This window comes from Camellia sinensis, chromosome 5, assembly GCF_055761805.1.
Source record: "Camellia sinensis isolate YWXY chromosome 5, ASM5576180v1, whole genome shotgun sequence".
Taxonomy (NCBI): domain Eukaryota; kingdom Viridiplantae; phylum Streptophyta; class Magnoliopsida; order Ericales; family Theaceae; genus Camellia; species Camellia sinensis.
This window is the reverse complement of record NC_138965.1, coordinates 216,755,956-216,828,044: the sequence shown is the minus strand read 5'-3', so window position 1 is coordinate 216,828,044 and position 72,089 is coordinate 216,755,956. Positions and strand designations below refer to the sequence as shown.

General features: G+C 36.9%; 2 protein-coding genes, 1 long non-coding RNA gene and 1 other non-coding gene across 26 annotated transcripts in view; 3 read left to right on the top strand and 1 right to left on the bottom strand.

Annotated features, from left to right (window-relative positions):
• The window catches only part of MAP65-8 (microtubule-associated protein 65-8), an 8,786-nt gene extending 2,252 nt beyond the window's left edge, over nucleotides 1–6,534 (bottom strand). Inside the window, exons 1-9 of the mRNA XM_028238109.2 lie at nucleotides 5,865–6,534; nucleotides 5,574–5,777; nucleotides 4,595–4,852; nucleotides 4,268–4,480; nucleotides 3,998–4,156; nucleotides 3,758–3,917; nucleotides 3,511–3,662; nucleotides 3,330–3,417; nucleotides 2,948–3,021 (exon numbers count right to left, since the gene is read on the bottom strand). Of these exons, the coding sequence (XP_028093910.2) occupies nucleotides 2,948–3,021; nucleotides 3,330–3,417; nucleotides 3,511–3,662; nucleotides 3,758–3,917; nucleotides 3,998–4,156; nucleotides 4,268–4,480; nucleotides 4,595–4,852; nucleotides 5,574–5,777; nucleotides 5,865–5,948 (1,392 nt within the window). The 5' untranslated portion in view covers nucleotides 5,949–6,534. The remainder of the gene's footprint in view (nucleotides 1–2,947; nucleotides 3,022–3,329; nucleotides 3,418–3,510; nucleotides 3,663–3,757; nucleotides 3,918–3,997; nucleotides 4,157–4,267; nucleotides 4,481–4,594; nucleotides 4,853–5,573; nucleotides 5,778–5,864) is intronic.
• Nucleotides 6,535–18,700: 12,166 nt separating this feature from the next.
• On the top strand, nucleotides 18,701–62,225 carry LOC114294015 (uncharacterized). 23 transcript variants are annotated; one of them, XR_014331059.1, is made up of 6 exons: nucleotides 18,701–19,140; nucleotides 19,225–19,320; nucleotides 19,428–19,475; nucleotides 20,241–20,348; nucleotides 59,789–60,137; nucleotides 60,225–60,396. XR_014331059.1 is itself a non-coding variant. In XM_028238118.2 (3 exons), the coding sequence occupies exons 1-3, from the start codon at nucleotides 59,349–59,351 to the stop codon at nucleotides 60,329–60,331; spliced, it is 579 nt and encodes a 192-aa protein (XP_028093919.2). In that variant the 5' UTR covers nucleotides 59,087–59,348; the 3' UTR covers nucleotides 60,332–60,396. The 23 variants fall into 23 exon arrangements, 1 of the variants encoding a protein (XP_028093919.2); XR_003640337.2 differs by lacking the exons at nucleotides 59,789–60,137; nucleotides 60,225–60,396 and adding exons at nucleotides 36,441–36,559; nucleotides 36,670–36,916; XR_014331057.1 differs by lacking the exons at nucleotides 59,789–60,137; nucleotides 60,225–60,396 and adding an exon at nucleotides 61,962–62,225.
• LOC114294241 (U6 spliceosomal RNA) lies at nucleotides 18,944–19,046 on the top strand. Its single transcript, XR_003640407.2, has one exon. It is a non-coding gene; the product is annotated as a U6 spliceosomal RNA (small nuclear RNA).
• A 9,025-nt stretch (nucleotides 62,226–71,250) lies between the features above and the next one.
• LOC145791196 (uncharacterized) overlaps nucleotides 71,251–72,089 on the top strand; it is a 4,000-nt gene continuing 3,161 nt past the window's right edge. The window contains exon 1 of the long non-coding RNA XR_014331055.1: nucleotides 71,251–71,536. This is a non-coding gene — a long non-coding RNA (uncharacterized LOC145791196). The remainder of the gene's footprint in view (nucleotides 71,537–72,089) is intronic.

Genomic DNA, 72,089 nt, shown 5'->3' with positions numbered 1-72,089 from the left:
ACATCCCTGAAAGGGAGGGCGGTTCTCGCCCGACGTCTCGCCGGCCTACTCCTCTCAGTCCTCCTCCGCTGACTCGACATCCCCTCTCCTCTCCTCTCCGCTGCCGCCGCTCATTATGGCTTGCTGAAGCTGCTCCTGCAGCGCCGCAGCCGTGGCCTCCCGAGCCTGCCCTGCCTGCGCCTCCGTGCTCAGCTGCGCCGCCCTCGCAGATAGCTCGGCGTTGCGCCGCGCCGCCTTCTCCACCTTCGCCAGGCCGAGCACGCCGCCGCCGAAGTCGCCCTCAAACTGATCTGAGGCCATCAGACCACTCTCGATCTCTCTCTCTCGGTTTGGGGGGGGGAGAGAGGTTAGGGAGAGAAAGGCATCTTTCTGAAGCATCTTTTTGAAGCAAAAAAAATAAAATAAATAAATAAATCAATAAAAATAAAAAAATAAAAATAAAAATATACACATCAGACTCACCATGCACCCAGCACAGCACCCACTCAATCTCTTATCTCTCTCTATCGGGTTCCTTCTTTCCACCAGACCCACTTAATCATATTTATCATTACTCTCTTATATTTTATTAATCTCTCTCTCTTCCTTTTGCCAATTTAAAATCACACTTCTCACTTTTCTTTTGCCCACTGTTTTTGATAGCGTGCTTGGAATGATGAGCTACAGGTTGTCACTTTATATATATATATATATATATATAAATAGTTTCGGTGATTATTTATATATATTTATTTAGTAGTGTTCCACTGAGTCGGTAACCGTGCAAGAAATTGTGGGATGAAATTTCATTCAAAAAAATAAAAAAAAAATAAAAAAAAAATAAAAATAATAAACAAATTCCATTCATTTTGATTTCACATTTATTTTTCTTATTTCTTTCTTTATTTTTCCTTCACATTATTTTTAATCTTTTTTACGTTCCATTCATACCATATAGCTTTGCACACCAAACCATATTTTATTTATCTCAGGGATCAACCCCGATCATAATTTTACAAAAAAAAAAAAAAAAAAAAAAAAAAAAAAACAGCTTTGTTTTCTTTTCTGCAGCCGGCCACCAACCGACCTCACTTCTTCGCCTATTCCGCCGGTCTCTTCTTTTTGCCCCCGTCCTGAGCGGCCCTTGACGGTGTTGCCTCCGTGTTTCCCACTCCACTGGGCACGATCACTACTCCCTGCTCCTCTACTGCAGCATACGGCAGACCTCCAAATCGGAACATCACGGTGGCCTTCCGCTTCAGCTCCTTATTTTCTGCTTTCAGCACACTGATCTCTGCTCGCGCATCCTTATACATGCGTTGGAGCAGAGCCAGCTGGGAATTTAAATGCTGCACCTCATTTGTCCTACTCTGCAGCCGGTTCGACAAATTTGTGACCGCCGTCATGCTTTCCACACATGTCTTTAAAGTATACTGGTTGGCCTCCACATCCGACTGCACTGCCATTCTTTGCTCCACAGACCGCATCGGAAAGTTCAACGGAGTAAACTCCGGGGCGCTTGGTTGAGGTTCCAGTGCCACCGCACCAGTTGTCTCTCTTGTTGACTCGTTGAGGTCGGGAAAGAGGGTGAGCAGCCCGCGGGAAGACGATGAAGCCATTTTCTAGGCAACAGAGTGTTACAGACTCTCTCTCTCAGAGTGTTACAGACTCTCTCTCTGAGCACAACGAAGTTTTTTTCAGAGGGTTTTCGCAGCTTTTCTCAGCCTCAGCCTCAGCATCAACCTTGGTTAAATAGCCAAGGCAGCCATGCGCATCGCGCGCCTCTTGCCACCAGCCGACAAACGGGCACGAAAGCCAAGGTGCCCACGTGCCTCGCCATCATGTCCGGCACACCTTTTTATGGATTGGGCACGCCTTTTGATGGCACGCTTTTTGAAAAATTGAGCGCACCTTTTGAGGATGCGATTTTTTATGGGTCCGACAAGACTCTGTAAACTGTCCCGACATTGATTCCGGTTAGCTCCTTTATGGGTCCGACAAGACTCTGTAAACTGTCCCGACATAGATTCCGGTTAGTTTCTACAAGGGTCCGACAAGACTCTGTAAACTGTCCCGACATTGATTCCGGTTAGTTTCTACAAGGGTCCAGCAAGACTCCGTAAACTGTCACAACATTGTCTTCTACAACGGTCCGACATGACCCCATAAACTGTCTTCTACAACGGTCCGACATGACCCCATAAACTGTCTTCTACAAACGGTCCGACATGACCCCATAAACTGTCTTCTACAACGGTCCGACATGACCCCATAAACTGTCTTCTACAACGGTCCGACATGACCCCATAAACTGTCTTCTACATCGGTCTGACACCACCATACAGTGTCCTCTACAACGTTATGACACCCCATACAGTGTCTTCACCAACGGTCTGACACGACCATACAGTGTCTCCTATCCTTTTTTATTTTTATGTATTTTCTTGTTTTGTTACTCTCTCCAAACTCAAGTTGGTTAGTTTCTCTCCTCCTTGAGTTTGCGGGGGGCTGTTAGAATTTCCCATCTTTACCTTCACCTACTCCACTACACACTCCACTTCACCTACCTCCACTTCACCACACACTCCACTTCACCTAACCCACTATCACCTCCACTACACCTACTACCACATTTTCTTCTATATATAGATTGTATAGGAATTGTAATTCATTAATCTTGTAATACATCAAAGCATCAATCAATAATATATGATTTGTAACTACTATAAACATGCCAGCATAATTTATAGAATTGACATGTCAGCAGTGTTGTGGGTCATCAAGTTTTATCGAAATAGTAAGATCTATGCTATTTCACAACATCTGGAATCCATCACCCCTTTGTTGTATACAACAGTATAATGTGATATATCCGATTAAGTTTTCTAGAGAAACTTAACTGTTTAAGACAACTAGCAGAATAAAATTAAAATACCAAGGAATACTCATAAATAATTGAATTTCTTACCTCATCATATAAGAAAACTTTCTTTCGTTCCTCTTCCCAATCTTTAGTCTTGGCTATCAGTAGGTCCACCAAAGCTGCAAGAAAATCATTGCATGGATACATACTACTTATGGTTTAGAGTTGACAGAGTTGGCTGTAAAACTGGTTTTGGGGAACAGTATTTGGCCTTTTTTCAAGCTAACTGATTGCCTAATTAAAATATTTAATATTTTATAGAGTGATTTCTGCATTTTAATATTTTATGGAGTGATTTCTGCATTTTCTTAGTTACTTTGTATCTTATTCAAAAATGTTACTTGTCTTTGACCTGATCAAGTCCAAAGGACATTGCTATGTTCTGTTTGGTTTGATAAAAATTGATGAAAACTTTTCCTGACCCTACCAGGTATTTTGTTCACCATTACTCGGGCACGTTCTGCACGTTTCAGATTCTTGTGAGCACCTCTACTGACTGAATATCGATTCTCATCCTGAAAATATGCATTGGTTTAGAAAATATGTAATGGACAGAGGAAAGTTAGAAGGCAATTAATCATGTAGATCAATACATAGGAGAAACTGACCATACTATATTCTTCTAGCCATCGCTCCTCGTCACGTGCTGAAATCCACTTTTCCACCTTCTCCATTATAACCTTCCTGCTAGAGGCTTCTTCTTTTGCTTTGGATATCTGGTCATCCATGCTCATGAGGAGATCAGCGTGGTCAATCTCCCCTTTTTATAGGCATTATTAGTCAGTTTGTGAACTAGTATAGTACTTAAAACAAAATTATGCTAATGTAAGATAGATATTATTCACTCAATCCCACCCGAGTTTATTAGATTTATCATATTATCCATCTCTGACTGTGAAGGGATATCCATGTGCGATCTATTGCATATCTCCTCGAGTTCAAATTGTTTCTTAACGAAAAGTTCTTTCATCTTGCTTGCTTTCAATTGATCCAATCTCTTAACTTCAGCCTCCACCTTGAAACATTTCGAAACAACATCAAATCTTGCTTGTGATGCTGATGCTCTTGAGAATTATTGATTACATATGTACTAACCTGCTGGATTATATCAAGGGTGAGGCTTCCAGGAGAGGATATTTCAGCCGATGATGCTGATAATAATAAATTAGTAATGTGACAGAACAATTGACGGTCTTCGAAAGGCGTATCCATAAGGTTCCACAAGTTTGTCAATGCTTTACCAAGATGGTGAAGCTGCAAAGTCCACACAAAATCCACGGAGAAGACAATTCATTATGTCGATGCTTCCTCTGAGCAACAGACAAGTCAGAGGGTGGTGAGTAAAACAGCTTGAATAAGTTTTACCTTCTCTAGTCGCTTGTGTTTTTCTTCTTCAAGAGACTCTACTGTGCTGTTTAGTTTAACCAAAATACCGTCACTTATGTTCTTTGACAGTCCAGACAATTCATTCAGGCTTGGGTGAACTTTTGTGATGATCATTGACGAATCCATTCCCAACGTGGCAGACAGGTTCTGAACTGTGCTTATATATTTTTCCACTCTTTGGAGTCTGTCATTCTTTGACATCAATTGAAGAGAAAACAGAAAGGGAAACAATAAAAAAAGGCATTACTTGATGCACACACTCAATTTAAGTCCTCACTAAACAATTATTGATTACTGTTATAGTACCTTCTCTTTATGCAGCCTTTGTAGCTCGATTTGGTACTCATCGAGTTTTTTCTGTGAAAGATCGTTCTCATTTACTTGGATTTTTGATGATGAATCATCGCATTCTGATTGACCTGCTATTTCTGCAGAAATTTTCTGAATTTGCCTTTGCACGCCTTGGAATTGCTTCACCCTCTCTTCTTTCCTCAGTTGCATTTCCCGTAGAGCTGGGGTAATTGAATCTAGCTGCTCTTTTAATGTTCCTGTCATTTTCTCTGGCTGTTGATGATAAAATGTTCCAAATTAGCATCATTCCAGAATTGTTACTTGATTTAATTACGCTTATTATTAATTAAGTTTCACATAACTCCAATATACTTGTTTGTACCAAATCGATAATTCTGTTCCGATCATATACAATTCCCAACATTAATTTTCACATAACCCCAATATACTTTAAATGTAATGTATTATTATTTGTATTTGTATGCACAAAATCACTAATTCTGTCCCGATCATATGAACTTATTTAAATACAATACCCAACATTGTTGCTCCTGTCATTTTTTTTCCGTCGAAATTTTCCTGTACAGGATTATTGCTCTGAAGTTATATGACTGGTGATGATTCAGCTTTTTGACAGGTTTTAAAATAAAAGGGTTAATTGTACTTTACCCCGTCAACTATCACCAAATATTACCTTACCCCTCCCCCCCAAATATACTTTAAAATTGTTCATTTAAACCTTTCAACTATCAAAACCAGTACAATGATCTCCTTTCTGGAGGGTGAAAATAAAGCAATTTTGTTAGTTGAAGGGTCTTGAAATATACAGTTTTAAAGTTGAGGAAATTAAGGTTATATTCAGGGATAGTTAAGAGGGGTAAACTGTAACTAACCCAATAGATTAAATGCTAAATGCAACATGATTCTATGTACTCTGTTTGCATAGGTCAACTTGTTGGTATCAAAACAAACTTATTTACTGCAATCAACTTACCCTTCCAGGGAGAGACCGTTCATCGAGGGAAAGAAGGAGGTGCGTAAATTCAGCCTCTGATTCTGCTAACTCCTGATGCAGACGTGCTCTTGAAATGTTTGCACTGTCAACTTTTCTGCGATAAACCTCTAGACACTCCTGCTCTAGGTCTAGGAGAACCTTTTCCCTTTCAAACTGATCTTCTCCAACTTCATCCCATATCATCTGTTTCCCCTCCAAAAAAAAACTACCCGTCATGAATGAAACGACTATTGCCATTATTTGTTTATAAATTACTATTAAAGAACTTGCCTGCAATTCTTGGAGTAAATATCCACATGATGCTTCTACCAATGTCGAGCTCCGCATTCCCATAGGTGTTTGGAAAGACCCCATTATTGTTCTTTGTAAAAGGAAGAGGCTTTGAGGGAAAACTAGACTCCTAGGGAGAGAGTAGCTTCTTCATCATAAGCAACAAAATAATTTGTAGAGATTGTGGTTTTGTATGAAGAAGTTAATGTGTGTGTATGTGTGTGTGTGTGTGTGTGTGAGAGAGAGAGAGAGAGAGAGAGAGAGAGAGAATGATGGTGCTGTGGGTATGAGTATTTGCTTAAAAGATAAGGCTGACAGAGGTTGGTGATGGTGATAGTGAAGCTTTGGGTTCAAGGTTTCTCCATTTCTTTTGCTCCTCCACCCCCTTTTCTTTTCTTTTTCTTTCCCTCTTTCAGTTATTTTGAAGTTATTTGAAAAAATGAAGGAAAAACATATTTCTCTACCTAATTCAGTGAGGGTACAGTTTCGTTTTCATATATGATCTGATATTGCTTAGAATACTGCATTGATCTTTTGCCACGTCTAAGCCTTTTAAGGCTTTTACAGGAACTTCATTCCTAAGCAATCTCCGCCTCACAAAGGGAATTTGTTAGATTTATAATTCTGTACAGGTCGATCCACCTTCAAACTGATATCAATTGTTACCTCAATATTTAAGTATGTGTGTGTATATATATGTTAGAAGGCTACGCACAAAGGCAGTGTGTGTCTGGAAAAAAAAATTGAATATGATGAAAGAAAAATTGAAGAAATCAAATACTTGGACAATTATATATGGGTAATTTGGTCATGAAAGAATGTATCATATAGTTTCGCCAATTTGATAAGTATATGAGAGGGTAATTTATATGAATAAATTGGGCCGAGATTGGGTAATGGGCCGCTTTGGGCCGTAGTAAGAAAGGCGGAGTAAAATGGTTTTTTTCATTAGCTCGGTCCAAGAAGGTCTTGTTGTTATCTCGGTCGCCACGGCCAAATTGGTTGGTCCGGTCGTAATCTTTAACCGAGGTATATCTGGCCTTCTTCGGGACTTTTGTTCTCGGTTAGCTCGGTCCAACTCTTCTACGGATAGCTCGGTCTTGGTATGCAAAGCCGAGGTAGAAGTGAGGAAGTAAAGAGCCGATCTGACAGTTATCTCGGTCGTATGGTCATCCTGCCGAGGTAAAACCATCTCACTTGGTTTAAGCAGTGAGGGGTGTTGAAGGGTAAGCATTATCCTTCAGGAGTATGAATCCTATGAGGACTCTCCATGGAGAAGTAAAAGTCCTTCTTGGATTATGCCACATAAAACCTATAAAAGCTCACAAATATCACTTATGGAGAGATAAAACACAATTTTGATTCCTGAATACACGGAGTTTTTGTCTACTTGTCTATTTTTCTGACTTAGGCATCGGAGGAGTTTCCGGCAGACACCCGCCGACTAGCTCACGTTTGTATTTTTAGGGAGTAAAACGACGACGTTTGGAGGAACGCGGACTTGATCAACAGGATTATACGAGAATGTTTATTTCTTTCCCGTACAATGTATATATTATATGTATGTAATTTCCGATTTGTTACGCAATTGAAAATAGTTTTCTCCTATTATTTTTTTGCTATTTAAGTTCATTCCAAGATATCCCATTTGATTGGATCTAGATTGTTGGATCAACAGTCCCATCTTTTTGAAAAATATATGTTCCCTTCTTTTAGATATTCTGTAATGGAACAAAAAATTCCACAATATTGTCAAATAAGAAATACTTTTAATAAATATAAAAATTGATTTTTATTTATTATAGTTTTGAATTTATATATAATATATTAGACACCATTATCACGTGATTTAGGAATTGTTTCTTTAATAAATATCAATTCATTATTGACAAAAACCCTCCACCTTCCTCACCCTTTTTTTTGGTACTGGTTGGAATCAAAGTAGTCTTTTTCTCTTAAGAAGCCTCTTTAAAGAAAGTTTCAATTGCTTTATCTTTGCTAAACATTATTATTTTAGTATAACTGAGCAGTCCTATTCTGGTGGGGGAGAGAGAATACTATGAGTGTTGAGCAGTCACACAAAAAAGAAACAAAAATTCATCTAGGATTTTAAGGTAGTGAGTAATGGGAATGCGAATTAAATTTCTATTTCACAATTTTGAATCATTTGATTTGCTTTATCTATCTATCTGTACTATTATGAAGTGAAGGTCTAAATTAGTTTAGTGAATTTTTTTTTTTCTCATGTCACGTGACAACTTTATATATGTTAAAATAAAAAAATTATTATATATAGCTTAAATAAGTTTTAAACTTAAGATCCTAAGTTTCATTAAGAACATACTTATCACTTAAGTATATTATGATATTAAATTTTTTATTCTTTATTTTCATTATTAGTTATTTAAATTACACACGTATCATGTGTGCCGTCCGATAATTCCCAATAATGAGAGCGCAAATTAAATTTATTTGCAGGGTTTTGAATTACTTGAAAGGGAGGGGGACTCAAGGCTGCTATAAGTTTGGATTTTGGACTCGGGAAATCAGAGATTAAGAAAATTTTTATAATCTACCTATCTATATTATATATTAAACAAAAGAGGATTTTTAATCTCAAACTTTGTGGGAGATCCAATCTCTCAATCTAATTTTTTTGATTTTTTGATTTAAAAAGAAAAAAAAATCTTAGCATTTATTAACTTCTTTTAACTCCCAAGTCTTACCATCATAATAACACTTTAATGTATTAAGAACAAGCATAAAAAAAAAATCTTCGAAATTCAACACATAAGAATTCTTTGAAAAGTCCAACACATATGATTATTATCCCTCATAATATTGAAAAATCCAACACATATGATTATTATCAAAATATTAAACTTTAATATAATATAATAATAAAAAAAGACATTTAATTTCATGAAAAGTCCAACACACATGATTATTATTAAAATATTAAACTTTAATATAATATAAAAAAGAAAAAAAAGAAGACATTTAAAAAAAATATATTTAAAAATCACAATTCACATATATAGATAATTGTAAACACAATCCGTGCATAGCACGAGTGATATGCTAGTATATTATATAAGCAAAAGAGGGTTTTTAAGAACATTGATTGTGGAAGCTCTAAACTTCCAAACTAATTTTGTTAAAATATTAATTTTTAAAGAAATTTTAAAAAAAAAAATCTATTGGTTGGTTCCTTAAGTCAAAAAATTAAAAAAAAAAAACCTCTAATTGTCTATGATTTTTAATTTTAAAATTTAAAATATTACGGTAAGTCACCATCACCCTTTCCAAAAATAATATTAATCGAAACAATTCAAATAATGAAAAAATAAATGCACTAATTATTTATGATTTTGTATTTCAAAAATTTAAAATAATATGATAAGTCACCCTCACACAACTCTTACCATTTTCAAAAATAATATAAAACCTAAAACTTTAAAAACCCAACCAAATTAAAAATTCAACACAAATTTCTCTTTAAAATATTCAGTATTTGATCTTTTTTTAGTCTGGCCAACTTTGCTCCAAATATAATGGTGCAATGGTTAGTCTCTCTCTTTCTTTGCCAGTAGTCCAAATTTATTTCAAGTTTGTTTGTTTGTGTTTGTGTGGGTTTTTTTTTTTTTTTTTTTTTTGTGGGTAGATTTCTATTTTTATGTGAGTATTTTTTTTTCCTCTATGACTTTTATTCAATGTATTTTTTTTTTCAACTAAATTGATAATAAAGATATATCAGTTTAGCTATCTTTGTTTTGAGAGTTTATTTATTTCAAGTTTTGTTTTATTTTAGTTTTTGGTGGATGTTTGTGTATTTTTATGTGTCTGTAAGACTTTTATTTTATCAAATCTACCCAAGAGATGAGCACTTCATCAACTCTGTTGCCGAGCTAAATCATCTCGGCTTCAGTTCTAGAGTTGAACAGACCATCAACTCAGTTGACCGGGCATGATCACCTCGATTAAAAGAACAGAGTTGAGCATGTCAACTCTGTTGCTGAGCTAAATCATTTCGGCTTAAATTCTAGAGTTGAACAGATCACCAACTCAGTTGACCGGGTAGGATCACCTCGGTTAAAAGAACAGAGTTGAGCATTTCATCAACTCCGTTGCCGAGCTAAATCATCTCAGCTTCAATTCTAGAGTTGAACAGATCACCAACTCAGTTGACCGGGCAAGATCACCTCAGTTAAAAGAACAGAGTTAAGCATTTCATCAACTCTGTTGCTGAGCTAAATCATTTCGGTTTCAATTCTAGAGTTGAACAGATTACCAACTCAGTTGACCGAGCAGGATCACCTTGGTTAAAAGAACAGGGTTGAGCACTTCATCAACTTTGTCGCTGAGCTAAATCATTTCGGCTGGGGGGTGTTGCCCCTTGTTCATTACACCGTCCATTAATCGAACAAATTTATCACGTACAATAACTCTTCGCTATTACGTTCATGAATTTTACAAGGTGACAAGAAGAATTACATGGTAAATCAAGGGGAATGCTTGCTCTTTACAAAAAATTACACTAAAAGATAGAAACTAAAAATAAAACAACTTCAAATTGGCTGCGTTCCACGACCGTGGTATAGCTTTGCCATCCAAGTCTTCTAGATGGTACGTTCCTTTGCCCACCAGACCGGTGATCTTGTAAGGCCTTTCCCAGTTTGCCCCCAACTTTTCTTCGCTTGGCACCATGGTGTTGCCCATTACCTTCATCAAAACCCAGTCCCCAACTTTGAATGGTCTGGGATGAACCGTCTTGTTATGCTTCCGAGATAGTTCTTGTTGATATGCCGCGACATGGATCAAGGTCTTTTCTCGGCGCTTTTCTGTGAGGTCCAATTCTAAGATGATGGCTTCGACGTTCAAGTCGAGCTCGAAATTTTCGCTGTAGACGGTGGGCATACCAATCTTCAACGGGATGACTGCCTCCATAACATATGCCAAAGCGAACGGTGTCTCCTCGGTCAAGCGTCTTAGTGTTATTCGGTACGCCCAGAGAATATTTGGCAGTTCCTCAGCCCATCTTCCTTTGGCTCTCTACAATCTCTTCTTTCATCCCATCCAAGATGGGCTTGTTTGATGTTTCGGCTTGGCCTTTGGATTGAGGGTAGGTCGGGGTGGAATTATAGAATTCTATCTTTAGCTCTTCACAAAATCCTCTGAACAACCGTCCATCAAATTGAGTGCCGTTGTTGGAGATCAAAGCCTTGGGGATGCCGAACCGTGTTACCACATTCTGCCAAACAAATTTCTTCACATCATTTTCCTTAATTGTCGCCAAGGGCTCGGCTTCCACCCACTTGGTGAAGTAGTCCGTTGCCGCTACAAAGAACTTGCGATTGCCTGGCACGGTAGGGAGTGATCCTATTATGTCAAGCCCCCATATTGCGAAAGGCTAAGGACTTGTGAGGGAGAGGAGTTCTCTAGCCAACTGGTGAATTTGATGGGCGAACTTCTGGCACTTCTCGCATTTTTTGACATATTTTTGCGCGTCTGCCTGCATGCACGGCCACCCTGCGAAATAGCGCGGTAAGCTAAAGATCTCCCCCCGATGTGACTTCCGCACATGCCTTCGTAGATCTCGTAAAGGAAAGCATCAACGCTAATTGGATAAACACACTTGAGGTATGAACCAGTGAATGACTTCTTATATAAAGCGCTAGTGAAGAGAGCCAAAACCGCTCAGACTTCACCCGGACTTTGTGTGTTTCCTTTTTGTCGGTCGACAGGATCCGTTCTTTAAGGAAAAAGATGATGGGGTTCATCTAAGAAAGACCATTCTCGGTGCAGAATACTTCTATCTGCTCCGAGTCTTCAATGCTGGGTCTTGGGAGGAACTCAATTAGGAGAGGGCTGGGAGTTGATTTGTTGACCATAGAAGCTAGGCCGGCCAACTCATCTGCTCGGCCGTTATCTTCTCGGCCAATTTGTTGGACTCTTATTGCTTGGAATTTCTTGATGTGTTCTCTCACTAAGGCTTGGTATTTGGCCATTATGTTATCTTTGGCTTCATACTCTCTAGACACTTGGTTTACAACGAGTTGGGAGTCGTTGTAGACCATCAGCTCGGATGCATGCAATTGAAGCGCGCTTTTCAGTTCGGCTAGTAGTGCTTCGTACTCAGCCTCATTATTTGATGCTAGAAACCCGAGCGCGATGGAATGTTCAATAATTAGCTCATCCGGAGAGATCAAGACTATTCCCAGCCCGGCTCCATGCTTGTTTAAGCGCCATTTACAAATAGTTTCACATTTCACCAATCAAAAGCTTCAAACATTCTGCGGGGTCTTGTGACGTTTTGAGATTCAAGTGGTTAAAATTGCTCGGCTACTTCCGCGACAAGCATGCATTCATCCCCCTTGGCAATGTGGGGTTGGATCCTAAATCCAAATCTAACGGCGCATTGCTAGGCTGCGCGTGACTTTTCAAGTGATGGGTCTGTAGACGGGAGCGCAACTTTCGCGTCGCTTTCGATGTTTAGTTGGGTGGGAGGACGTGCGATTTCCTCCTTGCCTACCTCCTTTAGCTCGGTTGAACCGGTAAGATCCACCGGGCATACCAGGTGAATTCCAAGCGAGAATTCCGCTACGAAGTTGGCCAATGCTTGAACTTTGATGGCGGTTCGGGGTTAAAACTTGACGTTGAATTGCCCTAACTCGACTGCCCATTTCAGAATTCGGCCGGAGAAGTCTGCCTACTCAAATAAGGCTTCAAAGGGAACTCGGTCAGCACCACGATCGTATGAGCGTGAAAGTAATGTGCCAATTTCTGAGAGGCCATCATTAATGCCAAGGCGAGTTTTTCCAAAGACAAGTATCTCGTCTTCGCCGGGAGCAAGGTTTTGCTTACGTAGAAGATCGGTAAATGTTGGGTGTCTTCTGCCAGGACAAGTACCGCACTAACAGCATGTTGAGAAACAACCAGGTAAAGATAGAGTTCTTCACCATGCTTCGGTGTGACCAAGAGTGGAGCGGAAGACAGATATGTCTTTAGCTCATCCAAGGCTCTGTCACATTCTTCGTTCCATGAAAACTTAGACTTTAAGGGGCGGAAGAAAGGGCGACAACGATCTGATGACCGGCTTATGAATCAGTTAAGCGCGGTTGCCATATCGACAAGATAGTGTGCGTCTTTTGCCAAGTTGGGCTACTTCAATTCCTGTATGGCTTTGATTTGTGAGGGATCCGCCTTGATGCTGTGGTTGGTAACTAGGAAACCTAGGAATTTTCCTGACCCCACGCCGAAGGCACACTTTGACGCATTCTGGAGTAGCTTGTGTTGTTTAAGAATGGCGAACATCTTTGCTAGGTCGGTCAAGTGGTCGGCTTGATGCTTACTTTTGACCATCATGTCATCGATGTAAGTCTACATCGTGCGGCCGAGTAGAGGGGCAAACATTTTGGACACCATTCTCTGGAAGGTCGCCCTGGCATTTTTCAAGCCAAAAGGCATGACTCTATAACAGAATAGTTCCCTTGGTGTTGTGAAAGAGATAATCTCCCGGTCGGGCTCATGCATGGCGTTCTGGTGATAACCGCGATATGCATCTAAGAAACTGAGTTGATTGTGTCCGGCTGTAAGGTCCACCAACTGGTTGATTCTGGGCAAAGGAAAACTGTCTTTAGGGCAAGCTCGGTTCATCGTCTTGTAATCAACACATACTCGCCATTTTCCATTCTTTTTGGGTACCACGACCGTATTAGAAACCTACCGAGGGTAGTGCACTTCTTGGATTGCCCTAGCTTCGAGTAAGTTTTTGACCTCCTCTGCCACTACCTTGGTGTGATGAAGTGTTGATCTCCTCGTTCTTTGAATGACAGGCTGAGCGTCCGGGAAGACATTGAGTTGGTGGCAAATAAAGCTTGGATCGATGCTAGGCATGTCGTAAGGCGTCCATGCAAACACTTCAATATTCGCCACCAAGAACTCCACTAGCTCCAGTCGTTCTTATAGTGTCAAGCTAGATCCCAACAAGAAGGACCTGTCTGGATTGTCTTCGCTGATTCGCACCTCCACCAAATCTTCAATGGCTTTTTTTTCGGCCCTAGTGCTCGCATCATCTGGGACACTTTGATCTTCCAGGCCTTTGATCATTTATACGAAGCCTTTGGCAAGTCGAAGGCCAAGAGGTGCTCCTTGTCCTCCTTGGCAGAAGTAGTTGCCGGGATCTCCTTGCCCCGGTGTTTGAACTCCGGCTTTCACGGTGTAGTCGGCTCAGCTTCCTACACCGTTTACTCGATGCTTAACTCGGCCATAAGCTCGGCAGATGGGTCGGTTGAATGAGCTCGCTTGCTAGCTCGGCGAGACTCAATAGGAGGCACAACTGTGGAAGCAAGGGCAATCACAGTCCTCGAACTTTGACCAACGGATGGTGCTGAAGGAACGCTCGGCAGCTTGGTCGATGTAGCAGTGATTAAGTTCTTGATCCGGCTCCTCTTTGCCATATCTTCTTCCTCGGTCAATCGTATTAAGGGGATGTCTGGTAAGGTTGGGTCAGGTGGAGGAAAAAGAGCCCGGAGGAAGTCTGTCACCTTGCTTCTATGGGGAGCCGAGTAACGATAGGTAGGGACATAACCATGGAGATCGTGGCAATCTCAGTACCGGTATCTCAGTACGGCCCTGATTGCCTCCTCGTTGGGATACTGGTAGTTGGCTTGCAATTCTTTGATAGTTGCAAAACAAAAAAGAAGTGATTAGCCCGGTACAAACAATATTAGTATAATAGATCAGTTAGGAAGATGGGCTTACAAGAAGAACCGAAGTTTTGGCTGATGTACCAACCGGGCACGTCAGCTGCAAGATCTCGGTTAGGCCTAAATTCAAATTGAGCCGGTAGTTCAACTCGGCCACGTCGTTTATTATTCTGAAGGTGTTGGTGGATACTTGAGTGGGAGCTAGCCTGGTACATCTCAAGAATTCACACATGAGGGGCTGCACGGGGAAGCGCAACCCTTTCTCGACCATGCTTAATACGGTGAAGGGGCAAGACTCTAATCTGCTCTACGAATTTATGTCCTCTTCACCGAGCTCTAAGTGTACATTGGCGGGGACACCGTACTCCTCGCGGAATACTGCCAGGGTGTTCGGTGTGTCTACAAGGAAGTGGTAGCGCTCCATGGAGGACCGGCTTGTCCAGCTCGGCAAAATTGGTTTGATTAAGTTTTGCACGGTGGCTGCTCGGTCTTTGAAAGCCCATGTTGTGTGTCTAGTCCCCTAGGACTCTGCAGTGAAAAACCAAGTGTAAGTGATAACGCGGGCGCGCAAACGAGCTCGATCTTAGCTCGGTCACTTTTGCTCAGTCGCTCGAGCGGACCAGATATTAGCTCGGTTGAACGGCTCCGTGCGTTTAATATCTTGGTTTTGCCTCCAGGATTTTCAAACAGAAGACTTGCTCAGTCAAGGCATAATTTTGGATCAAACGGCGATTTCTAACCCGATCAGTTCCATATTTACACTTGTTCATCGCAGAAAATGATAAACAGTGTAGAGGGAAAAATGACGCAAAAACAGTTTTTGAGATCACACCCTAGACTAACTCCATACAGAGCCTAAGGTCTGCTTTCATCGTGTTTTAGACTCACCTAAGGAGGTTGAATTTAAATGCGTGAGAAGCCCAGAAAACATGAAGAACAATATGAATGAGAAAGAGAATTCGAAGAACTAATGAGTTTGGGAGTAAGGATCGGAGTTCCAGGCAAGGAGGTGCTCTGATACGTCAATGGCGAGACCAAGTCCACTAGGGAGATGCTTCGATGTAGGCAAGAGATGCAGAGGCAAGAAATGTAGAAAATGAGAATGTTTACTCAGTGGCTCTGGATTGCTGGATCGTCGAAGTAAGAAGGTGAACAGAGAAGGGAAAGATGTGAACGGGCAAACGATGTATGCATAAGGGGAGAAGAGGCGCCAAAATTTGAAACTGAGAAGACGGGGTGGGGTGGCTGGGTTGGTAGCACAAGGTCAATGAGCAAATGACACGTATCTGTGATAAGACCGGTGTCAATACTGAAGAGTCAAGAAAGTCGAAACGTTGACCGAGCAAGTGATGGAGCCAAGCAAGGAAGTCAGCACGGCGAGCAAGTCAAGGATGTCGACCGAGCAGATTAGTGGTCTTGGCCAAAAAAGGTAATCACGGTCACACTGGTGCGGACAGAATTAAGGGGCAATTGAGAGGGAGATTTCATGAATTGAAACTGGGCCGAGCTAGTCTGGACCGAGCAAAGCTGGGCCAAGCGCAGTTGGACCGAACTAGGTTCATACGGCTACTGGGCGCGCTCGGTCAGGGCCCTGGTCTGGTCCAGTCGAAGCAGCCTTAGATTGTTAGCCCAGTTAATCATATTCGCTCCGCTGAGTTAGACTGGTGTAGTCTTCCACAGATCAGTCTGACCGAGCAGTATCTAGGTCAAAACTAAGAAGGTTGGCTAAGCCGTAGCGAGATCCTCCAGTTAAACTGGACGAATATCACGATCGTGATGTGGTCTTGGTGTGATGGTAAGGAACCGTGCTATTCGTTCGCGCCAAAACCTTTTGGCGGTTTTGTTAGGTGGTGTTTAGCTGTATTTGCGTTGACATATGGGAGAATGAGAGAGGAGAGCAGGTCCACGCGTCCAAAGGTGAATGGATGTAGAGGCGCGCACAAAAGGTATATAAATGGTGCTGCGCCCCCATACTTAGGTCTGGAAGATCTTATGATCACAACTCACCTACCATTTGATCTCCTCTCTTTTCTCTCTCTCCCTGTGTGCTAACTTGACTGTTGGAGGGTTTTTCGACAATACACCGCCGGGTAGCTCACCGTCATTGTGTTCTCAGGTCGATCGGAGCGAAGCACAGCTTGGATATAAGGAGTACGGACATCGACAGATATTTGCACCCCGTACAACTTATATTGTTGTTATTATTATATGTAAATTCCTAATATAGTTATGAGTTTTTCACAAAACAAAGCGTCTTACCTTGTTCTTTATGATTTGACTATTTTTTTTTAATTTCTTTAACAAAAATTTTAATTTTTTTTATTTGTAAAAAATTAAAAACACTTAATTGATTTGCCCATTAATAAATAAAATTTTAAATAATGAATATTGTTCCGTAATTTATGGATTTAAAAAAAAATTGTCACCCATATATGGAATAAGAAAACCTAAGAAAAAAATAATAATAATTTTTGATTATTTATTTATACCCATGCATAGTAAGGTTAATTATGCTAGACTGAAGTTGCATAGTGGTTAGTGGAGATTATGAGTATGGAAACAACAAGGATGGTGATGAGCTTGACCAGAATATTGTTTGAGTGAGTTTTGAAAATATGAATATTACTAAAAAGAATAGTAGATAGTTTGGGTGATGAATTGATTTAGAAAACTAATGTGTGGTTGAGATTAATAAGTTTACTATATAAAAAAAATGAATATGGATCATATATTGTTTTTTTATATATAATTTTGGGTGCTTTTGTATAATTGTCAGAAATTATTCTGATCACATGTATTTATCACATGTTACTTATCATCTGATGTATTATTGCTGTATTATTATAATGAGTTTTATTATTAATGTCTATTATTAATGTAGTAGTGAGATAAATAAAAATATGTTTTGTTATTATTTTTATTGATAATATATTTATTTATTTATTTTTTATAATGTTCAAAAAATAATTTATGTTCATTGTTAGTTTTTGTAGATGAAAAGTTAAAAATAAATTTTAATCAAATTCAAATTACATCTAATTTGAGATTTAAAAAGAAAGTTCAAAAGAAATTATATAATATTAAAATATAAATTTTCAAAAGGATAAGTTGGGGTAAATTTAATGTTAAGCTTAAATCTAATATCACAAGTTAATCCTAATTTATTTTTAAGTAAATCTTATAACATAAGATAAATTATAATTTTGATGCTAGACAAAATTTTAAACTTTACAAGACATAAAAAAAAATTAATATATTGGCAAATGTAATTTACTACTATCATATGATAAATTAAAAATGCAAAACTCATAAGACAAAATGTGTTTATATTTTATCATAAATATAATTTTTGTGATTTATTTTTTAATTTTTACCAATTAAATTATGGCATATATTTGTTATTAAGAACTTAGACTACAAAATTAATGACATAAGAATAATAAAAAAAATTCTTTTATATGTAACTGTGATAAAAATGAATAAAATTTAATTGATTCTAAATCATTTTTGCTACATATTCTGGATAAATTTTATAAAATATTATTTAATTTTAAAAATTAATTTTTGATTATTTATTTATATCCGTGCATAGCATGAGTAATTTATATGCTACTTTTCATGAAGCGAATGTGTGTAATTAAAAATTTGTATATTAAAAAAAATGTATACTAAACTATAATACCACCAATAAATTTTTTTTGTGGGAGTGATTAATATTATATTATAATAACAAATTTTTTTGATATTTAGAAATCGAGTGGAGTCTATCCATATGTCAAATGGAGAAGAAAAAAAAGATAGTTTTACAAAAGATTCATAACGAATCCCCCAAGCAAATTATGTAGATGTGATATTTTTACAATTAACAATCATCTTCACAAATTTTTTATTTCAATTCACAATATGATCATATCATTTTAGGAAAATGTCTCGTAACTCAAATTTTGTGGCTCAAATGGCCAAAACGACGTTGTTTTGGCCATTTTTATGTTGTTCTGTACTCAAAACGACGTCGTTTTGGCTATTTGAGTCACTTTTGAGCCACAAAATTTGAACTACGTAGCATTGTCGATCATTTTATTCAAGTTTTCAATATGTATAAATGGTAGTATCAATTGTTTTTTTTTGTGGGGTTTTAAGTTATTCTTTAAAAAAAAATAAAATTCAATAGTTAAATTATATCACATGATTTTCGGTAATGAGACAAAATTTTGGATCATCACACCCTTTAAATCTGAGAAGTAAATTAATACTGACCGTCCGATTTAGAGAGCTCTTCTTTCAATAGTTTTGGGCTTTGCTCTTTGTCCCACATCGACAAAACAAAGAGCCATTGAGAGCCTGATAAAGAATCGCGTAAGGGGAGAGAGCGTCCCTTCGGGGACATCCGATAAAATTGGAACGATACAGAGAAGATTAGCATGGCCCCTGCGCAAGGATGACACGCACAAATCGAGAAATGGTCCAAATTTTTTTTATTTTTTTGCCCTCATTCTCATACGTTAATTTACGGATATGCCCCTCTCAGATTCGAACCATTCCTGGACCAGCAAGACCGTCAGGGAAAGGTACGCTTCTGATCTCTCCCTCTGCTTCTCGTACAAGCTCAATTTAATCATCAATTTTTTTTTTTTTTTGCTTTTGAATTCAAGTATCGGATGGGAAGTTTTGTGATTTCTGGTTCGATTTAATCATCATTGCCTTTGGATTCAAGTATTTGATGAGAAGATCTGTAGTTATGGTTTCTGGTAAGGTTTTTATGCTTCAATCTCTTCTATTTCTTGTGCATGTTTTGATTTATCATCATTTTTTGGCTTTTAAATTCAAAGTATCTGATGTGAAGTTTTGTAATTAGGGTTTTTGGTGAGGTTTGATTGTCTGGTTTCGGTGGTGTCAGTTTAAGGTATATGCAATTACTCATTACTGGAGTTCACTGATTAGTGTTTCGTAGTTTCAATTTGATTTTGATTTGCTTGGCCTCTGAGACATTGTTCTTCTGATCAGTGTTTATATTTTTTGTGAAGTGTGGTGTATATTTCATGAATTAGATAGATATATGAGCATCTATTTTTTCAGAATTCTGGAGATGTTGCCATGGATGATGACATTGTTCATAGTGATTTATTCTGAGATTTTTTTAGTGATTTGGAAACAAAATTTCCTAATGCAGGTTGTTTTCAACTTATTTTCCAAATTTATGTAATTTGTGAAATTGTATTTTAAAATATTACCATTTTAAATTCGAAGTTCTGTTTTCAAAACATGACTATATTAAATAATAAAGAATTAAATTCGTGGGATAAAAACACTACTTTGTAAAATAAAGTTGTGTTTTCATTCCAAAACTTATGTTTTCATTCCAAAACTTAGTATACTCCTACGACTCATTTCACGGTGCCAGTAATCAGTGAAGTTGTGGAATGAAGACACGAATTCTTTTCATCAGGATTCAATTCTTCATTTCTATTAGCATCGGGTTTTATGAATTCAAATTCAAAATTCACAAACTACTATTGGGTTTGGGAAATTTGTATTCGAGTCACTATGGATTCGTCAAAAAACTCAATTAATGTTATATGAATGATAGGTTGCACAATTGTTTGAATGGATGTACTGGACTTTCAAGTGTAGGATATTTTCTTGACTTGCTTGCTCATATGCTTAATAGGATTCTGGCTTTATGTGCAATACCGTGTCTGATTAGCAAATTCAACAAGGATCCCAGCGTGTGGAGCTTGTAAAGAACACTTTCCTCTTTGGAATCCAATGAAATCAGGTAATTCTAACAATTCAAAGATGGAATAGGAACGTTTGAACAGCATTTCATTTGAAATTCAAGTGAGAACCAAGTTTGAAAATGAAAAACCAAATTGCAGTTTTTGCTGCAAATGCATAGGAAGAATGAGAAGACTGAGATTGTCGATCACAGAGCCATAGGATGATCACTTGTTCGGCTCTCACTAAAGCCAGCTAAACTTGTTGGCGTTAGGTACAGAGCTGGGCTTTGTCTATGGTTTTAAAAAACAGTGCTCAAAATCATAAAAAATGATTGTTTGGTGGTTTTGGAAAATAAGAACGAAAAATCAATAATGCAAAACTAAAGTATAAAAATTGTTAAAAGTGATAAAATGCTAGAAAAGTAGGGTTACAAAGAGCATTGACTGGTAGAATGGCAGTTATGATGTTATATTTTGTACTAATCAAACCAAACCAAACCAAACCAAACCAAGCCAAGCCTTAAGTCCCATCAAATAGGGTCGGCTACATGAATCCTCCTTCTCCATGTGGCCCTATCAAAGGCCATTTCGTTAGTCAAATTAAGTAGATCCATATCTTTATTTATAGCGCTAACCAACGTTAATTTAGGCCTATCTCGTCCCCTAACACTTCCATCTACCGTTACAGCATCGCATCTCTTCACTACTGCCTCTGTTGGTCTCTTTTGAATATGACCAAATCATCTCAATCGATTTTCTCTCAACTTATCTTCTATCGGTGCTACTCTTACCCATTCCCGAATACATTCATTCCTAATTCTGTCTTGTCTAATCTTGCCACACATCCACTTTAGCATTCTCATCTCATCTACACTCATCTTATCTACATGTTGTTTCTTGGTTGCCCAACACTACGTTCTATATAACATCGCTGGTCTAATAGCTGTTCTATAGAACTTACTTTTAAGTCTAGTGGGTATTCGTTTATCGCACAGTACCCCAGATGCACTTCTCCACTTACACCATCTTGCCTTAATCCTATGGGCCACATCCGCATCAATCTCCTCCGCTGTTGTGATAATCGACCCTAAATAACGAAAATGTTCACTCTTAGGCAGTTCTTGGTTCTCAATCTTGACTTCTCCTCTGCTTTCATTGTTACTATTATTAAATTTACAGTCCATGTACTCTGTCTTAGTTCTGCTTATCCGGAATCCTTTAGATTCAAGAGCTTTTCTTCAAATCTCTAACTTTGTATTAACTCCTTCTCTAGCCTTGTGTTTTGACAGTTAATTTACGATTCTCTGTTAATGTTAAACTTTTGAAAACTTTGAACTGCTATTGATTGATATGGGGTTTATTTTTTGTTAGTCTGTTTTTTGTTTAACATGTTGATCTTGCTTTATGTAGTGTTCTCTGAACATATTTTGTCTAGAAAAATAAACTTGAGGAGGTTGTATAGTATGCATGGTAAAACTTTGTGTTGGTTTTATCATTTTGTTTTGCCACAACCATTATATTTTGGGAGAATTACAACACAATGGAATAAAAAAAAAATTATCAAAACATGTGGAGTGCAAGTGACTTTGTAATGGGATGCAAATGAAAAACTGTGAGTCACTCACACCTCTCCATATTTGTGTAAAAAAAATTTGTCTGTCCCACTACTATGTAATTTCCCTTATATTTTTGTGAATATTTTATCTCGTTTTAATACTCCGATTGTGTTGACAGCCTAAATTAGACCTAAACCCCTGGTACTTTCAATACAAGATAATATATATATCAATAATAATAATATTCTATGTTACATACTTTTAAAATCATTAAAAAAATTAATAAATTTAATATAATTCATTTTCTATACCAAACCAAACCAAGCCTTAAGTCCCATCAAATGGGGTCGGCTACCTGAATCTTTCTTCTCCACGCGGCTCTATCAAAGGCCATTTCGTTAGTCAAATTAAGTAGATCCATATCTCTATTTACAAAGCTAAACAACGTTAATCTAGGCCTACCCTGTCTCCTAACGCTCCCATCTACCGTTACAGCATTGCATCTCTTCACTACTGCCTCTGTTGGTCTCCGTTGAATGTGACCAAACTATCTCAATCGATTCTCTCTCAACTTATCTTTTATCGGTGTTACTCCTACCCATTCCTGAATACACTCATGCGTTTGTTCACAGCAGTGGAAACCTCATGGAGGCAAGGGGCTCCAATTAAAGAGGCTGGTACGACAGTAGTAGCACAACGTAAAGGGGAGCGAGAGCTCAGAAATTTGGAGTGCTCGGTTAATTATGAGCATGGAGGGGAGACGGCTGGACAGGGCCCAAGAAGAGAGCGATGAGGTCCTCTGTTGTTAAAATGAAGTCAAAAGTGGTATCGTGGAATGTGCGTGGCTTGAATGAGAGGGATAAACACCTCGTCGTTCGATCAGTACTTCGAAGTGCGAGGGCGGATGTGGTGTGTTTGCAGGAGACGAAAATGGAGGTGTTGGGTGGAGATGTGGTGAGAGAGGTTTGGGTGGTAGGTTTGTGGCTTGGGCATATTTACCGGCTATGGGTACGGCTGGGGGGGTTTTACTCTGTTGGGATAAGAGAGTGGTGGTGAAGGAGGATGATGAGGTAGGAGGTTTTTCGGTGTCTTGTCTATTTTGTTGTGTGGAGGACAATTTTCGGTGGGTGTTTTCAGGGGTGTATGGCCCAGTCCGCAGTTCTGAGAGGAGTGCTTTTTTGGGTGAGTTGGTGGATGTCGCGCATTGCTGGTCAGAGTCGTGGTGTGGGGGGGTGATTTTAATTTGGTTCACTGGCTAGTGGAGAAGATGGGGTGTAGTAGGGCGCAGGGGTCGATGCGGGGGTTTTGTGCTTTTATTGATGCGTTGAACCTGGTTGATTTGCCTCTTCATGGGGGAGTTTTACTTAGTCTAATGGCCAACAGATGTCTCGGATTGATAGATTTCTGGTTACTAGTGGTTGGGAGGAGCATTTTACGGAGGTGGTACAACGTCGATTACCTCGACCAGTGTTAGATCATTGGCCGATTATGCTTGGCAGTGGAGGTTTTTCTAGTGGGCTGACGCCTTTTTGATTCGAAAACATGTGGCTGCAATCGGAAGATTTTTTAGAGGGTTGGTGGATGGTGGAGTACTTACATGTAGGGATGGCAATTTGAACCCAGCTCGATGGGGACTCGACTCCCCGTCCCCGATAAGAGTGGTTTTTCCTCGAAAAATACCCTCGACAGGCCGGGGATGGTATTTGAAATTGAAACCCCGATTAGTTTCGGGCCGGGGACAGGGATAGCTTTCACAGCCTCGGACCCGGCCCGTCCCTGGCCCCGTTTCTCCTCGAAATAAAATTACCATAATACCTCTCCATTCATCCATATATATAACCCTCCTTTGTTAATTACCCCTCTGATCTGTCTTTGTCTCACTCTCTCTCTCTCTCTTCTCTCACTCTCTCTCTTCTCTCCGCAGTCGGCGATGGCGTCGTCGTCTCCTGCTCACCGCCTCCTCCTCCTCCTCTGTCGCCTTTCACCGTCTCCTCCTCCTCCTCCTCCTCTGTCACTTCCTCCTCCTCCAGGCCACCGCCGAACCGTCGCCTCTCTCCTCCTCCTCCCTGCGCCACAGCAGATCGGAACATATCCCGCCACGGCCAACCACCGTCGATTCCCTTTTTCTCAGATCTGAGCAGATCCTCCCTCCTCCACTCAGATCTGAGCAGATCCTTCCTTTGCCACTTAGATCTTCCCTCTCGCCTCCTCCTCCCTCCGCCACCGTCTATCTGTCTCTATTTTTTTTTTGTATCTGTCTATATTTTTGTTACACTAAAAAAAATTTCAACACCAAGAAATGTTGTTGATGATGTTTTTAAGAATTTTTTTTTGTTGATTCCATATATAGATTATTTATTTATTTATTTATTTATTTTTTGTTGAATAGATCTGTGTTTGTGTGTTGAATAGATCTGTGCGTGTGTTGTGAACAGGTCTGTCGGGGATTTTTCGGGCTCGGGAAAACCCGATCCTCGTTAGGGGGCAGGGGCGGGGGAGGTGATGCCTTCCTCGTCGGGGATCGGGGTCGGGGACGGGGATTTTTTAATCTTCGGAGATCGGGGACGGGGAGTGTCATCCCCGGCCCTGCCCCAGCCCGTTGCCATTCCTACTTATATGGTTAATGGAACTTCTAGTTGCATGTTGGCTCAGAAATTGAAATTACTCAAAGGGGATTTGAAACAGTGGAATAAGGAGGTTTTTGGCCTGGTGGAGGTTCAGAAAGCGGAAGTAGTGGCCATCCTTCAGTCCTTAGATGCATGGGATGTTTCCGGCAGGCTTTTAGAGGCGGATGCAGCTAGAAGGGAGCCGACCAAGCAGGATTATGTTCGTTTGGCTCGTATGGAAGAGATATGTTTTCGTCAGAAATCTCGATGTTTATGGTTGAAAGAGGGGGATCGGAATACCAAGTTCTTTCACCGAATGGCAAATAGCCATAGAAGGGCCAACCAGATTGTGTGAATGCGGGTGGATAGGAGAGATTTGATTACTGATGAGGATATTCAGAGAGGCATTGTGGGTTTTTATCAACGACTATTTTGGGCTTCGGATGGGAAATGGAGGCCGGGGTTGGATGGGGTCCTATTTGATGTTATCTCTGCAGGGGATAGGGAGGGGTTGGAGCGGGCCTTTACAAAGGAAGAGGTGTTAGGGGCTTTGAAGGTGATGAGTGGTGACAAAGTTCCGGGTCTAGATGGTTTCACTATGGCTAGCAAAAGTGTTGGCGAATCGCCTTCGAGGTGTGTTGTTAGATGTGGTGTTTAAATCCCAGAATGCTTTTGTTGGGGGAAGGCAGATTCTAGATGCGGTTTTGGTGGCTAATGAATATGTTGATTCTCGAGTCCGGGACGGGCGACCTGGTTTGATCTGTAAACTGGATATCGAGAAGGCCTATGATGATGTAAATTGGGATTTTCTGCTTTATATGATGGGTTAGATGGGTTTTGGTGATAGATGGTGTCAGTGGATGAAGTTCTGTGTTTCCACAGTGTGGATGTTTGTGTTGGTGAATGGTTCTCTGGCCAGTTTCTTTCCGACTTATCGGGGTCTTCGGCAGAGGGATCCTTTATCTCCTTTTCTGTTTATCCTCGTTATGGAGGCCTTTAGTAGATTGTTGTTCAAGGCTATTCATGAAGGTTTGTTGCAGGGTTTTCGTGTGGGTTCGTTAACAGGGACAGTAATGGGGGTGTCTCACTTACTATATGCAGATGATGCTTTGGTTTTTTGCGATGCGGATTAGGTGCAGTTGGGCTTCCTTCAATGTGTTCTAATTTGTTTTGAGGTAGTTTCGGACTTACGGATTAATTTAAGTAAGTCTGAGTTGATTTCGGTGGGAGAGGTTGAGAGGCTGCTAGTATTAGTGGCGGTTCTAGGCTGCAAGGTGGCCAATTTACCAGTGACTTACTTGGGTTTGCCTTTGGGTGCTAGTTTTAAGGCAAAAGGGGTGTGGGATGGGGTGGTAGAGCGGGTTCAACGTCATTTGGCAGGCTGGAAGCGACAATATTTATCGAAAGGGGGACGGCTGACTTTGATTAAGAGTGTGTTGAGCAGTCTTCTGACTTACTTTATGTCGTTGCATGTTATTCCCATCTCTGTGGCTGCTCGCTTAGAGAAACTTCAGAGGGATTTTCTGTGAGGAAGTTGACGAGAGGATTTCAGATATCACTTGGTTGATTGAGGGCAGATTTGTTGCCCAAAGGAGGTGGGTGGTTTGGGGGTGCGGGGTTTGGTGCAGTTTAATATGGCTTTGTTAGGAAAATGGTTATGGCGGTTTGCTAGTGAGGGGGATCGCTTTTGGCGTAGGGTTGTGGCCTCTAAGTTTGGGGTTGTTGAGGGGAATTGGCGGTCGGGGGATGTGTTGGGGTCTCATGGGCGAGGCTTGTGGAAAGGAATTTGACTGGGGAGGGGGGAGTTTTGAGAGAGGGTGAATTTTTGAGTGGGGACTGGGGAGAAGGTTAGATTCTGGAAAATAGATGGTGTGGGGAGATGGTTTTGGAGGTGCGATTCCCTTTGATTTTTAGTATTGCAAAGGACCGGGAGGTTACGGTTACTTCTTATTTGGGGGGTGGGGAGGTGGTGGTTTGGGATATTCAGCTTCGGCGTGAAGTTCAGGATTGGGAAGAGGGTCAGTTGGGGGTGTTGTTTGGCTTTCTATATAGGTTGGGCTTATTGGGAAGGGGGGAAGATGTGTTGGTTTGGAATGTGGCGGGTGCCAAAGGTTGGTTTTCTGTTCGTTTCTTTTATCGGAGTTTGGTGGGGAAGGTGGGTTGTGTGTTTCCTTGGCGGAGTATTTGGGTGCCTTGTGTTTCTTCTAAGGTGGTTTTCTTATGGACGGTTGCCTTAGGCTGAAATCTCACAATTGATAATGTTAAAAATACTGTATTATTGATTGATATATCTTGATCTTCTGTCTATTACAAATGGTTCCTTATATAGATGTAGGTGTAGTGGATGGTGGTAGTGGTGTAGTGGGTTAGGTTTAGTGGAGTAGGTGAGGTGGTAGTGGTGTAGTGGGTTAGGTTTAGTGGAGTAGGTGAGGTGGTAGTGATGGTAGGTGATGGTAAATTCTAACAGCCCCCCGCAAACTCAAGGGGGATAGGAACTAGCCAACTTGAGTTTGGAGAGAGTAACAAAACAAGAAAATACATAAAAATAAAAAAGGATAGGAGACACTGTATGGTCGTGTCAGACCATTGGCGAAGACACTGAATGGTGGTGTCATAACGTTGTAGAGGACACTGTTTGGGGGTGTCATAACGTTGTAGAGGACACCGGATGGCGGTGTCAGACCGATGTAGAAGACAGTTTATGGGGTCATGTCGGACCGTTGTAGAAGGACAGTTTATGGGGTCATGTCGGACCGTTGTAGCAGGACAGTTTACGGGGTCATGTCGGACCGTTGTAGAAGACAGTTTATGGGGTCATGTCGGACCGTTGTAGCAGGACAGTTTATGGGGTCATGTCGGACCGTTGTAACAGACAATGTTGTGACAGTTGTTGTGACAGTTTACAGAGTCTTGTCGGACCCTTGTAGAAACTAACCGGAATCTATGTCGGGACAGTTTACAGAGTCTTGTCGGACCCTTGTCGAAACTAACCGGAATCTATGTCGGGACAGTTTACAGAGTCTTGTCGGACCCATAAAGGAGCTAACCGGAATCTATGTCGGGACAGTTTACAGAGTCTTGTCGGACCCATAAAGGAGCTAACCGGAATCAATGTCGGGACAGTTTACAGAGTCTTGTCGGACCCTTGTAAAAGTTGCACCCTCAAAAGGTGTGCCCAATTTTTCAAAAGGCGTGCCATCAAAAGGCGTGCCCACTTTATCAAACGATGTGCCATGAAAAGGTGTGCCAGTTTGTCGGGCGTCAAGAGGCGCGCGATGCGCGTGGCTGCCTCGGCTATAAGACAGAGGCTGAGGCTGAGGCAAAAACACCTGTGAGAGATATTCTGAGAGAGATTTCTGAGAGAGATTCTGTATAACACTCTGTTGCCCAAAAAATGGCTTCATCTTCCCGGAGTCTGCTCACTCTCTTTCCCGACCTCAACGAGTCAACAAGAGAGAGAACTGGTGCGGAGGCACTGGAACCTCAACCAAGCGTCCCGGAGTTTGCTCCGTTGAACTTTCCGATGCGGTCGGTGGAGCAAAGAATGGCAGTGCAGTCAGATGTGGAGGCCAATCAGTATACCTTGAAGTCATGTGTGGAAACCATGACGGCGGTCACAAATTTGTCAAACCGGCTGCAGAGTAGGACAAATGAGGTGCAGCAGGTAAACGCTCAACTGGCTCTGCTCCAACGCATGTATAAGGATGCGCGAGCAGAGATTAGTGTGCTGAAGGCGGAAAATAAGGAGCTGAAGCGGAAGGCCACCGTGATGTTCCGATTTGGAGGTCCACCATATGCTGTAGTGGAGGAGCAGGGAGGAGTGAACGTGCTCGGTGGACAAGGAAACACGGAGGCAACACCGGCAAGGGCCGTCCAAGACGGAGGCAAGAAGAAGAGACCTGCAGCAGAGTAGAGAAGAAAAATCCCACTGTGGGTGTGGGTGTGGGTGTGGGTGTTTTGTTTTGATTTGTTTGTGTTTGTGTTTGTGTTTGTTTGTTTTTTTTTTTTTTTTTTTTTTTTTTTTTTTTTTTTTGTGTTGTTGTAAAATGGTGATCGGGGTTGTTCCCGGAGAGGAATAAAATAAGGTAAGGTTTGGTGTGCAAATCTTTATCACACGGATTTGTGAAAAACAACAATGGTGTTTGGATTTTTTTTTGTTTTTTGTTTTTTTTGTTTTATTAAAAAATAATAATAAGAATAATAATAATATATAAAGGTAGAAAGCATATGCTGCAAAAGTTGACAGAGTGAAAACTTTGGGTAAGAGAGTATAAAAAAAAATATATACATATATATATATTAAAATAAAAGAAAGTGGAGTGGGATTGGGAGGTGCAAAAGAGTATAATCAAGCGTGAATGGAATGATGAAAGTTGACGATGATGCATGCCATGTCATTTTTATTTATTTATTTATTTTTTTCATTTTTCTTATTTTATTTTATTTTATTGTTTTTTTGTTTTTTTGTTTAACTGTAAAGTGGGTCACATGGGTGACTCAGGAGTGCTGTAAAGCCTGTCCCTTTAATCAATGGGTTCGAAGAAAATAGAGAGAGAGAAAGAGATACCACAGATGAGAGACATGTTCAAAGGGGCGAAGAGCACGAAGAGTGAGTTCGCCATCGCCGATCTGCTAGCGTTTAACCGATTTGGTGAGTACGAAATGGAGTGGCTAGTGTTGCAATTCTTGTGAAGACTACACCGGAACGATCCCGGATGATTCGTCGGCGAGCACATGTAGGTCCTCTTCGGGAGATTTGACAACGGATTGTTGTTCTGCTTCCGAACGACCTGGTCTCGAGGCGAGGCCGCCAGCGAACGGCTAGGAGACTTGGACCTATCGATCGAAAACCGGACTGACGGAGCGAGTGGAGCGAATCCGTGAAGGTTGACGCGCGTCGGGGAAGATGGACGGTTGAAGAAACCGTTGGACGGAGAGGAACAGAAGCTTGAATTCGTGGACGAAGCGTAGAACGACGATGTCTCGGATGACGATGAAGAGCCAAACCGACCAGACGGTGAAATTGATCGCCGAAAGGCCGATGCGATTGGTAGAACTGGTCCGCTTAATCTTCTAGACGAGGACCCCATTGTTAATGCTAGAGAGAGAGAGAGAATTATTGGTGGTCCACGGTGGTTCACAGCGGTCGACGACGGTGGAGCAACACACTAGAAGATCTTGTAGCTGGTAGTAAAGAGGTAAAGATAGTGATTCAGTGAATGACATAGGCAGTTGTGGAGGTTTGAATTGGTTGAGCTCCGGCGGGCGGTCAAGGCAAGGTTGCCGCCCGCCGGAAGGCGATGAACACCAAGATCTTTAACCTTGCTCTGATACCATGTTAAAAATACTGTATTATTGATTGATATATCTTGATCTTCTGTCTATTACAAATGGTTCCTTATATAGATGTAGGTGTAGTGGATGGTGGTAGTGGTGTAGTGGGTTAGGTTTAGTGGAGTAGGTGAGGTGGTAGTGGTGTAGTGGGTTAGGTTTAGTGGAGTAGGTGAGGTGGTAGTGATGGTAGGTGATGGTAAATTCTAACAGATAATCTGGTTCGCCGGGGGTATTTGTTAGTCAATCGTTGTTGTATGTGTTGTGTAGAAGCAGAGTCTGTTGACCATTTATTTCTTCATTGCTCTGTTACTTTGCTACTTTGGGGGCTGGCATGTTCTCTTTTTGGGATTATGTGGGTGCAACTAAAGGGAGTTGTGGACATGTTGTGGAGTTGGCGGGGGGGCTCGTGTTCAGCGGCGTTGGCAACGGGTGTGGTTGTTGGTGCCTTTCTGTTTGATATAGTTGGTGTGGCTGGAACGAAACAGGCGAACTTTCCAAGATATTGAGCAGTCGGTGCTATGGTTGCAGAATCGGTTCTTAGTGACCTTGTATAGTTGGTTGGAATGTAAATGCGATCCAGATTTGTCTTCTTTCTTAGATTTTTTGGATCATGTAGTTGGTTAGGTGGGTTTTGATTTGCCCTTTTAGTGCTCCTGTATTCTTTGCGTCATCTTGATACTTTTTAATAAATCTTGTTATTTATCAAAAAAAAAAAAAAAAAAATTTCTATCTTGTCTAGTTTTGCCACACATCCACCTTAGCATTATCATTTCAGCCACACTCATCTTATCTACATGTTGTTTTTTTGTTGTCCAACACTCCGTCCCATACAATATTGCTGGTCTAATAGCTATTCTATAGAACTTATCTTTTAGTCTAGTGGGTATTCGTTTATCGCACAGTACCCCAGACCCACTTCTTCACTTACACCATTCCGCTTTAATCCTATGGGTCATATCCGCATCAATTGCCCCCGCTGTTGTGATAATCGATCCTAAATAACAAAAATGTTCACTCTTAGGCAGTTATTGGTTCTCAATCTTCACTTCTCCTTTGCTTTCATTGTTACTGTTACTAAATTTACACTACATGTACTCTGTCTTAGTTCTACTTATTTGGAATCCTTTAGATTCAAGAGTTTTTCTCCAAATGTCTAACTTTATGTTAACTCCTTCTCTAGTCTCATCTACTAGCACGATATCGTCTGCAAAAAACATACACCATGACACGTCATCCTGAATATTTCTCGTCAACTCATCTATAACTAAAGCAAAAAGATAAGGACTTAAGGTAGATCCTTGGTGTAACTCTACAGTGATAGGAAATTCATTTGTCTCTCCAACAGGTGATCTAATAGTGGTCACCACCCCTTTATACATGTCCCTAATCACATCAATGTAACCTTGTGTTACCCATTTCTTCTCTAACACCTACCATATTATATCTCGGGACACTCTATAATATGTTTTTTTAAGGTCGATAAACACCATATAAATGCCTCTTTTCTTTTCTCTATACTTTTCTATTACTCTCCTTAAAAGATAAATCGCTTCCATTGTTGACCTACTAGGCATAAACTCAAATTGATTCTCTGACACCTCTGTTATATCTCGCAATCGGCGTTCCATCACCCTCTCCCACACTTTCATTATATGATACATTAGCTTGATTCCTCTATAGTTGTTGCAATTCTGGACATTTCCTTTATTCTTATAGATTGGCACTAAAATACTTTCGTCCACTCATCTGGCATGTTCCTAGTCAACAAAATTTTGCTAAACAACCTAGTCAACCAAGCAATCCCTTTTTTACCCAAACACTTCCAAGCTTCAATAGGAATATCATCTGGTCCTAAAGCCTTATTTGATTTCATCTTCTTAAGTACAATCTCCACTTTAAAGTTTCTAATCCTATAATAGAACCTATAGCCTTAGATTATCGTATTACTGGCTATTTCTTTCCCTATTGCCATACCTCCAAGTTCCTCATTTAATAGTTTCTCAAAATAGTTCTTCTATCTTTCCTTAATCTCTTCATCCTTCACCTATACCTTAGAATCCTCACTCTTGATGCACTTAACTTGATTAAAATCCTTGTTTTCTTCTCTCGTATCTTAGCAAGTTTGTATACTCTCTTCTCTCCCTCTTTACTATCTAGTCTAGTGTATAGGTCATCATAAGCTTCCAACTTAGCCTCTTTCACTATTTTTTTGACTTCCTTATTAGCCAATCTATAACTCTTAAGGTTTTCCTTAGTTCTATCTTTCTGTCACTTTTTAAAGCATTCTTTTTTTGCCTTAACTACTGCTTGAACCTCTTCCCTCCACCTCTAAGTTTCTCTAGAGCTGGTCCCGTCCCTCTCGACTCTCCAAACACTTCCCTTGAGATTCTCCTCATACAATTGGCCATCGAGTTCCACATAGTGTTAGTATCATCTTCTAAGTCCCAAGTACCTTCTTTATCTATTCTATTCTTAAATATTTCTAATTTATCCCCTTTTAGGTCCTACCATCTTGTCCTACGGCGCCCACCATCCTTCTTAACTTGGAATTGCCCTCTAAAACATAAATCTAGTACCAAAATCCTATGCTGAGAGGCCAGGCTCTCTCCAGGAATTACCTTACAATCATTGCATTTTAGGCGGTCCACTTTTCTTACTAAGAAGTAATCTATTTTGCTCTTAACTGACCCACTCTTAAAGGTTATCAAGTGATCCTTCCTCTTTTTATATATAGTATTGGCCACCATCAGGTCAGAAGTCAACGCAAAATCTAAGATACTCTCTCCAGTCTCATTTTTGTCACCAAAACTATATCCACCATGTACCCTTTCATAGCCTAGTTTATCTAATTCATTTTCTATATTAACATAAATTAGAGGATACATTTGGATGAGAAGTCTATAGTCAATTTTTTGATGTAGATATAGACATATATACATATGTAAGAATTTTTTTTGAATAAGATCGAGATCGTAGTGTGATTTTATATGGTTTTATGATCAAAATCGTACAAAATTTAAAATCTTATTTATGATCATGGGATTGTAAAATTGTATGATCATTTAAATCGGTATTTTAATAACCATGATTTTGATCTTTTTAATCTTATATTTTATGAAAAATTATTTTATGTTAATATGAACTAGTTGTATTTATTTATTTATTTTTTAAATTTTGTTAAAATTCAAGTATTATTGATTGATATCTTTATGATTGATGTATTACAAGATAGATAAATTACAATTCCTATACAATCTATATATAGAAGAAAATGTGGTAGTAGGTGTAGTGGAGGTGATAGTGGGTTAGGTGAAGTGGAGTGTGTGGTGAAGTGGAGGTAGGTGAAGTGGAGTGTGTAGTGGAGTAGGTGAAGGTAAAGATGGGAAATTCTAACAGCCCCCCGCAAACTCAAGGAGGAGAGAAACTAACCAACTTGAGTTTGGAGAGAGGAACAAAACAAGAAAATACATAAAAATAAAAAAAGATAGGAGACACTGTATGGTTGTGTCAGACCGTTGGTGAAGACACTGAAAGGTGGTGCCATAACGTGGTAGAAGACAGTTTATGGGGTCATGTCGGACCGTTGTAGAAGACAGTTTATGGGGTCATGTCGGACCGTTGGAGCAGACACTGTTGTGACAGTTGTTGTGACAGTTTACGGAGTCTTGCTGGACCCTTGTAGAAACTAACCGGAATCAATGTCGGGACAGTTTACAGAGTCTTGTCGGACCCATAAAGGAGCTAACCGGAATCAATGTCGGGACAGTTTACAGAGTCTTGTCGGACCCTTGAAAAAGCTAACCGGTATCAAATGTCGGGACAGTTTATAGAGTCTTGTCGGACCCCTGAAAAAGTTGCACCCTCAAAAGGTGTGCCCAAAGTGGTCAAAAAGGCGTGCCATCAAAAAGCGTGCCCAATGCATCAAAAGGTGTGCCATCAAAAGGCGTGTCCATTTTATCAAAAGATGTGCCATGAAAAGGCGTGCCAGTGTGTCGGGCGGCAAGAGGCGCGCGATACGCGTGGCTGCCTCGGCTATTTAACCATGACAGAGCCTGAGGCCGAGGCAGAAGCAAAAAAACTGCGAAATCCTCTGTAAAACTCTTCGTTGTGCTGAGAGAGAGAGGCTGTAACACTGTTGTGCTGAGAGAGAAACTCTGTAATACGCTGTAACACTCTGTTGCCCAGAAAAATGGCCTCTTCTTCCCGTTCAGCTATCCAGAATATGGCATCCTCATCCCGAGGTCTACTCACTCTCTTTCCCGACCTCAATGAGTCAACAAGAGAGATAACGGGTGCGGTGGCACTGGAACCTCAACCAAGCGCCCCGGAGTTTGCTCCGTTGAACTTTCCGATGCGGTCTGTGGAGCAAAGAATGGCAGTGCAGTCAGATGTGGAGGCCAACCAGTATACTTTGAAGTCTTGCGTGGAAACCATGACGGCGGTCACAAATTTGTCGAACCGGCTGCAGAGTAGGACAAATGAGGTGCAGCAGTTAACCTCCCAGCTGGCTCTGCTCCAACGCATGTATAAGGATGCGCGAGCAGAGATAAGTGTGCTGAAAGCAGAAAATAAGGAGCTGAAGCGGAAGGCCACCGTGATGTGGCGATTTGGAGGTCCGCCATATGCTGCAGTGGAGGAACAGGCTGGAGGCAACTTGCTTGGTGGCCTAGGAAGTATGGAGGCAACGCCGTCAAGGGCTGCCCAGGACGGAGGCAAAAAGAAGAGACCGGCGGCAGAGTAGAGAAAAAAAATCCTGTCTGGGGATGTGGTTGTTGTGTGGGTTTATTTGTTGTTTTTTTTTTTTTTTTTTTTGGTTGTAAAATGGATCGGGGTGAGCCCCGATAGGAATAAAATGAATTTGGGGTGCAGGTCGTCTTCTTCGTCTTTTTTTTTTTTTTTTAATTTAATTTAATTTAATTTAATTTTATTTTTATTTTTATTTTTATTTTTATTTTTATTTTTTAATGTAAAATGGAAGATAAAATAAAATAAAAAGACGAAGTGTGGTGGAGTATATGGCATAGTATAATATGGTAGAATATAGGATAATGGTGTGGTGGGAACGTGGTGGTGTGTGAAGAATAAAAAATAAAAGGGGTCGCTTTAGGCAGGTGCGTGTCGGCTAGTGGAGGTGAATATGAAAAGAAAAAGAAAGGAAAAGAGAGGGTGTAAAGGGAGAGAGAGAGAAAAGAGATACAGGGGCAAAGCAATGTGGGTGTCGTGTGCTGTTCAAAGAAGGAGTAAAATAATAGAAAAGAAAAAAGAAAGTGGAGTGGGAATGTGCTAAACCAAAACTGCCGAGATAATGAGATCTGGTGGTGAGGGAGGACCTCATGTCCACAATGGCAGATTGGTCTGCATCTCTCATGGAGGTGGGCGTCGTTGCCAGTCCATAGGTTGCGCCAAGGGTGCTCAAGGAAGCACCATGTATTGCAAGGCTCATGGCGGTGGAAAACGTGGCAGATTCGGCGACAGTAGCGGAGAAGACCTCGAAGTGAAAGCTCCGAAGAAGAGAGCGGAGACTTGGGTCCAGGAAGAGACTCGGAGTCTGATCAGTTTTCGCCGCGATGTTGATGGTTTCTGCAACACGTCCAAGTCGAACAAACACTTGTGGGAACAGATCTCGGCCAAGATGAGAGACAAAGGGTTCGATTGATCGGCGACTATGTGTACTGACAAGAGGAGGACATGTTCTCATGGGATTCTGCGTATGTTTAGAGACGTAGCAAATGGGACGACCGGTTTTCCTGGGAAGTCAAAATCTGCTTTTGGCTCTAATGCTTCAATGAAGTCAAATAGTTATAACTCTGTAAAATCAGATGCCGCTCTTGCTAGCAAATTTTCAACTTTGCCCTTGGATTCTAGGTCACGAAAATCTGCTGCCAATATCCACCTCCGCGAACAGTGGTCCGTCGGTGACGGGTGCAAAACAAGATGGTACCTGGGTTGGTTTTGATGGATGAAAATCCGGCATGCAGAAATAGTTGGAAGATGAGAGGTTCGGCGGGCGGCCAAGACGAGGCTGCCGCCCGCCGGTGAAGCAAAAATACTAGGTTCTTAACCTGGCTCTGATACCATGTTAAAATTCAAGTATTATTGATTGATATCTTTATGATTGATGTATTACAAGATAGATAAATTACAATTCCTATACAATCTATATATAGAAGAAAATGTGGTAGTAGGTGTAGTGGAGGTGATAGTGGGTTAGGTGAAGTGGAGTGTGTGGTGAAGTGGAGGTAGGTGAAGTGGAGTGTGTAGTGGAGTAGGTGAAGGTAAAGATGGGAAATTCTAACAAATTTCAATGGGGGATGAGATAGTGTAATTTACCAAAATGAAAAAAAAACCAGATGAGCCTTGTAAAACTTACAATTACAATAACGCCGGATAAAAAATGGCAATTTCGTAATTTTCAGTAAACAAATATGAACGGTATCTCCAGCCCAAAACCCTAAGGGAAATTCTATTTCCGCACATCATATTACCTCAGCCCACACACTTAATGAATTGTTTTTATATTATATTTTTGTCCTAAAATAAAAATACCAAAATACCCTTATATTAAATCACGCACGTCTCTCTCTCTCTCTCTCTCTCTCAAACCCCCCATCTTTCTTCCTAGATCTAATTCACTCTCTCTCTCTCTCTCCATCAGAGGTGGCAAGGGCTTTAATCACTGCCGGCCGCCGTTCTCATGGCTTCCGTTGGTTGTCGCTCCTTTCCGACTTTTCCTCCTTCAATCTCCACCATCGCCCTCACTCTCTTTCTTCTTAGGTAGGTCGCACTCACTCTTTCTTCTCAGGTATGAAGTGGAAAATATACAAGAAAAAGTTCTCCTTTAATTGCTCAAATAGAAAATAATTTATGTAGCATATGGTTTCCAGGAAGAACATCCAAGTTTGAGAAGCCTTTTGGAGGTTTTAGACGCATTGGAACTATTTAGCAAAAAATTCTTGATCTGTAAATCATAAATGTTAGTGCTTTTGCTTAGAAATCATAATTTCTTGAAATGATTAGATGTTGCTTCCAATTCAATATGTTGTTTCAAATATTCTGATTTTGTATTTGGTTGAAGTCATGAATTGATGTTGTTCTATCATTTGTTTAATGTGACTACAACTAGCAAACCCCCAACTCTCTCTCTCTCTAGCTTTCTCTCTCTAGGACTTATCTTCATCATCCTCTACCACCGCAGGGCCCCAACCCCTGATCTGCCTCGCTCACCGTCGCCACCACTAGTGCGGGATAGGAATTGTGGCAGTTGGGATGATCGGAGGTGGCAGAGACTGGTGGTAATGGTGGTGTGAAGAATGAATGAGATTAGGGCATTTTTGGTATAATAAGTTGTGTATTGAGTAAAAAATGAGATTTCAAATTTATGAAGTGTGTGCTTTGAGAAATGATGTACAGAAAGAGGATGTGATGTATGGAAATAGAATTTCTCAAACCCTAACATAACTCAATAAATACCCCCCTTCTCTCTCTCTCTCTCTCTCTCTCTCTCTCTCTCCGCCTTTGTAACTATTCCTCTGAAACAACCTCTCAGATCTACGTCATCCGCCAGAGCATCATCGCCAAAGAAGTACGTCGACGAACAGTCCAAGAAGGAGATCAATGATATTCTTGTTACGTATGATCGTACTCTCTTCGTCGCGGTGCTCGTGCTAGGTTCTAGAAATCCTACTGTTAAGAGCGATTTCATCAGTATGCTTCTTCTATTATTAATCTGTTTTGGTTTATGTTTGGAATTGTGTTTTTGAGAGATTTTTGCTAATGATTGTTATATGCATTTCAGTTGATTGAAACTTCGATGTTAGGAGTTTTGAATTTGAATATGAACTGCTTTAGTTGTTTTTATGTCTTTATACTGCATATTTAACCTATAAATTTGTGGCTGATTGTAGGACTGCATAAATATAACTAGTATCTATAATTTATAAAACCAATACGAAAATCTTTTCGATCAAACGTTGTGTCTCTAATCTTCTGAAACCTTACTCTTTCTCTTGAACTGCTGACCTATTGAGAGAATCAGCAAATTGATTACTAATCTTATAAATCAGGATTCAGGCATGAACCAGAAGAGTTAGATCCATGCATCGATAGATTAACTCAATGCTTACAAAGCTATTTGTGGTAGAAATTATTTCATGCATGCTTATACTTGAATCCTTCTACAGTGATAGCTTGTCACAGAGGATAAAAAAATTATTATATGACATATATATAAATATTTAATTTAATGATAATGTTGAAGAGTATAAGGAGGAGAACATGTAAAAATTTAGATTGCTTTTTTTTAATTATTGGATTCTAAATTATTTTATTCAATCTTGTAATGTATGTCATGTTTGTCTAAACATAAGCACGTGTTCCCGCCAAGTGTTTGAATCGTGTTTGAACTCTAGCTTTTATATTTTTATTTTTAAATAAGACATTTTTTACTGTGTATACTAATACAGTGTCGCTTCGGACATGACACACCACTTTCCTAGAATAACTTCGAATATTTTCATCAAATTATATACATATATAACCTTACTTCTGTGTCGGTATTTCTCAGTCACGCATATTTTCATCACATTATATACATATATATGTAACACTGGCAAAAACTTAGGTATCAAACACACATGGAAACTTAGATATCTATATTTATTTAATCGATTCTCTTTGTTGGAATTGTTTTACTATATATATATATATTTCTATTCTTTTTTATTGCAATTGTACACTAAAATATGATATAATATACCCCCCTCCCCCCGCCCCCGGGGTGTATATTTTGTACATTATGCCTTTATTTTCATTTAAGTTGTCTGTAGTTGTCCTTTATTTTATTTATTGTTTATTTATCACTACTGTAGATGTAGAATGCTATATATTTAATTTTATGATCCACGTAAAGTTTCTTTGATTTCTTTTGAGTTTTCAATCTTTTATTTTTGTATTAGTGATTGGTGTTTCTGTAAATTTACATATTTGATTGATGAAATTTATTAATAATATAAGCAGTTTAATATTTGGCTCATAATTTTCTCTTAATATGCAAATTAATTTGAGTTTAATTTTTCATTTCAAGCTTGAATTCCCCACTCGTATATGTAATCAAGGTGATTTGAGTGGAGTTAGAGTTTCTCAAATACTTAATGAGCTGAGCTCACGCTCAATTTTTTACGCTCCGCATGTTTGCAACCCTATTAGCCTATGATCTATTTGTTTGTCTTATTTTGTTTGTTTTGATTTCTTGTAATTCTTTTATTCTATTTATATATTTTTTTTCTCTTTTATTATTGCAATTGTGTATACACTATTAAATGATACTATTTCCCCACCTTTTCTATTCATTTTCTTCCTGTTTTTCCTTCTTATTTGTGTATATATTTTACATCATGCTTTAATTATTCTTTTAAGATGTTCAAAGTTGTACTTTATTTTATTTATTATTATTATTTTTATAATTGGATGTTCGGGCCAATTTGTGCGCAACTCGACTAATCCGGTCCTAAAATTAACGATTGGGCAAACCTCAAGTGGTTTTTTGGGGTGACTCGAACTTGAAACCTTGAATCTTATTGTCAAGTTTTTACCGCTTGGCCAACACCTTGGGGTTTAATTTATTCCTTATTTATTACCAAAGTAGGATGCTATATATTTAATTTTATGATACACATATAGTTATTTTTTCCTTCTATTTCTATGAGTTTTCAATCTTTTATTATTTCATTTTATTTTTCTATTAGTGTTTGGTGTTTTTGTAAGTTTACATATTTGATTAATGAAATTTGTTATTAATATAAGTATTCTTTTATATTTTACTCACAATTTAAATATAGGTTTAAATTTTCATTCCTAGCTTGACAAGTTTAATCGAGTTGATTCAAGCGGAGCCCGAGTTTGACTCAACTTGGCTGCAAATTTTTTTATATATTCAATTTCTTTTGTCTTGATTTCTTAGATTCCTTCCCCCCCCCCCCCCCCCCCCCCCCTTCCCTTCTTCTTTGTTGCAATTATACACTAAATATGATACTATCTTTCCACTCTTTTTCTATTTGTTTTCTTTCTTTCTCATTTGCATGTATTTTTTTGCATTATACTTATATTTTCTTTTAAGGTGTTCAATGTTGTCCTTCATTTTATTTATTGCTTTATATTACTACTGTAGAATGTTGTATTTTTAATTTTATGGCACATGTAATGTTATCTTTTCTTTTAATTCAAGTTTAATTTTTCATTTCATACTCGAGCTTGACTCGAGCCAAAGTCGAGTTTCTCAAATACTTAATGAATCGAGCTCGAGCTCAATTTTTTAAGCTTGACTTGAGCTTGTTTAATTCATATTTAACTGAGTCGGAAAGCCAACAAGCTTCCCTCGACTTTGCAGCGCTAATAGCTTAGGTTTATTTGTTCGATTCTCTTTGTTTTAACTTCTTGTAATTCTTTATTCTATTTATGTTTTTTATACTTTTATAGTATTTGAACGTAAAATATGATATACTATTTTCCACTACTTTTTTTCTTCTTTTTTATTTGTTTATTTTTTTCTAAATCTGATTCAGGAATTTAATAATGTTAGTATGTTACTTTGAAATACTGTATTTTGGTTATACATATTTCTTTTTGAGTTTTCAATCTTCTCTTAATTTATTTTATTTTCTATTAGTGATTGGTGTTTCTATAAATTTACATTTCTGATTTATGAAATTTATTAATAATATAAGCAATTTTTAATATTTGGCTTATAATTTTCTCTTAATATGCAAATTAATTTGAGTTTAATTTTTAATTTCAACAAGTTTCTCAATTATTTAATGAGCCGAGCTCGAGCTCAATTTTTTAAGCCCGCACCTTTGCAACCCTAATACCCTACGATCTATTTGTTTGTCTAATTCTCATTCTTTTGATTTCTTGTAATTCTTTTATGGGGAAATTATTGGAAACTCCCATTTTGGAGAGTTGTAGTCTACCAAGTCCCATTTTAAAATTAATAGACGTCCAAGTCCTATTTTTTTGGTAATGTGATCCGAAGGATCACATTATGTAATTATGGAATGGTTTTTCTCACTAATGTACCCTTTTTTTTGTAGTTGAAACGTGTGGGTCATAAATAACGTGGACACCCTTACATACACTACTAAACCCAAAAAAAGCTATAGTAAGCTTTTTTCAAACGTTACATACACCCACATCATAAAAAAGTTATAGTAAGCTTTTCCCAAATGTTACATACACCCACATCATAAAAAAGCAAACGTTACATACACCCACATCATAAAAAAACTATAGTAAGCTTTTCCCAAACGTTACATACACCCACATTAATGTGCTTTTCCCAAACGTTACATACACCTACATCATAAAAAAGTAAACGTTACACACACCCACATCATAAAAAAACTATAGTAAGCTTTTCCCAAACATTACATATACCCACATCATAAATGTGTTTTTCCCAAACGTTACATATACCCACATCATAAAAAAGCTATAGTAAGCTTTTCCCAAACGTTACATACACCCACATCATAAAAAAGCAAACGTTACATATACCCACATCATTAAAAAGCTATAGTAAGCTTTTCCCAAACGTTACATACACCTACATCATAAATGTGCTTTTCCCAAACGTTACATACACCAACATCATTCAAACATAATATCATCAAACCCAAAACAGTAAGTTCATGGGCAAAACTATCCACCCCCAAATAATGGGACCTTTGGGTATACAAAATTAAATATGGGACTGATTAGATTACAATCTCACCTTTTAGGATTTATGGGTCAATTCCCCTTCTTTTATTCTATTTATGTTTTTTTTCATCTCTTTATTATTGCAATTATATACTATGAAATAAATGATACTATGTCCCCATCTTTTCTATTTATTTTCTTGTTTTCCCCCCTTATTTGTGTATAAAGTTGTCTTTTTATTTCTTTTGAGTTTTCAATCTTCTATTAGTTTATTTTATTTTTCTATTAGTGTTTTTGTAAATTTACATATTTGATTGATGAAATTTATTATTAAGCATTCTTTGATTGATAATTAATTCATGTTTAATTTTTCATTTCATACTTCAACTGGATTTGTTTACGTGTTTGAGTTGACTCAAGCCAAGCTCGAGTTTCTTAATTACTTAATGAATTGAGCTTGAGCTCAATTTTTTAAGCTTAAGTTGTGCTTGTTTAATTCTTAGTAACCGAGCCGTAACGCCAACACGCTCAACTCAACTTTGCAGCCCTAATAGCTTACGCCTTCGGTTCTCTGTGTTTTGACTTCTTGTAATTCTTTTTTTTTATTTATGGTTTTTCTACTTTTATATTATTTGTATGCTAAAATATGATATACTATTTTTCCACTACTTTTCTATTTCTTTTCCCCCCCTTATTATTTGTGTATTTTTTTCCTTCTAAATTTGATGTATTTTCCACTACTAATTGATAATTATTCTCTTTGTTTTGATTTCTTGTAACACTGCTGGAAATAAGACTTTTAGTGGCGTTTAAAAAATGCCGCTGTATCTATAAAAAATGCCGCTAATTCCTTTCGTGACGTTTTGTACCAAACGTTGAAGATGCGGCCGTCGCTGTAGCTTTATGACGTTTTAAAAACGTCGTGATATTAGTATTTGAAAAACGCCGCGAAATGTCCCTGCCATGACGTCACTATGATTCAGCGACGTTTTGAAAACGCCGTCATATCTTTTTTAAAAACTGACCGTTAGCTATTTAGAGTTTAGGTGGCATTTTAAAAATGCCATGACATCCTCTCTTCTTTTTTTTTTTTTATTTTTTTTATTTTTAAAATTGTGCTAATTTTATGTGATTGAACTAAAAAAATACCTGTAATAAAAATGAATAGCCTTAATATGAAATAATAACTTTCATTCAAATAGTAAATGCAACATTAATTCACTTTCCCATTTAATTTAATATCTAATCATCATTACCCATAAAATAACATATCCAAAAATTAAATTCACAATTCTCAACCAAAAAATCAAATGGTTCATAAGCATAACATTAAATAGCCTTTCTTTTTGGTTCCTACAAATCACCTGAAATGAAAGTTGAGAGGCAAAAGAGCTTTGGTTAATTTCCAATTACATTTTCATATGCATCCTCAATTTTCTAGAATTTCATCCTGCCATCCCAAAGTGTTGCAATTGTACTCATGACAGTAAGACATACAAACAGAATGTTATGCTCCTCTCATAAACAACACATCATGTAGATTTCTGAATCTGTCCATGTATGAACCCAGATTATGAAAAGAAAGACTTAATAGACAAAGCAGATAAAGCCAAATTTTGATTCAATCAGGATAGTGTAGAAGACGAAGAAACGGCATTAGTGGATTGAAAGCCCCAACTTTCTCGAAGAAGTCTTCATCCAAGTTTAAAGCCAGAGCAATTAAAGAGATCAACTTTTTTCCAGCAGTCCTGTGGCAGCAAAAATCAACACCAGTCAAAAGTCACACACAACCTTGTTCTTATCAACTAGACCAACTTGTATTGCAAAAGATAATTTGCTCACAACTCAGAAGCAATAGTAGCATAAAAATGTAACTCAGAAGCATAAAAATGTAACTCAGAAGCACAGATGGCAGCTGCAAACACACAAAGCATTTAAGCATGTGTATTCCATAAGCAATGTTCTAAAAGTAGTAATTCATTTTCAATATAACACCACAAAATAAAGCCTCCCAAAAGAACTTGTTCAAGTCTCAAATGAGCAAGAGAAGACAATTAGTAGAATGTAATAATATGCCACACAGAGCAAGTAAACTGTGAGGCATCAACAATAATCCAAAACTCGAATATCATGCACCAACAAGCCCTACAAGCAAGGAAAAAAGAGGAACAAATAAAATCTATAAAATAAAGCCAACAAGCAAAGCAGTGATGCCCTAAAGGTAATTTACATCAGAGAGCTTGAATTCAAATACACAGATGATGTATCTATTCTTTTCCCAGAAATGCCTACTTAAATGTCTCACAATAAGGATTTAGACCACACAATTATACCCTGCTCATGCTGTGCTACGTTTGACCACCCAAATCCCGTGATGCTCTCCCCTATTATGCAACGAGTTTTTTTTGTCTTTTCCACCAGCTAATCATCTCTAGACCTTTGTTTACAAAAAAGATTAGCTCTTAGCTAGATATCCACTAGACATAATACCATTTTAGTCTTCAATTAAAGATCCTTTCCATAAACAACATACAGGACTCTAAAACTTGAACCAAACCAAGCAAGAAATGGTAAAGATATGGTTGTTGAAGAAGTACCATAACTAACTCATTTCCAGATAAAGCTCTGACATAAAGAGGCTCACATGTCCATGAAGTCCCCAACCAAAAGTAAGCAGTGCACCAGCATCTGATCATGAAATAAATGATGAACGAAAGAAAGCATATTAGCATAAAATAGTTACAACTTGCAATAAATTAACATCGTTTTGAACTAAATATGTTCAAAAGAGCCAGGTAAGATGCAGTAGGCAATCTTGATCAAGTTGCATCCCAAGTTAACAAAAAGGGATGGAAATTACTAGAAGGACAAAAGACATCTGAAATAGGACACAACTAGAAAGTCAATTAAGAAAGTGAAACGCAGTCTTGAACCATATTAGAGAAGTAGTCCACTGAATCTTCATTTTTTATTTTTTATTATAAATTTTAAGTCCATTTGAAGAAATATTGAAAATGTTATCATCCAATGTGATTGTGGAAAAACCTGTTGTTACTACACTGTGACGACCTCAACATGCGATACCCTTTATGTAAGTTCCCGGAGCTTTAATTGCCAAGTTCATGCTTCCTTGGTAAACTACTGAAGACCTATCTTTTTCAAATGAGGATGGCTCGATGCAAGGTATGAAAAGAGGAGAAGACACCATTTTTATCCTAGAACGCAAACCTAGCTGGCCTTCACCTCCATAGCCCCAACCCCACACCTGCCCCACATCTAAAACTTTGGTAAGAACTTGATGCATCAGGAGTCTTGCTTTACACTAAAGATCTTCCATAGTTTCGTACTTCATATGACCTACAAAACTATATTGCGTAACCACAAAGAAGTAACTTCACCTAAAAATTCTCATTCACGAGCCTCAGTATCTAGGAGAAGGTGGATTTACCTGAAAGTGCTAAAGTGTGTCGGCCACCAGCAGCAACAGATGTAATCCTCACTCCTGGATCCAGGTCTACAAGACAAGGTGGTGCTGAGAGAGTTTCATCAGTAGATGTTGAGCTTTCAACTTCTTGTTTAGTGGATGATATTCTTCTTCGCTTTACACTTTCCTCTCCAAATTTATTATTATCAAATTAAGTTACTGTAGCAGCAGTTGGTTTTGATCCGTTAAAATAAATAAAACTAGGGAAGCCTCAATAAACTTCTTTTTTTTTTTTTTGTAAATTTATTTATTTTTAATTTTTTCATAAATTTCATGACAACAAATGAAACAAAGCCTCAATAAACTGTATCTGTCTCACCTTGTTAATAATATTGTCTTCGCAGATTGTAATTAGACTCTGAAACTAATGGGAATAATATGATACCTGTAACTGAAACACAATGGGCCCAACCAGTCGCAGCCTTCACCATTGTAGCTTTAGTTGGAAGTGGAAATGGCTATGGAGTTTCCTTAATATGCATATAGGTGATAGAAGATGCAAAATCAATTAAAAAGAAAAAAAGAAGAAGAGAAGAGTTCATAGATTAAAAAATAATGAGCATATAAACAACTAAATACATAAATAAATTGCTTTAGATCACGAAGTCTGCAATATGAAGAAAAATTATCAGATCGTTAGTCATGGGAAAACTATAAAGCATCAAAGTAATGAGCACTACATGGCAAAGAGTGGGAAAAGGAGCCAAAGAAGACTGAGCCCCAACTTCCTCAGTTCTCCAAAGCAGCCAAGTCCTCCCTAGCCTCAGAGAAGCAAATAAAAATTGTATCAATATTCTAGGGGAAAAAACTAGGGCTAGATAATAAAAATTACATCTAAACACATAATTAAAAAAATATAACAGATCTTGAATTCATGAGAAAATAACATCCACAACATGTTCAATTGGAATATATTCACATCACCCCAACAAAAAAAAAAAAAAAAAGGAACCAAAACACAATCTATAAACCATCATTTTAAGACAGCACAACACACTATACCCTCCAAGCTTAATTTATCACTATAACAGCAGATTATGTACTGTAGCCTCCCTTGTGACAATCTTACCAAGCAAAGCTACCCAACAGAAAATGAGTTTTTGAAGCAACAATATCAACAAGTGGAGAGGAAGGCACATCACCGAGGATGTGAATTGCAACGGTAGACATAGCCATACTTGGTTTAACACAATGGAGACATACATAATTCACCTATAGAATGTTATTACTAAGTTTAACCAAACTTTTCAGTGGTTAACATAATGGGGAATAAAATCAATAATACAAATCTTATTTCCATTAGATGTAGGGTGCACTACATCTAATAATACAAATCTTATTTCCAATATCAAAGAACAACCTTGCACTTAAAATAAAATATAAAAAAAAGGGTGATTAGTAAATGAAACAGAATTACCTTATGGAAAAAAACAGAGATCTTCAGCCATTAAAAAAAGGGAGGAAAAGAGCTTTTTATGCCGAGCTTAAATTCTTACCTACTCCAATCCAAAAATAAGATAAAATAAATTAACAAAAACTAGATGCAGAACTTTCATTTGTGAAGAAAAATATGTCAAAAATGTGCAGCCACCAACTTTTCTATAGGATTAAACAATTACTATTTACAAACCCATGAGGCCTATGCTATCTCCTCTATAGACCAGATCAATGTTCCTTGAAACCTTCAAGAGACCAAGGTCAAATTAGGCAAAAAATATTTTGTAACAAAGTCTATGCAAGAAAATAGATAAATCCTTTTGAAATAAATAGACCATAAAACTCGGAGAAAAACAGGGCCATTAAAGTTTCATGAAAACAATACCAATTCCTTGCTAGACATGGAAGAAACATAATCCAGAGGTTTTTAGTCAGGGATTATTTTTATTCTTACTAGTGTTCTTCTTGAAGGGAAAGAAGCTAGCTTTTGCAAGGCTTCGTTCAAGTCTCCACAGCCATTGATAGTGGCCAGTTCATGTAGTCCTTCAGCAGGCACTAAGATTGTTATCTAAAATTTGAAATATTCAGGAATAATAATACAATCTTCTCATCACATAATTATTGACGCAGCGGAATAAATTGCACGGGACTAGATATCGTTCTAGTAGACGAGAATTCTTGAATCCACAAGAAGGATAGAAGAAAAACTCTTAAAAAATATTATTGAATGAATCAATTACATATGCTTGTAGGCTTATTTATAATAAACTAAACCTAATACTTGTAGGAAAAGTGATTCCAAAATAAACTAAGAAACTTAAATCAACACAAATTAAGAAACCTAAGAGAACTAGGAAACCTAAGAGACTAAAATTCTAAACTATTTAAAACCCTATTCAAAATCTAATTCTAAAATAATAAAATTAAGAAAAATAATAATTCTAAAATATTTGTACTAAATTTCAAGAATCCTAATAATACATCAAAAATACTAAAGCGAAAAATATAAAAGTTCTTAAAATCTTGTCCTATATCAGACTCCTCTTCTTTGAAAGAACTCGCCCTCAAGAGTTCATATTAGAGATCTGCCATCGTCCATGCCAAATAAAAAGATACTTGGAATATTTTAGTTGTTTGTCTCTCATGGGCAGAAGTTCATCTGGCAACTCGTCAGTAGTAAATTCTTGGAATTCCTCCAATAATGGTTGAATTTTCTGAGGGATTGGTGTGACTGTGTTCTCCTTGGTCACATGTACCATTGTTTTCACAACCATAGCATATAACTCTTGTGAAGTTTTCGCATCTGCCACAAACTCGGCCTCTGAATTGGTTATAGTGAGGAAAGACTTCGCTTTGACTTTCGGAGGCACTGTGTGTTGTTTTAAGGGACTCATAGCAATTTTATGAGACCCCCAATTAAACACATAAGTGTTGTCTCGCCCTCTAAATGTAATATCCGCATCAAATTGCCAAGGTCTTCCAAGTAATACATGACTAGCATCCATATCAACCACATAACATAATACATCGGATTTATAATGTTTGCCAATAGAAATAGGTACCTTACATACTTCGGTTATCTTGACAGCAGGTCCTTTTTTGATCCAGCCAATGCTATAGGGAGAGGGGTGTGGTTCAGGAGACAACTTCAGGTGCGTTTACCAATCGTTTAGCCACAAAATTTTCGCAACTTCCACTGTCCACAATAAGGTCACACACCTTTTGATTTATGGTACAACAAGAGCGAAAAATATTGTGACATTGACCGAGGTACTCAGTTTTTGGTGTAAATAGAACCCTTTGAACTACACAGTTGACTCGTTCTCCTTCTTCTTTGGCGAGTTCAACACCTTCATACTGATCACCCTCATATTCTGCATCTCCATCATCCCCAATTTCATCTTTTTCTTCAACTAAATTAGCAGTCCTTTCTGGGCACACATTAGAGCGATGGCTAGGCGTACCACATCTATAACACTTATCCGTTGTTGGTTTGGCATAAGGATTTGTGTTTCGAGGTGCCTCTCTGCTACTTGATCCAGTCATCTGGTTTCCTCCTCCTCCACCAGTGGTACTCCTCTGCTGATTTATTGGAATTATTGGTTGGGTAGCCCCTTTTCCTTTTTCCCTAGTAGGAAACGATGAGTCAGGAGGGTTCTGACAATATCCAGAATAGGTTGTCTTGCGCTCCATTAGCTCGGCTTTGAGAGCCATATTATGTGCTTCATCCACAGTCCACACTACTGATAGCCCCATCTTCTCTCGAATGGTTAATTTCAACCCATTGAGATACCGGGCTACACGCTGTCCTTCGGTCTCATTCAGATTATTGCGATCTGAAAGTCGGCAAAATTCAGTTGTATAATCAAATACAGATCGGCTTCCTCAGTTGCAATTTTGGTACAACTGAAACAAGTATTGATCATAATCTGGTGGTAAAAATCTGTCTTGGAGGAGTTGTTTCATCCGACGCCAAGTCCGTACAGATTCTTTTCCTTGTCGATGCCTATTTTTCTGCAATTGATCCCACCATACCGCAACACCTCCTTTTAGTTTGTACGCCGCCAATTTCACCATCTTTGATTCTGGAACATCCATCATCCCAAAAAATCGCTCCACCTCTGAAAGCCAGTCAAGAAAATCCTCAATATGTAGATTTCCATTGAACTGGGAAAGATCTATCTTCATTCGGTACTCATCGAACCCTTGTTGTTGTTGTCTTCTGGGTTGATAGTTGGCTGGAAGTGGTTCAAACTCTGGTTAAGACTCCTCCTCACTATCAGATGGACAACGAAGGGGACGTCTATGAGCATTCTGAACAGGTTGACCTCGGGCGAATCCCTCGGTGCACACTCTGTTCTGATATGCTACCCACAGGGCCTCGACCCCACGATCACCGCCAGTAGGGTTTGCATGATCTACTCTGTCTTGTGCCATTGAGCCAGGTGAATCCTTGCTCTGATACCACTTGACGCAGCAGAATAAATCACACGGGACTAGATATCGTTCTAGTAAACGAGAATTCTTAAATCCACAAGAACACCCTTGAATCCACAAGGAAGATAGAAGAAAAACTCTTAAAAAATATTATTGAATGAATCAATTACATATGCTTGTAGGCTTATTTATAATAAACTAAACCTAATACTTGTAGGAAAAGTGATTCCAAAATAAACTAGAAAACTTAAATCAACACAAATTAAGAAACCTAAGAGAACTAGGAAACCTAAGAGATTAAAATTCTAAACTATTTAAAATCCTAGTCAAAATCTAATTCTAAAATAATAAAATTAAGAAACCTAATAATTCTAAAATATTTGTACTAAATTACAAGAATCCTAATAATACATCAAAAATATTAAAACTAAAAATATAAAAGTTCTGAAAATCTTGTCCTATATCAATTATTTTATATACTAATATAAAAAATTCTGCTAGAGCGGTGATGGTTCAATAGTTATATGCATACAGGCCATAAAAGACCTAAGCTGATTCTCTAAGCACATAGCCATAGTTTTTAATTTTATAAGCTTCTTCTATGCTCTGCTGTAGGTTAGCAAGATGAATACTAACTTCGAAAAATTAAATTCAATTACGATGTAACTTGAACCAACTTAGACTGAGTAGCATTGCTAAAATTCCAAGTGTTGACAATTTTTCCACTTTCACCTTTCATATGACAAAAAAACTACTGGTCATAGTGTATCAGGTTAGCCTTTCTTCTTCATGACAAATATTATAAATATTAATAATTAAAATTATAAACTTTTTCATGAAATTGTAATAATCTTTAAAAGTCACCACTGAAAGGTAATTTGTCCTTCTTTTAACTCCATTTCAATTGAAATTTAAATAACAAAATCTTATTTTCTTGTAATTTTTTGGAAAAACTTTCTACTAGCCAAAATGCATGTTCAAAAGTTATTTTTCCTTTCATTGACTCTACTTTCATTTTCTTTCACATTCTCATATGTATATTTTTAGTTCTAACCAAACAAAGCCTCAAGCATTGAACCATTGTCATGAAGAAGGGCTGACACAGAAATTCATGGTCAAAGTAGGAAATAGAATAAGTTTACAGTTAATAATTTATACCAACAGGAAGAAGTCAATGTGTAATGTCACAAGCAAAGATAAATGAATTTCAGTATAATGGTTCAAATAAATAAAACCACTTTCCTCTTTGTCATTTGACGCACTACTATTAGACCTTGAATCAACATCAAGCCAATCCTCAAGAAGCATAGAATCTACTATGGTAAACAACAGAAAAGGGAGACACAAATTATTAAGATAAAAGGTACACTCATTAAGATAAAAGGTACTATATGTAATACCCTGCTCAGAAGATATGCTGTCCAAGTCAACGCTGAACCAGTGGTCTCATGCTCAGAAACTAACATTGACAAAAGGTCATCTCGTAATTGTGTGCTTGATACCTGCAACACAGTGGCACAAATGTAAAAACAAAGAGCAAAACCTTGCATGTTAATTTAAATGTGAAGAAGCCCATTAAACTGAAAAACCTCAAGTAATTTCTTCCATCATATCCACCAACAACATAGAGTATGCCATTAATTTCTGCTTAATTTCTTAGCTACAACAGAGAGCATATCCTTTGCATTCTGATCCCAGACTCACATCACATCCTTTGCATTTGAGTTGATAATAAAAATTACTAAATATTACTAGCTTAAAAGCTAATCTACACATGAATGACCACACTCATTTATGTTCAAAAACTCTTAGGAAGCTGTACCCTCCTCAGTAATGTTCTCATGAGAGAGAATGCCAAACATTATCTTGACAATTATCAATAAGAATGTAATAGGGAATTTCTGCACACTCTGGGATCAGAATGTAAATTTCTGCTTAATTTCTGCTTAATCTCCCATTTATCAGTCAAAGTTCTTACAAAAAAAAAACTTTCAAAAGCAACAAAATACAGAAATGAAAATTTAATTCACCTAAAAGAGAGATTCAATAGAAGTTATGAAGACAAACCTCATCTTGACAATTATCAATAATCTTTTTGATCCTCAAGACCTCCCCAAAAATCTGACTATCTTCTTCAATTTCATCAGTCAATGCCTCAGCTTCTCCATAACTGTAATAGGTTCGAAAATAACCCAGAAATCAAAATTTTTTCTAGGAGGAATCTATGTGCTAATTATGTTGGCCCTCATTTTTAGTGTTGAACTCATCAAGAAGGTAGTCATAATGAGGCTCATATTTCTGCCCAAATCCACAGTAATAAATTAAATCTAAATCAAGTTCCATCAATCAGAACAATAAGGTTATTACCATAGCCAATTTTTCTTGACCCAGATTGAAATTGCAAGGAAAAGAACAAGATCAAACCGAACCCCCTCTTTATAAGATGCAATTTGAGAATGAGAACACAAATCAAACCATACATACATATATATATATATATATATATAAACAGATAAGAAATGAGAGAAAAGAGGGATTTGAAGATGGAGTTTTGAATCACAAATCCAAGAACTCAATAAGTTGTCTTCATTTCACAATTCAGTTTATTCGATCAAGCAAAAACAAGTAGACCAAAAGCATACATTATAATTTACATTCTAGACCTTCTTAAAGTTATGAATTACAGATTAATCCAAAAGTTTTCGAGAAACTTCAGTGTTGTACTACAATGCTCAACTGAATCCAGATTACCAAATTACATTACCTCCACAAATGTTATACATGCAGTAAAATTCCAAAGAAATAGAGCAAGCAAGGGAGAGAGAGAGTACCGATTAAAGTTCAGACACAAAGTAGACTATTCGCCGCCATTGGAGCCTGAAATGCGAGCAATCGAAGGGTCAGAGTTCAGATCAGAGCTTCTGGAAAACGAGAAGAGAGAGTTTTAGAGAGAGAAAGTGTAGGTAGAGAGAGAGAGAGAGAGAGAGACGGTAGAGCTCACCTTAGTGAAATCGAAATCGCCGGTGCAGATGGTGGTGGCGACGGAGCTTCGAAATTGAAATTGCTCTGAAATCACTGAATCTCTGCAAATGAGGATCAAGTAAGAATGCCTTCAAACATTGATTTCATAGATCTAGAGAGAGAGAGACGGTGGAGCTCGCGACCTCGAAATTTGAAAAAATGGAGCTTGGTAGATCTAAATTGAGAGAGAGAGCAGATATTGGTGGCGATGGAGCTTCGCAATCGATCTGAAGCTTCGAAATCGCCGGTGCAGATGGAGCTTCAATGTGCGTATAAGGGTTGAGAGAGAGAGAGAGAGAGAGAGAGAGAGATATGTGCGTATACGGGTTGAGAGAGAGAGTTGTAACATTTAGAGTTTCTCTCGCACAGAATCAAAATAAGAGTTTCAAAAAGAGCATGGAGGTAGCGCGTGTACCCACAGCATTTGGAGGTGCTTTTAAACGCCTTCAATTATAAAACAGTGCCATTTTCATTAAAAAAATATGCGACGGTTATAAAACGTCGTTAAAAATGAAGAAAAGTGACGTTTAAAAAAACGCCATTAAATCTCATTTCTCCTGTAGTGTAATTCTTTTATTTTATTTATGTTTTTTTCCTTCTCTTTATTATTGCAATTATAAACTATTAAATAAATGATACTATATCCTCATCTTTTTTATTTATTTTCTTCTTGTTTTTACTCCTTATTTGCGTATACTTTTTATATTATGCTTTTTTATTTTTATTTTAAGATGTTCCAAGTCGTCCTTTTATTTCTTTGGAGTTTTCAATCTTCTATTATTTTATTTAATTTTTCTATTAGTGTTTTTGTAAAGAAAAATGCTATGAACCCACTTTTACGGACTCCGAATTTTACCTCGAATGTGTTTGTGTGGTAGAGATTTAATTGATAAAGTGTGGAGTTCACATATGAAATGAATCTAAGCTATTGATTTCTTTTTCTGAGTAAATTCTAGATTGATATGGGTGGATTTGTAGTATTGTGGTTTTGTAAATTTATATTTTTTTTTCCCGGTACATCAAAATGAATAAATTTATATATTTGATTGATGAAGCTTACATATTTCTTTTAGTGTGTTTATAATTTACACACAATTTTCTCTTTTTTTGGTAATTAATATATGCAATTTAAATATAAGGTTAATCTTTTATTCAAAGCTCGACAAATTTATCTGTAATTGAGTTGATTCAAGGCGAGCTCAAGTTTGACTTGATATTTGGTCAATTTTTAGTAAACTGAGTGAACATCCAAAAGCTAAGGTCAGCTTGGCTGCAAAAATATATTTATATGTTCAATTATCTTTGTTTTGATTTCTTGGAAATTTTTTTTTCTATTTATGTTTTTTTTCTCGTTTCTTCTTTATTGCGATTATACGCTAAAATATGATAATATGTTTCCACTCTTTTTTCTATTTGCTTTCTTTTTCCTCTGCGTATATTTTTTGCATTATACTTTTATTTTCTTTTAAGGTGTTCGAAGTTGTCCTTTATTTTATTTCTTGTTATATTTTTATTTTATGGCACTTGTAATGTTATTTTTTTCTTTTATTTCTTTTGAGTATTCAATCTTTTATTAATTTAATTTATAATTTATTTTATTTCATTTTTTTTAAGTGTTTAGTGTTTGTGTAAATTTACATATTTGATTGATGGAGTATTCATTCAATTTTCTCTTTTTCATTTGTGTATGTTTTATGCATTGTACTTTTATTTTCTTTTAAGGTGTTGTTCAAAGTTGTCCTTTATTTTTATTTATTGCTTATATATTAGTATTGTAAAATGTTATATTTTTATTTTATGGCATAGGTAATGTTATATTTTTCTTTTATTTCTTTTGAATATTCAATTTTTTATTAATTTATTTTATTTGTATCCAAGTATTTGGTGTTTGTGTAAATTTATATATTTGATTGATAATTAATTCATGTTTAATTTTTCATTTCATACTTTAGCGCTTGAGTCGTTTATGTATTTGAGTTGACTCAAGCCCAGTTCAAATTTCTCAAGTACTTAGGGTGTGTTTGTTTTGAAGGATTAGGAGTTGTGATTGAACTATTAGTCCCACTGAACTAATAGTCCATTGCTTGTTTCATTTTTTTTGTTTCAGACTATTAGTTCCACAAATATGGGACTATCCTATCCCACGGGGAGGGTGGGATAGAAACCATGGGACTGGTATCTCATGAGACTATTTTGTGAAATGTCCATTTTACCCTCCATGCTATTACTTAGCAAACAATTAGAAAATGATAAAATAGTCTTTTGAACATTTATAAATTATTTTTTTAGTGTTGTTAATTTAAAATTATATATTAAATAAAAAATTTTAATTATAAATTATAAATTATAAATTAAATTTAATTAAAAATAATAAATTATAAATTATGGCCCTATAAATTAAAATTTTTTAGTGTTGTTAAAAAATTAAATTTACATATTAAATTAAATTATTTTTTTAGTGTTGTTAATTTAAAATTATATATTAAATAAAAAATATAAATTATAAATTAAATTTATTTAAAAATATCAAATTATAAATTATGGCCTTATAAATTAAATTTTTTTAGTGTTGTTGAAAATTTAATTTATATATTAAATAAAATTATTTTTTATTGTCGTTAATTTAAAATTATATATTAAATAAAAAATATAAATTATAAATTATAAATTTAATTTAATTGAAAATAATAAATTAAAATAATTAAAATATTGTGCAAAAAATAAAATAAAACAAATTTTTATTTACTCTAGTTAAAAATAATTAAAATATTAAAGCTATGTTTAAAATAGTCATTTGAGCATTTATCCTTCTCCATAATATTCCAAACAAATATTGGAGAACTAAAAATAGTCAAATCCAGACATCTAATCCCATGACTAAACAAACATAAGATACAAATTTAGTCTAACCAAATAGTCCCGGGACAATGTATCCCAAGACTAATAATCCGATGGATTACAATCCCTCCTTATCCAGTCCATCCAAACAAACGCATCCTTAATGAATTGAGCTCGAGTTTAATTTTTTAAGTTTAAGTTGTGCTTGTTTAATTCTTAGTTAACCGAACCGGAACGCCACCAATCTCTAAATTTTTTAAGCTTAACTTGGGCTTGATTAATTCTTAGTAAACCGGCCGGAACGCCAACAATCTCCACTCAACTTTGCAGCCTTAATAGCTTACGTCTATTTGTTCGGATCTCTTTGTTTTGACTTCTTGTGATTCTTTTCTTCTATTTAAAGTTTTTCTACTTTTATTGTATTTGTATGCTAAAATATGATATACTATTTTTCCACTACTTTTCTATTTCTTTTTTCCCCCTTTTATTTGTGTAATTTTTTCTAGGTATTTTCCACTACTAATTGATAATTATTTCCCTTTTTAATTTTTCTTTTAAGATGTTCCAAGTTCTTTTATTTCTTTTGAGTTTTCAATCTTCTATTATTTTAGTTAATTTTTTTGTTGGTGTTTTTGCAAATTTACATTTTTTTCCCGGTACATCAGAATGAATAAATTTACATATTTCTTCTAATGTTTTTATATTTTACTCGCTTTTTCTCATAATTAATATATGCAATTTAAATATAAGGTTAATCTTTTATTCAGAACTTGACAAGTTTATGTAATTGAGTTGATTCAAGCCGAGCTCGAGTTTGACTTGATATTGGCCAATTCTTAGTAAATTGTGTGTGAACACCCAAAAGCTAAGCTCGGCTTGGTTGCAGATTTATTTATATGTTAAATTATCTTTGTTTTGATTCCTTGGAATTACTCTTTTATTTATTTATTTATGTTTTTCTTCCCCTTATTCTTTATTGCAGTTATACACTAAAATATGATAATATGTTTCCTCTCTTTTTCTATTTGCTTTCTTTTTCATCTATGTATATTTTTTGAATTATACTTTTAGGACTAAATGAAATCAAATAAGGCTTTAGGATCGGATGATATCTCTATTGAAGCTTGGAAGTGTTTGGGTAAAAAGGGGTTGCTTGGTTGACTAGGTGGTTTAGCAAAATTTTATTGACTAGGAATATGCCAAATGAGTGGAGAAAGAGTATTTTAGTGCCAATCTATAAGAATAAAGGAGATGTCCATAATTGCAATAACTATAGAAGAATAGAGCTAATGTGTCATATAATAAAAGTGTGGGAGAGGGTGATAGAACGCTGATTGCGAGATATAACAGAGGTGTCAGAGAATCAATTTGGATTTATGCCTGGCAGGTCAACAATGGAAGCGATTTATCTTTTGAGGAGAGTAATAGAAACGTATAGAGAAAAGAAAAGAGACATTCATATGATGTTTATCGACCTTGAGAAGCATATGATAGATTGGCTCAGGATATAATATGGTGGGCGTTAGCGAAGAAAGGGGTGACAAAAAGTTATATTGATGTGATTATGGACATGCATGAAGGGGTGGTGACCATTATTAGATCGCCTGCTGGAGAGACAAATGAATTTCCTATCACTATAGGGTTACACCAAGGATCTACCTTAAGTTCTTATCTTTTTGCTTTAGTTATGGATGAGTTGACGAGAAATATCCAAGATGACGCGCAATATAGTGCTAGTGGATGAGACTAGAGAAGGAGTTAATACAAAGTTGGAAATTTGGAGAAAAGCTCTTGAATCTAAAGGATTCCGGATAAGTAGAACTAAGACAGAGTACATGGAGTGTAAATTTAGTAACAATAACAATGAAAGCAGAGGAGAAATGAAGATTAAGAATCAAGAACTGCCTAAGAGTGAACATTTTCGTTATTTAGGGTCGATTATCACAACAGCGGGGGAGATTGATGCGGATGTGGCTTATAGGATTAAGGCGGAATGGTGTAAGTGGAGAAGTGCGTCTAGGATACTGTGCGATAAACGAATACCTACTAGATTTAAAGGTAAGTTCTATAGAACGGCTATTAAACTAGTGATGTTGTGTGGAACGGGGTGTTGGACAACCAAGAAACAACATGCAGATAAGGTGAGTGTGATTGAGATGAAAATGCTAATGTGGATGTGTGGTAAGACTAGACAAGACAGAATTAGGAATGAGTGTATTCGGGAATGGATAGGAGTAGCACCGATAGAAGATAAGTTGAGAGAGAATTGATTGAGATGGTTTGGTCATATTCAACGGGAACCAATAGAGGCAGTAGTGAAGAGATGCGATGCTATAATGGTATATGGAAGTGTCAGGGGATGGGGTAGGCCTAGATTAACATTGGTTAGCATGTAAATAGAGATATGAATCTAATTAATTTGACTAACGAAATGGCCTTTGATAGGGCCGCGTGGAGAAAAATGATTCATGTAGCCAACCCCATTTGATGGGACTTAAGGCTTGGTTTGGTTTGGTTTGGTTTTGGTATTTTTGTAAATTTACATATTTGATTGAGTATTCAATTTTCTCTTTTTTCTTTCTCTTAATATGCTAATAATTAATTTCAAGTTTAATTTTGTAACACCTCGAAATTATTCAACATGAACTACCCACACTAATGAACATTCGCTAAACAATAACTGCAATCCTTCCATCTTCATGTATTTAATAAATGAGTTTAATACAAAAGTTTCACATGCGGTATACATTCAATGAAACAAAAGAATACATGAATCTATAGCATGTGAAGCATCTAGTCTCAAAATAATAAAATGCCCTTAAGGGCTTACATCTTCCCAAGGCAATAACCCCGTTACACAAAATGCTCTCTCGGACCCATACCAAATTAGCCCTAGGCTTTGCAAAAATATCACAATAAAAGTAAGAGCAAAACTACTCTTCATCAAACATATCCACGCACTTAGCTCGATGGGATCACCACATCCTTACCTGCACCAAAGTCCCATAGGAATGAGCATAAAGCCCAGTAGAGAATTCTCACAAAGTATATACAGCTATGCAACTCAAAATAAAAATGCAAATGTCCATACCATGCCATGCTCTTTTAAAAAAAATTCATTTCATGCACTTCTTGAAGATTTCCATTTTTTAATACAAGCTTACAATCACAATACATTTCAAAACTTCCAATTTTAATCAATAGGGCCGGTAAATAAGACACTAGTAATCCTTAGGCTGGTGTCTGCAAGTAAACTCTACAAGTACTACCCAATTGTCATTTTTACCGGTATTAACTAGAAGGCTCGACACCTATCCATGTGGGTTTTTGGTTTTTCACCATGGACACTCAGGCTAACTTATCAAATTCAACTACACCCCATTTCCGGACTTACCGCGTATTTACCCCATTCACATTACCATAGTTCTCATTACAACATCATTTCCTTTCATGAAATAATTATCTTCCATCGAAATTTACAATGCAAAATAGTAATAGAATGAAAATGCAATGCCATGATCTTTCCATATATCATAACACCTTTTCCAATTTCAAATGTCTTAACAACAATGACAAACAAACCCATTACTCATTTCTTCCCTTTAACGTTGTTTCACACAAATTACCATGTGCCTTCAACATACAACAACAACTTCCCATCATACACAATTCAAGTCAATTTAATCCTTTCAAGGCCACATGTGGTATTTTCAAATATATAAATCTCTATTTTTCATGATTCACACAATCTATAGTACACAACAAGTTTGCTATCCCACAACATTATATCATCATGTAATTAACTATAGTCTTTGTGCAACTGTGTTGTTTGATCCAAAATTTTAGCTTAATGTTGCTTTTTGTATCAAAAGCACAATACTTTTGGTTAGTGTTTTGCGAGAAATTGATTCAGAGGAGAGGTCTGCTATGGGTTACATTTATGAGTTGATGGATTTGGCTAAAGAAAAGATTGTTTTCAATTATGGAGGAAATGTTAGGAAGAACGGACCAATTTGGAAGAAGATAGATGCAAGGTGGACACCACAACTTCATAGACCTTTACATGCTGCTCATTATTATCTAAACCCTCAGTTGCGCTATTGAGATAGCTTCTCCAATGTTGAGGAGGTGAAGCAAGGATTGTATCAATGCATGGATAGAATGTTGAGTTACGATGAGCGTCTCAAGGCTGATATCCAATTGGACTATTATGACCAAGCAAAAGGGAATTCGGAAGTCGTGTTGCAATTGATTCCAGAGCGATACGCTTTCCCGGTAAGAAACTAATATGAAAATAATTTTCCAATTACATTCTTTAAAATTAAAATACAAGATTGAAATCATTTGTGCATTTTTTAAATTATGTAGCTAATTAGTGGATTCGTTTTGGGAGCAAAACACCAGAGTTAACAAAATTTTAACAAAATTTGTTATTCGAATACTTAGTCTAACTTGCAGTGCTTCGGGATGTCAGAGGAATTGGAGCACCTTTGAGTCAGTAGTATATCTTTCTTTCCAAAACTTTCTTATGCATAAATAAAATATTCATATTTCTAACTTGTTATGTTTCATTTCTTATATTATTATATTAGATTCATACAAAAAAGAGGAATAGGCTTGAGCACAAACATTTGAATGTTTTGGTATATGTGAAGTACAACACTAAACTAAGAGAGAGGAGTATCAAAAGAAGACAAAATATCGATCCAATACTAATTGATGGAATTGATTCGGATGATGAATGGATTGCTGAAAAAGAAGGCCTTGTCCTCCCCTTTGATGCTTCTTGGCTTGATGAAGAAGAATTGTTCGATGCTGAAGCAATTAGGATTGTGCCTATCACTACCTATGATAGAAGTGAGGAGAATCGATCAACTACGACAACAATTAATGTTGATTCATCTTCGAATGCAAAGAAAAGAAAAGTTGGTAAAGGTTCAAGTAAGTTGTTAATCAATTATGGACTAGTTGCATATATATTATTATATGTGCCTATTTAATTAATTTGAAATCCTATTTCTTGTATAGGAAATGATAAAGGAAAATGCAAGGCAGCAAGATGCATCCTTGTGGATGAAGATATGGAGTTCAAAGAAGTTAGTGGAATAGATGATGGAACAGATGATGGAACCTAGATATAGTGGACGATGATGATGACAATATTAATGAGGATGACTTAGAGTGACCTATTATTTATTTATTGCTTTGTTTATAGAGTATTAGAGTTTAAGTTATTTTGTTTATTGAAAAATTGGAATTTAAGTTGCAGCGATCCCGGTTTCGATCATTCTTTCATGTTTTGCCACTTCGACAAGCAAAAATGCAAAATGCATTCGAAGTTGCTTGTCCGCTTAAGTGGCCGTTTATGCGCTCGAGTGGAGAATGTTTGGTTTCAAAAGTTTGACCTGTCTGCAAAAGTACTGGGTTAGTGTATTTGACGCTCGGACGGGGCCTTCCAGCTCGAGCGGATCATGTTATATTAGTTCTTGAATCTGATATTTCAGATCACTTTTTTAGTCCCCTCTCTCTCTAAAACTCTCCAGAATTCCAGATCAGGAGCTTCTCTTTCTAGAAGTCATCTTTTCTCTTTGATTTCTCCAAATCCATTGGGATTTAGACCTAAGTTCTTCACCAAAGTTGGTTATCATTTCGAGGGCTTCGTTGTGTGCGGTGAAGATCGAGTTTCGACACCGTTAATTTTGGGGGTTTCATCTCGTTTCTTCTTCAAAACTTGAGGTAGGGATTTTCTTAGAGTTATATATATGTTTTTGCAAGATCTATATGATTTTCGAAATCATCTTTCGATAGCTTTGAAAATTGATTGTTGATTCAAGAAGTTAAGTGATTTTGAAAGTGGGTTTGTCTCTTGTTCTTTTAAAATGATCTTATGGGTTTTGATTTTCGTTGATTGAAGAAAAGATAATTTTGGAAAATTTTCCTTAAAAAGATTTGAGTTGTATAGTTTTTGTGAGAAAACCTAGAATATGGAAAAAAAATTTAAGAGACTGAAAATCCATATATGATATTGTTATATTTATTTTGTGTGTCAAAATAAATGGATGTTTGGAAAATTTCTTATTTATATTTATATAAATGATGAATTTTAGGGAATATGAGAATTATTGTTCATTTTGAAAATTATTGTTCAAAACGTTGAAATAATCTTGATATGACTAATTGTTGAGGATACTTGAGAAGAGAGAATTGTGTTATTCCTTGGATGATGAATTGGAATAAAAGTATTTATATTCATCTTGTGTTTTTGGCATATCAATTCATTTGATTACATTAAACTTTGAAAGTTGATTTGAAAACTTGTATTGAGAAAAGAATGTTGAGAAACAAGTTTTCATGGAATTGTTTTGGAGTAAATACGTTAGTAAGTCTTAATAGGTGGTGTACATGATATTGAATAAGTTGGCCTGAGAGTCCAGGGTGAAAGAGGGCGGATAGGTGTTGAGCCTTCCGGTTAATACCTGTAAAAATGACAAATTGGTAGTATTTGTATAGTCTACTTGCAGACACCGACCTAGGAATTACTAGAGTCGTATTTACCGCTCTTGAAATGAATTGTTAAGTTTTGAAGAATTGAAATTGCATGACATCATTGAGCATGAGGGTTTTCAAAGATGAAGATGTGATTTTCTTTCAAAAGAGCATAGCATGGTATGTGCATTTCATCTGTTGAGACTTGTATAAAACGTATATACTTTATTAAGGATTTCCTACTGGGCTTTATGCTCACCCTACGGAATTTTTGTGCAGGAAAAGATGTGGTGATATCGCCTAACTAAATGCGAGGAAATGTGTGTTGAGAGTACGAGACTCTCATTTTGCTGTGACTCTGTATATAAGCCAAGGGCTGTATGTGTGTGGGTTTGAATTATCATTTGGGTTAGAAATTTGGGACGTTACATAAGTTATTTTTGACCATCACTTAAGTTATTTTTTTATTATAGTTTTAATGAGAATGACTTAGAAAACTCTTACAATACTTGAAATTATTAATTAATTTTGGTTTTATGCTTAGAATGGCTGTTAAAAATTTCATTTGGTAATTCTTATTTTTTTTACTCTTTTTATGCTACATTTAATTAATTTTGTATTTTATAAAAATAAAAAAATTCAAAATTCAAAAGGCTTATGCCTCGCCTCGACAAGGGTAAAACGCCTCGCCTTGCGCTTTCGCCTTTGAAAACACTGGTTGAGCTCGACTCATTTATGTATTTGAGTTGACTTGAGCCAAGCTCGAGTTTCTCAAGTATTTGATGAATCGAGCTCAAGCTCAATTTTTTAAACTGGAGTTTAGCTTGTTTAATTCTTACTAAACTGAGCCGGAATGCCAACAAGCTTCACTCAACTTTGCAGCCCTAATAGGTTACGTCTACATGTTCAATGCTTTTTTAAGCTTGAGTTGAGCTTGTTTAATTCTTAGCAAACTGAGTCGGAATAGCTTACGTCTGTTTGTTTGATTTTCTTTGTTTTGATTTCTTGTAATTCTTTTATTCTATTTATGGTTTTTCTACTTTTATAGTATTTAAAATATGATATACTATTTTCCACTACTTTTCTATTTCTTTTTTTTTTTTCCCCTTTTTATTTGTGTATTTTTTTTTCTTTCTAAATTTGATTTAAGAATTTATTAATTAAATACTGTATTTTTGTTATACATATTTTCAAATTTGCTTGCATTTTATATGCATATAGGGAACATTTTATAAGTATTGATCAATGTATAATATTTAATTTAAGGAACCTTGCTTCTGTAATTTTAAGTATTATTTATTATTTAGTGTTTGATTTTCACAATATATTTTGGTTTTTCTTTGACTATTAAATTTTTCTATGTATTTTTAGATGTGTAATTAAAAAAAGGTACATGATTTGCTTTTGTCTGTTTGTTTGATTTTCTTTGTTTTGATTTCTTGTAATTCTTTTTTTTCTATTTATGGTTTTTCTACTTTTATAGTATTTGTATGCTAAAATACGATATACTATTTTCCACTACTTTTCTATTGCTTTTTTTTCCTTTTTATTTGTGTATTTTTTTTTTCTTTCTAAATTTGATTCAAGAATTTATTAATGTCACTTTCAAATACTGTATTTTTGTCATACATATTTCAAATTTGCTTGCATTTTATATGCATTTAGGGAACATTTTATATGCATTTTATAAGTGTTGATCAATGTATAATATTTATGATAAATTAAAAACACACCTTTTGAGGTTTACTTAAATTACAAATTACCCTCTCTGATTTTAGAAATTACATTATACTCCCTAAGATTTCTAATTTCATAACAAATAGGTCATTTTATTAATAAATCATCAAGTTAATTAACAGTTTTTAATAATGTTAAAATTTTATTTTAATTAATAATTTAGATAATTTTATTATTGTATAGGTGAACAGTTAAAAATTTCACATTTTCAATTAATTCTGTTAAATAGAAAATTCTGACAGGGGAGGTATTTGTAATTTTTCAAACCATAGGGAACAATTCGTATTTTAAGTAAACCTCAGAGGATGTATTTTTAATGAAATAATAATTGGAGAAAGTGAGAGAAGATAGAGATGAGCGAATAGAGAGAGAGAGAGAGAGAGAGAGGCACAATTGTTTCTATAAATTGTACATGTCTATTACACAAAGAAGGCACTCTATTTATAGAGGATGCCTTGGATGCCTATGAACAATAACATAATGCTACACTAACATAATGCACTAACATAATGCTACACTAACATAATGCACTAACATAATGCTACACTAACATGATAATGCTACACTAACATAATGCACTAACATAATGCTACACTAACATGATAATGCACTACATAATGATACACTAATATACACTAACATCCCCCCGCAAACTCAAGGAGGGGAAGCATCAACCAAGTTGAGTTTGGAAACAAGATCATTGAAGCGGCCAGGAGGATGAGCCTTAGTGAAGATATCAGCGGGTTGATCGACGGAAGCGATAGGGAGAAGACGAACAGTACCACAGGTAACATGCTGGCGAATGAAATGACAATCAATCTCAATATGTTTGGTGCGATCATGAAAAACATCATTGTGAGCAATCTGAATGGCACTCTGATTGTCACAATAGAGAGGGGTAGGATCAGAAGAAGAAACACCCATATCAGCAAGGAGCCAGCGAAAGCCTTTATGTTCAATTCCATACCCAAGAAAGCAACAAAGACGAGAACGAGGTTCAAGCTTGGTGTGTTCATGGGATTGAAGTAGAACAAAGCAGGCAGAGCCAAAAACCCGGAGATTAGCGTAAGGAGGGGGAGTGCCATGCAGACGTTCAAAGGGAGTTTGATTATGGATGACAGGAGAAGGAGCACAGTTGATAGTGTAAACAGCAGTGAGGGCAGCTTCCCCCCAAAAGTTTTCAGGGCAGGAAGAAGAGAGAAGAAGGGCGCGAGTAGTGTCAAGAATATGCCTATGTTTCCGTTCAGCACGGCCATTTTGCTGGGACGTGCCAGCACAAGAACGATGAGGCAGTGTACCATGATGCTGAAGAAAGGAAAGGAAATCAGAATCCCGATATTCCATAGCATTGTCAGAGCGAAAAATTTTGATGGTTTTGGAAAATTGGGTGTGGACCATTTGGGCAAATCTATAATAAATGTGTTTAAGTTCAGACCTAGTTTTCATGAGAAAAAGCCAAGTAAACCGGGAAAAATCATCAATAAAGACAACAAAATAGCGGGATCCCCCCATAGTAGTAGTAGGGGAGGGCCCCCAAATATCGGAATGGATAAGATCAAAAGGTGCAAGGGAAACTGAAGTACTTTTATTAAATGATAAAGCAGGTTGTTTGGCAAGTTGACAGGGGATACAATCGAAATTATCCGGAATTACATGACCCAACTGTCCACTAGAAACCAAAGACCGTAAGCGATTAACAGAAATATGCCCTAAACGACAATGCCAAAGATGAAAGGGAGATAATGAGGAAGTAGATGTAGGAGCAGCAATCGGAGGAGAGGCAGGAACATGAAGGTGAATGAGTTCATAGAGACGTCCATGCTTACGGCCGATCCCAATAGTCTGCCCCGTCTGAGGGTCCTGTACCAAACAATCAGTAGCAGAAAATGTGACAGTTAGACCAAGTTCACATAATTGACCAATGGAAATAAGGTTTAAGGTAAGAGCAGGGATATGATAAACTTGAGGGATAGATAAAGAAGAGGTGGAAACAGTACCAACATGACGGACAGACATGAGGGAACCATCAGCAGTATGTATTGAGGGAATATGAGGAGATGAAGAGAAGGAAGAAAAGATAGTAGAACTGGAGGTCATATGATTACAACAAGCAGAGTCAAAATACCAAGAAGAGTTACCTGGGATTACAGACAAAGCAGTAGGAGGAGGTGTACCAGATGGGGAGAGAAGTTGTTTGAGCATGGCCTCTACATCCGTTGGAGAAAAGCGAGGGGTAGACGGAGCAGACGACTCAGAGAACCCCGCAGAGGTGACAGCATCAGTGTGGGGAGAATGATTCCCGGAAGCAGCAGCAGCAGTGGGATGAGGCTGATTCCTAGAAGCAGTAGTAGCAGTGTGATGAGACTGATTCCCGGAACGATGAAAGCTTCCCCGGGCAGAGCCACCGCGAGAGGAGTGGCTATTGGACGATGATCGGGATGGATTGCGAAAACAATCCTGTTGCAGATGACCAGGACCAAGTTTGTTGCAGTAGCGGCAGGATCTGACGGGGCAATTGACCAGGAGATGGGTTGAAGGAAGACCCCGATTCTGACAATAGAGGCAAGCAGTGGTCCGTTGGGTAAATGATGGCCGGTACGGAGGAGTGGCCAGAACAGAGTCCACATGATGAGTTTGAAGAGTACCGAGACGCGTCTCCTCTGATAGCAACTCAGAAATTGCTTGTTCAAGAGTGGGCAATGGATGGCGATGAAGCAGAGAGGCACGTACGGGCTCAAAGGAGGAAGTAAGAGCCATAAGAAAATGCACCAACCTTTGCTGGTTGCGATAGATAGTAAATAAAACAGCATCTTCAGGGGTATGCCAAGTTGGTTCTGAAAGAGCAAGCTGATCCCAAACAGAGTACATTTGAGAAAGGAAGTCATTAATGGACTGAGTGGATTCTTGGCGCATGCGATGAAGTTGGTTCTGAAGTTGATATTGGTGGGCAAGACCAGTAGTCTGGTATCGTTCTTTCAAGAAATCCCAGATGTCTTTTGCAGGAGTAGTTACAGAGTCAAGCTGAAAGCGACCAAACTGAAGACTGATAGATGTAACAGAGGTATTACGAAACCAGGTAATGATTTGGTAATTCTTACTGTCCCATTCCTCAAGTCGGTCTTCAAATGTAGCAGTAGGAACAGTAGTTTCATTAGTGTCACTGTCTTTCACCGGTTTAGTCACATCCCCGGTAACAATTCGCCAGAGCTTCTTCCCTTTTAGGAAGGAGGACATGGCTTGGGCCCACAGAACATAGTTTGAACCATTCAAAATAACGGAAATAGGATGGGAGGCATCATGACGATCCATAATACTAGTTGAATAGGGTTTAAAGTAATATGATAGACCTGTAGGAGCAAAATTAGGTAAAACAGAGTGTACCAGTGAGTCCGGAAGGTCGAAAATAGCCAGGAAAGGTATGCTGGACAGAGATGATGTCAGCAAATATGTCAGCGGCGCACGTTAGCAGAGTGCAGGAAGGAACACGTTAGCAGGAAGCGGCGGTGCACGGTAGCGGCAGGCGCAGACGCGGTGCACGGTAGCGGATTCGGCGCACGCGGGTGCACAGTAGTGAAACGGCGCACGAGAGGCGCACAGTAGCAGGCGCGGCGTACGGGAGAGGCAGGGCTGACGTCAGTCGCGGGTCGTGTGGGCGCGTGTAGGCGCGTGTCGGAAGGGAGAAACAACGGATGGCGCGTGCGGGCGCGTGTGAGAGTGGTGGCGGAAATGATGACGCGCAGTGGACACTGGCGGCGCGTGTGGGCGCGTGAAAGGTTTTTTGAGGCCGGGCTTGGTGCCGTTGGAATCGTGAGGAAATTCCGAGTGGTTTGATGTAGTGCCGCTGTGGATGGGACTAAACACCAAAATCACAAATTGCCAGAAATGTAACACTGTGCTCTGATACCATGAAATAATAATTGGAGAAAGTGAGAGAAGATAGAGATGAGCGAATAGAGAGAGAGAGAGAGAGAGAGAGGCACAATTGTTTCTATAAATTGTACATGTCTATTACACAAAGAAGGCACTCTATTTATAGAGGATGCCTTGGATGCCTATGAACAATAACATAATGCTACACTAACATAATGCACTAACATAATGCTACACTAACATAATGCACTAACATAATGCTACACTAACATGATAATGCTACACTAACATAATGCACTAACATAATGCTACACTAACATGATAATGCACTACATAATGATACACTAATATACACTAACATTTAATTTATCCTAATATTTAATTTAAGGAACCTTACTTATGTAATTTTAAGGATTATTTATTATTTAGCGTTTTATTTTCACAATATTTGTTTTTTCTTTGACTATTAATTTTTACTATCTATTTTTAAATGTGTAATAATAAAAAAGGTACACGATTTGCATCCCAATTTGACACCTATACTTTCAAAACTTTACTGGAGGTGAGTTTGCAATGTTTGCACCATCGTAAACGGCATAAAATGAAATCAACCTTCGCTTTTATGTAACTTGTTATAACCTTATAAAATTGTATAACTGTTCATGTTATGGCGTAATAGGGCGTAGCCACGTTGGGCTCAGGGGGTCGCTGCCCCCTGAGTTTTGGGAATCTTTTTAAAAGAAAAAAAAAATTTAAAGAGAATATATTGAATAAAAAATTATAAAAATATTATTTGAAATAAAATATCAATGACATTTTTAAAATTATAAGAATAATAATGGTTATTTTGATTGAAAATAAAGAGGATATAATAAGTTATATTATTGTTTATAAAAATTTCAATATAATAGTAATGTCTATCATTATTGACATGCAAAAATAATTAATTTCAATGAAGATATAGAATTTATTAGATTGTTAGTTACATTTGACATATGGAGTTTATCCTTCATGTGTTTCTTTTTATTCATAACTAAAATGACCACTATATAAATTATAATCAAGCAACACATTTTCAATTATAAAAATAAAAAAATTACAATAGGTCATAACTAATATCAGAATAAATCATAACTAACTATTACTTGATATATAGTCATAACTAAAATAACAACCACAAGAAGTTATAAATAAATTATATCTAACACTATAATGTGTTATAACTAAAGACCACGAATATCATAATTGCGACACATGATAGATATTTTTTTTACCGTATGTTTTATAGAATTTCTCTACTAAAATATATCACTTCTGTCTCAACATATCTTCTTTTTTAATTTTCCAATCCACTTTTAAAATAGTTACTCCTCAAAATTTGTATAAAATTTAATCTCAAATTTTTTAATTTAAAATTCACATTTATCCAAATAAACTCTTAACATTTAAGTTTAGTAATATCTCATTGTTGTTTATTATGAAAAAAAATAAAAATTAATCAGTGTGTTTGGTTTGAGTTTTTTGGATTAAATTTTTTGAAAATTGAATTTTTTTATTTTTCGTATTTTTTTGTTTTTAGTGAATATTTTTAAAATTTTAAACATTTTTTTTACTTTTTTAAATGCACCTTACTTAGATGTATTTAAAAAGTAAAAAATTTGTGAAAAAATATTTTAAAAAATTAATAAATACATAAAAATATAAAAAATGTATTGAATTCTTGTATTTTTTTTTTTGTATTTTTGGTATTTAGTGAGTTTTTAAAAAGTTTTTTTCACAATTTTTTTTACTTTTTAGGTATATTTATGTAGGTATGCCTAAAAAGTAAAAAAAAAAAATTGTTTAAAATGTTAAAAAAAATCAGTAAAAAGAAAAAAATACGAAAAACAAGAAAGTAGAATTTTCTAAAAAATGTTTTTAAAAAAATAAAACCAAATTATCATTAATTTGTGTCCCTCTGCACTAAATTTCTGATTACGCCACTGCAGCGTAACCATGCATTATCCAATTTAACAAATGTAGATTTCCCATGTTCAGGCATGTCTGAAATTTGCATGTTGGCTCCACTTGGCCATTCAAAGATTGCTTTTCGGTTGTCTCTGTTTATTTGTAAATGTGCCTGAGAATGTGTAATAGTGCAATTTGTTTTTGAACTCTATGCAATATTTGTGTGTGCATCCTGCTTTTTGGTCTATTGCAGTTCAAGAATGGGATACAGGTGCCATGATTTTGACTTATGGTAGTGGATAAAATTTGTCCCTTCTTGTTTTAGTTATTCATTTGGTGGAAGATGTAGGATTGCCTTGGAAAATTTGAAATCCTTGTATCTGTTTCTTTTCATTGATGTTTATTTTGGTTTTTCCGGCATTCAAGTCTCTTCACAAGTTCATCCAAACAACATTTCGACGAAGAATAGTTTTCCGATATGACGACGATGGGATATTTTGATTCTTCAATTGCTTCCAGGAGATCTGGCGAAATTTGTTTCCCTTTTTCAAGCTCTCTGTCGTCTTTATAGGTTTTGATTCCCTCTCGAATCAGCTCTTTGTAGAGATGACTAATGAAGTTGTCGCGAGTGTCTTACCTTTGAAGCTCAAGAACACATCGTATCTAAATTGAGACAAAGATGATGATGGAATAGAGGAATTGGATCTTGGGAAAGGCACCAAAACCATTGTGAAATTGAGAGAATTTTTTGCCTGATTTATCAAATTACAAAGGGGATTTGGAAAATTGGATACCAGAAATCGCAATAAGATCTAGCCTAGGGGTGTTTCTAGGAGGACGACTGCGTTATTTGTAAGCCACTTTAGAGCATCACAATCGGATACCTAAAATTATTTGTTAAAATGTGTGTTATATGACAAAAAGTGATAAACTTTAGACTCAAAAATGTATTAAGGTATGTTAAGAGTTTGTTAATTTTAGAGAGTTAGTGGTGGTGCAATAAATGTGTTAACATGTGTGTTAAGTGTATATATATATAAATAATAAATAAAATAGTATAAATAATATGTGTATTATATATATAAATAATATGTGTTAAAGCAGTGTGCATTATATATATAAATAATATGTGTTAAGGTGCAATGGATGAAGAGCAGAATTGAGCAGGTTGTTCCGCGGGTCAACCGGCCGGTTGACCGATCCAAGGCAATTTTTTTTTTTTTTTGTGAAGGGTCAAGATGTTCGGGGGATGATCGGCCGGACATCCAGTCGGACGACCCCAAGGCACTTTCCCACGTCCCTTTCTCCCTCTCCCCTCCCTCTCTCGCTGGCTAAAAAGCTAACAACAGTTAACAAAAAAGTTAACAACTGACACTAATAAAATTCACTAACACACTACTTAGCACTTCTATTGTGAAATCCAAACGTTACTGTAACTAGCTAAAATTTGGCCACTGACACTAACACAATCACTAACTCGTCCGTTGTGGATGCTCTTAGTCATCCCGGTAAACTTCCACGAATTTGCAGCGTGGTTTCATTGTTTAAAGTGCAAATTATATTTTAACTTTCTCAATTATGAGTAAATTACAGTTTGTCCCGCTTTATGTTTACTCGTTATTTTTTTTTATTTTAATTTTTTAAGCTTGTTTTTCCTATTTTCATCCATTATGTTATAAATTTTTTGCACTTTACAATTAAAGTTAATTTTTGTTTAAAGTTAGACATAAAATAACACATTATCAGTTACATGGTATAAAAAAAAATATATTATATTAGAGTTTAAATTTATATTAGAAATGTGAATCATATATAATAAAATATATTTATACCACATAACTATAATGTATCATTTTCTATATAATTTTAGACATAAATTAGTTTTAAGAGTAAGTGGGGATCACTTGAAGTATAAAGAGCTAAATTAAGAAAAAATAAACTTCAAGAGTTAAAGTAAGAAAATAACCATATATAAAAACGGAGCTGCTACGTAGCCCGAATCTCACCCAGCTCGAATGGCCCAAATGAGTTGGCAAGTGGTTCTCTTATCTTTCGCCCAGTCGCACATCTAAATTCACTCACCACACGTTTGATTTCCAAAACAGTGGCGAAGCGAGAATAGAGAGAAAAAACCAGAGACGAAGCGGGAGTAAAGAGAGAGAGGATGACAAAACTGTAGTTCATGACCTACTGGCCGATGACGATCGACCTAGGTCACCACTGATGACCACAAAAATTATCATTTTACCACCGACCAGTTCGTCAATTGCATTGCGCCTGTGTATGCCTTCAACTCACAGGTATGTGTGTCTTCAACTTCAACTCCTCCTTACCTTTTGTGTAATATGTATATATATGCCTATGATTTCATCGAATGTAAGCCCCTGGATTTTCTGCTCGTAAGGTGTTCAATGATTTGCTTGTGTTGAAATGGTGGAATAATGATCTGGGATAGTTAAGGTTTACAAACATATTGATTAATGATTTGAAATTTGTGGTAGAAATCTTGAAACAAATAGAGATTTTGTGGAAGAAATCTGTAGCTCAAATATAGAGTTTGAAACAAATGAAGATGGAGTGCAATTGCAGAACCTCATATTTGGATAGTTGGCTACTTCAAGCATTATTAAATAGCAGAACCTCATTTTTGTAACTGCATCTGACGTAATTTTTTCCCACAAATTTCAAAACCTCATATTTACTTTCCTATATTATAAGTTTATTATGATGTAATTTTTATCTTTTATTCTTATAATTAAATTTTGGGGCTATTCTGTTCAATTGTGGGCATATATCAGTTCAATTTCAGAACCTCATTTTGTTCTTATAATTAAATTTCAGAACCTCATTCTG

Coding starts and splice junctions, on each gene's coding strand:
- LOC114294015 (XM_028238118.2), top strand. CDS start 59,349: ATGGATAGAATGTTGAGTTACGATGAGCGTCTCAAGGCTGATATCCAA. Junction 59,472..59,788: donor CAGAGCGATACGCTTTCCCG/GTAAGAAACTAA, acceptor TTATTATATTAG/ATTCATACAAAAAAGAGGAA. Junction 60,138..60,224: donor AAAAGTTGGTAAAGGTTCAA/GTAAGTTGTTAA, acceptor TTTCTTGTATAG/GAAATGATAAAGGAAAATGC.